The sequence below is a fragment of the Poecilia latipinna genome, unplaced genomic scaffold (assembly GCF_001443285.1).
Source record: "Poecilia latipinna isolate Pla-1442-1.1 unplaced genomic scaffold, P_latipinna-1.0 Scaffold286, whole genome shotgun sequence".
Taxonomy (NCBI): Eukaryota; Metazoa; Chordata; class Actinopteri; order Cyprinodontiformes; family Poeciliidae; genus Poecilia; species Poecilia latipinna.
The window spans coordinates 356,203-413,497 of NW_015112902.1; the positions used below are offsets into that span (position 1 = coordinate 356,203).

General features: G+C 37.6%; 2 long non-coding RNA genes across 3 annotated transcripts; one reads left to right on the top strand and one right to left on the bottom strand.

Moving 5' to 3' along the window:
* Nucleotides 1–13,662: 13,662 nt before the first annotated feature.
* LOC106948416 (uncharacterized) lies at nt 13,663–52,612 on the bottom strand. Of its 2 annotated transcripts, none has more exons than XR_001425167.1 (3): nt 52,396–52,612; nt 51,676–51,837; nt 13,663–13,779 (listed from the first exon to the last, which is right to left on the bottom strand). It is a non-coding gene; the product is annotated as an uncharacterized LOC106948416 (long non-coding RNA). The 2 variants fall into 2 exon arrangements; XR_001425168.1 differs by lacking the exon at nt 13,663–13,779 and adding an exon at nt 31,866–32,007.
* On the top strand, nt 37,913–38,160 carry LOC106948414 (uncharacterized). The gene is made up of 2 exons (XR_001425165.1): nt 37,913–38,024; nt 38,057–38,160. It is a non-coding gene; the product is annotated as an uncharacterized LOC106948414 (long non-coding RNA).
* Nucleotides 52,613–57,295: the final 4,683 nt, after the last annotated feature.

The following is a 57,295-nucleotide window of genomic DNA, read 5'->3' on the forward strand; positions in this document are numbered from 1 at the left end:
TTTTTTTTTTTTTTTATTTTTTTTTTTTTTTTGAAAAATTAAATTTTTTCTGTTGTTTAATTTTTTTCAAAAAAAAAAAAAAAAAAAAAAAAAAAAAAAAGGATCAGAAACTGAAGTCTGGGGATGGACTGTGATTTTTATGGACTGATGAGAATATGTCAGAAATGTAATGCCATCGTCTGCTGATGGTTTTACATTCACAAAGAGCCAACTGAGTCAGTCCCTAGCAATGATCATAGATTGTATGTAGGGCTTAAAATACTAAAATAAAATTTAAATGGAGGAGAGCTATTATGCAACTGACCAGGGGTTCACAAAACATGTAAAGAAATAATCACCACTTAGTCTAAAATAAATTAGAGCATCAATTCTTTGATTAGCTTATATTTCCTTGTCTCATGTTGTGTAAATATCTGTGATAAGGATGAATGTACTATGTTGCTATGTGTCATTATATATCGGTTTCCTGCCATGATTCATGCTAGCCTGCTCACAGCCCCTCCTTTTTTCTGCTGATTAGCTAATTGTGAGCTAGCCATGGAGCTAGCCATACAGTAAATAAGTAAAGTACAGCGATATATTTGTTTTCTCCTCCCTTCCGACATAAACACAAAAGACTACATTTCTACACTTAAACAGTTTTCTAAAGTAGATTTTCAACTGAAGCAGGAGATAACTAAAGGAAGACCAACACTGGAGCTGAAAGTTTTGCTTCAAGACCATTTGATGATTCTCAAACGGAGTAGAAAAGTCATGCCGAAGATAGACTTGGCTTTGGATGAACGGATATTTTTGTGCAGAATTAGCGGTGCATGGATTTCATTGATAGATAAAGGTAAGACAGCAATAATATGTTTTTTTTTTATGAAATGTGCGTTTTGTGAGCAGTTTGTATGTCTAAATAATTCAGTAAAGTAGAAGCGGTAGCTAATCTACCACAGCAATTATTTATTAATTAAACATTAAGCCTAAAACGTACTACAGCAACCGACTGAATGTTCTGTTCTGTGTGCAAAATTCTTGAATGTTTTTTGGTGTTAAATCCTAAAACATGAAGTGGCATTGTTGTCAGTTGCTATGGCAACGAGTCTGCGTAGGTTAACGAATACAGATAACTTTGCTGTGGATCATAGCACGAAATCAAAATCTACATTTCTAAGTTTCACTGAGTTAACGCGGCTATGGATGACATGTAAATGATTAGTCTTTTTGCCCTCCAGCGTTGTATGCCTGCGCGAAATTTCCATACGTAAATTAACATGCATGGTGTCTAAGTCATAAGTCAGTGCCTCACCAGCAATGAACCTCACCGCACGTCACTGATAGTTACGTATGTCATTTGGAAATTAGATGCACAGTAACTGCAGCGGCCAGCTGTTATGAGTTCTCTCCATCTATAAATTGTGTGTGCGGTGTGGCCTTGCAGTTTGCTGGTGGGCACAGTTCATGAAAGCTGACGGCCAATATTCCAGGAGTATTTAAGATGTTGCTCTAAGTTAGGAAGGTTTGGCCATTTACTGGGCATGTAGGAGTTTTCTTTGTCTTGACATTCTGGCCATGTTAGCTCTCCCTTTCTCTCCATTTTAAAATATTTAAGTGGTTGCTATCTCCTTATGCTTCTTAACCCTTGTTTTTACAAATGGGGTCCAACCAACCCCACACCCGTAAAACTTGTATCATTTGCCACAGTCCTCCACGTTTGCCTCAGTCCTCGCACGCACAAGGGTTAAAGGCAATATTTGTGAAAAGCACAACCAGTACTTGTCACATTGATGGATTTTCTCACCTGAGGTGTGGCTCTCTGTAGCTCCTCTAGGGTTACCATGAGTGTCTTGCATATTACCTCTTTTATTGTTACCGGTTTTAAGTTGTGCCACAATTGCTCCATGTAATTGTGGATAGCTGAATGGGTTTAGACAACAGAAATCCTGGTATTTTTAATGCTCTGTTTTGATTTCCATACTTATCCAAACCAAAAAAACAAAAAAACAAATCCTTTAAATTCAATACTTCCCCAGACTCCACAGGAACTTTGTTCACACTTTTCATTCTAGTCTGCAGTTTGAATATATAAACTGTTTTTGAAACTATACTGTATTATTTTGTATTTTACAATGCACCTGAGTAAGACAATACACATGCCAAAATCAAATGAAGCGAGAGAGACATATTCTTTCTTTGGCTAAAAGTAAAGTGCATGCAGGCACGTGCGCACCCATAGGATGAGACCTGCAGAGCCTATGATTAACTGTTCTGTCAGAGCTGAGGAGCAAGTGTGGTGGGCAGAGGATGAGGAGGGACTGAACAGAGGAGGGGGTGAATTGGAAAGGGAATGGAAATTACGATGCAGCCTGAAATCCCTGGGGTCTCTAAATAGAGGTCTCGTGGGATTGGGGAAGGCAAAGCCACAGCCAACTGTTGCTCCCGCTGCCGTCGTACATGCAGGTGCTTCAGTGTGTGTTTGCAAGCTCTCCCTTCTCGTGTTATTTCCGCTGAGTCCTCTTTGCAGATTATCCTCCGTGCAATCTATATGCAGAGCAGAATGGGCAATGCAGTGTGGGATGAAGTTGCTGATTGGGTGAATGATTGGGTGTGTGCGTGTGGGGTTCCTTATCACAATTCTGCAGTACAATGGAGACAGGATGGTCAACTGAATCTATCTTTCTCGACAAATCAGAATGGCAGAAGTGTAGCTGAGGACTCGCATGCGGGAGTGCACACCCACACACATGTACACACATCGCTGCTCCTCTATTTTCTCCCATTCGTCACAGGGCTTGTTGTTCTAATGCCACAGATAGGTCTGGGTTCAGGGTCCCCAGCTTTTCACTGGTGATGACTGCCGTCTCGAGATATCTCCCTGAGTGCAGGGAGTTGAGAGTTGGGAAAGGAAGGAAGTTGACCAAAAAAACAAAACAAAAAACATGAAATGATTAAGGTAGTATGACCTCTTTCGCCCCCCTAAGGTTCTCATGTTAAGTGACCACACACAGAAAAACTAAAATCAGAATAATACTTTCTGTGCTCATTTAATCTTCCCTCGTTGCTTTCTCACCCTGCTTTTCCGGACTGGTGCTGAGGTGTTTTCTGGCAACAAGCAGCCAATTTCCAAAACACGGCGCCCCACTTCACTTCCAGATCACACTCCTAAATGGCTCCTCTTGTGGCCTGTGAAAGGGTATTGTTTGCCCACTACAGCTGATATGGCCTTGGAGCTGTAAATCACCAGTTACTACTTAGCTTCCTAACACTCCATTCAGGAGCTGGGCACAATAGATCCACAGCACATTCATTCATCCACCCACCCCAAAGCCCCTCCCTGCCTCCCTCCTATTCAACTTTCTTCTACAAGAGTGTTCTCCCGATATTTTTTCTCTCATCCCCCCTGCTACGCTAACCTGATTTCTCTCTCACCTTGCCATTCCTTCACATTTACTCCACCACTCTTGTTTCCAATGTAGTTTAGTTTGTTACAAGGGTCAGTGGTTTCTCATGTACTGGTTGTAGATAAAGTCCCTTGCAAAATATATTCATGCCCCCTGAACCTTTTTCATTTTCTCACAATCGCAGTGCATTGGAACCAGTTTTCCTCGATCAGATTCCACATTCTTCTTCGTAGATAGTTGGAGCGCAGTAGATTGGTAGGCGTACACCATTAGATTTCCGTCATTTTAAACATTTAGCATTAGGCCAGAAAGGTTAATTTTGGTCCAAACTGATTAGAATGTTTTATTCCATGTGATTGCAGTGTTTCCAACATTCGATTGTTTCTATGAATAATTTGAACAAATATTTTATATTTCTATTTAAATATTCTGAAAACACAAACAATTAAGTGCACAACAGACAGTTCATAATGACAGCAGGACCCCCCAACAAAAACAAAAAAAAAAATCTGTGGAGGAATTAAGATTAGGATGATAGCAAGGCAGGCTTTGAAGCTCAAAGATTTGAAGCTTATCAACAAAATAAATCCTCAAAACAAATGGAAAGATGCAAAAAGATAGTCAGCGATTATAAGAATGGTTTGTTTGCGGAAAAAAAGTACAGTTTTTCCAGATTAAGAGTATGAAGAATATGGTATACGACATTCCTAATTGTAAATAAAAATGGTATTCATTTAAAATAAATCTATTTTCTGAGGGACATCTGTTTCATTCTCATCAGAAACAGATTTCAGAGTTTAATGAAACTAAAATCTAAATCTGGCAAAGGAATGAACTATATTGGGCTTAACGATTCTGCTACTATTCTGTATTGATGATTCATTTTATGCAGCCTGATAAAAACCTTTACCTTCAGGTTGAGTTTTGGGAATGATAATATATTTTAATTAATTACACTGATATTATATGAGATACATGGTACAATTAAATAGTTTATCATCTTCTACAGTCAATTACAGGGCATTATCACGTCTAACAAACCCGGGAAAATGCTTTAAATATTCTACTAGTTCATCAGTTAAAAGTAACAATGTGTGCTATTGCTGTTTGAACAGTGACAGACACGAAAAACAGACCAAAGCGCATTGCTGAGAGAGTCTTCTGATTGGTCTTGACGTTTCAGCAGTATTATCTTATCGGCTGTGACACTTTAACAGTAAGCAGTTTTTCTTTATATCTGTTGGATTTTGAAGCAATAAGAGCCACATGCAAAGAAAACCCTACCTGGTGTGCTCAGGCATGCATCTAGAGGCACCAGCACTGAATGTCTGTCACAATCACCTCAGAGTATGCGTTCACATCCATGCTGCAAGCCAGAGAAATGAAGGAAGAGGGGAGAAGAAACAGAGATAAAGAAAGAACGAGAGATGCCAAGCAGTGATTTATGACCTGAAAGGACAGATTAACTCCGCTGGCTGCCTAACTGGCCCTGAAACAAGCTGAATTACAGCCCAGACCAGAAGGAGAGGGGGGAAGAGAAATAAAGGAAGAATGAAAATAAAAAGGTCAGTGGTGTGGCAGGAGAGACAAGGAACAGACAACAAGATGAGAGACCACAATGGTATAAAGAAACTCTGAAGTGAAAAGGTCAGATGTAAAGAGGAAGACAGATTGAAGACAGCAGGAGCGAAGAGGGATTGAGAGGAAAGCATATTGTCCAAAAAGAGAGACTCCAGCAGATGTGGACGTTATATTTGGGCCCCAAAGTTTGTCTGATCTGTTGAACCCCATCAGATTCGATTTCTGTGGCATGCCACAGGAAAGCACGCTTTAGGTCAACTCCATTTCACCTGCCTCACAGTGAGAGGTGAGAGGCCAACATAGGATGTGGGAGCAATTCACACAAACCATCTGAAGCACCCCCAGGTGGAGCAACCTCTGTGAGTTACGCTGAAGCAATTTTCTGTTGAGAAAAGAGGGGAAAACAACAAACAATCTTGTTCTGTGTCATATTAGGTTGAGAGGCTATGCTTTACTTTAGCTCTCTGTGCTGGTGAGTCATGAAAGAGAAAATCTGAGGAGACCCAGGATGAACCCACCCGACTAATATGTTAGCATTACGCTTTTAATTTACATATTTTTATTTAAGAGCCATGTCAGTAATTGCCAAGTTAACAATAATCAAGAAATGTTTGTATAATAAAGGCTATCCTGAGTCTCATTGTTCATAGTTAGTGACTGAAAATGAGAAAAGCAAACTTGAGAGAGAAAGTCATTCTGCTTGTTAACAGAGGACAAAGTAAAAAGAAAAGAAGCCAAGGAGGATAATGTAGAAGCAAGCACATGTTGAAGAGGCTCTTCAAGTACTTAAATGCATGCAGCTGACTTCATTAAAGGGTAAATAGATTGCGTGCTTGTTGAGCACCTATTCATATTAGAGGTTTGAAAATGACTTTACATTGCCGCTTCTCATTCAGCTATTCAAATACAGCCATCGGCAAAACTTGGGCTGCTCTCCACGAGCACTGAGGCAAACTTCAGCTTCAGTGCTTTGTCCTTGAGACAAAGCACTGTTTGTGTCTTTGAGACACAAACAGAAAAAAAGCTAAACTACCAACCTTTCAGTTTTTGACCAACACGGGGCAGATACTAGGAAACAGACTGATGTGGTGAGACCTGAGGGGTGGGGGGTTCAATGGACAACTCTACACATATTTTCATGTATGTATTTAAGAGAGGAAATAAGTTCAATGAGTTACAACAATCAGATATTTGTGGGCACTGCATTAAAACAAACCACCATTCTGAGTGCTACATTTTCGGACAGGTCACATTGGGGGGAAAAATGGAAATGATGCATGATTATATGTCTACCCAGAAGAAATTAGAATTCTCAATTCAGGCTGCGCCATCAAATTTGTCTAGAAATTACCAATTGGTAAGCATAATTAAATGAAAGTTCAAAAAAATGTTTTAATAAATATATTGAAGGAAACTTATTTTTTTCCACAAGCTTTTCCTTTGAATAAAATATGCATCTGTGTGCGTCTGCCCTCCCAAATAAGTGCAAATTTATCCATCGGGTATATGTAAGATTATAATATCATGATTATAAAAAAAAGTTTTGTAATGACATAGGCTTAAAATCTCCATTTAACTTGATCATGAACAGGTGTACTCCATACCTCCAGTTTGTAGTTTGACATACAAATCGTCAAACTACGCTCTGTGACATTTACTGTTAGAGCGGTATATACACAGCTGGGGAGAAGGCGTCAACTGATGACGGCAAGCTTAAAATTAAATATTTTACTGCAGAGCTGTGTAACACTAACTGCTCTTTCTTTGTCTCCCCCGCACACAAAGTGATGTCACCTGAGCTCCAATATAATTAAGTCATCAATCACAGCAGAGAGGTTTCTTAAGTCTCCTGTTACAAAAGAAAAGGAATGAATTAAATCAGAAATGGTGCACATTACCAGCATTGCCAAAAAATATTTACCCAACTACTCTATGTTGGGTTTAACAGATAAACTTAAGCCCACAGTTAATCATGCCTGGTATATTTGGATTTATAATCATTTTCATTCAATCGAGATTTGACCTGAAGGATTTTCCTTTTGACGAAGTTTCAATTGACACATTCCTATAAATGAATAGAGACAAAATTGTAATTTTTGGATGGTTTTTAAGAAATCATTGCTTTCTTTTGTTTATTGTTGTATAAATAGGGTAGATCAGTTTATTTTTCTGTGTTTATATAGTTTTTTACTGTTATTTATAGTCTTAAAAGAAGAATCAGAATCAAATACAGTGCTGGAAATTTACCACAAAATATTTGATTGTTGCATCTCAGAGTTCAGTCAAAACTGATTTGAATAATTAAGACACAAAAACTTTACAACGATTTGAAAAAAGGTGACGCCGACCTTTTTACGGCAACTGTCACAAGATGAAACATGATTATAGTTACACGAAGAACAGACTACGCCGTTAAATAAAGCGCCTCCTACACAGGCCTGAGACACAAACAAATTTAGGTGAAAAGCACCATTTGTCCTTAGTGCATGACAAAATTGATCAAAGTTTAGACAAAACGTGTGCTTTTATAGTGAGATGTCTTCATTATGTTTGATCATGTGAAAAACTCTTTCCTCCCGGGTGTTTTCCAATTCCAGTGTAGCTAAATAAGTGTAAACAAATGACAGTGAAAAGGTCATAAATACGACATGCTGCCTTTCAGAAAGCTTTCAATAACACCTGCTGACAAATGAAATGGCTGTTCACCAATTGCCCTTGATGTTGTTAATGTCTCTTGGGTTTATTAACCAACACTTTTTATGGTCATCCCGTGTTGTATTTTTGCATACACACACCAAACACATGCACGCGCACACCCTATGACGTGTCTTGTCCCATTAGACATAAACGTGTTTATGTGTGCCTGTGCGTGAGTTATGCGACTGGTCGCTAATTGCAGACAAATCGCTTTGCCGCACACAATCATTCCTGTTTTTTTGATGTTTAATTTCACCAGTTGATTACCGGCGGAGTTTAGTGGCGCCATTCCTCTTCCCCTGCCATGGGGACGACTCATCTGTCTTCTCACACTCCCTCCATTGCGCATACATAATGAGCTCGCTTGGACGAATAGAGGGATGGATTTCATAAATCATGTTCTTGTTTGTAACAGCTTTTCTCTCTCTTTCCGTCTCCCTTTTTCCTTTTCAATTAAATCAGCGGAGCCCATTCGAAATCTGGAGTAGCTAGAGACAGTCCAAGTGAATGATTTCCCATATAGTTTGTGATTTTGTCCAATATCCTCCTCACTACAACTGCCAAATGACACTCCAAAACACTGGCCGTGCTTCTCTGCCCTTATATCCCTGTTGACTTTGCAATAAAAAGTGCCATAAAGAGAGTGAAGCACAGACAGCTCATAATGACAGCAGGCCAGGGCTAGAGCTGCAACATTGCATCACATGGCAATGTATTGTGTGTACCTTGCAGTGTGATAATAGGAATGTATGTGGAATGATTGTGCATTGGCTGGGTGAATGAAAACTCAAAACATGAACATTTCAGTAGTTTCTTTCAAAAGCCTACTTGCATAACTAAAACAGAAACACAACAATTAGGTGACAGTGACTCAGGGAGTAGGGATTTGTCCTCTAAACGAATTGACGGTTTGCTGATTCGAACCCCTGTCCATCTTAGTCGATGGGGTTAAGACACTTCACCAGTCTTGCCTACCGGTGGTGGTCAGAGGGCCTGGTGGTGCTGACTGTAACACTTCTGTCAGATTACCACCATGAGCATGTGTTGGAGTTCATTCATTTTTGTGTGGTTATTACGCTTGGTGTGACGGTGTCTTCTAAAAACTGAGATTAGTTCTTCTTCTACCACTAGTTTATTGGAAACTGGCAAACAATTTAATGGGGCATTACTGCCACCAACTAAGGAGTGTGGAACCACAAAAAGACTCAAAAAAAAAATAATCCATCATAGAAATTACATTATATTAAAAATAGAATATGCCCTGAAAGGTTTTACTACTTGAGTCTTTCTGAAATAGTTCAATAGTTTTGGCTGAAATTGGATGCAATAAACCTTTGAGATTTTTTTAAGACTAAAGCTAAAACTTGCATCCAGACTTTAAAAAAATGCATGGGTTGGTGAGGAAGAAATTTATTAATGGACTTCCTAAAATATTTGAAAAAATATGCTCATCCATAATTTTTAGTCAATCTTCAAATCATTTTTATATTCCGGTGACAGGTTGAGAAGAATGTGAGGAGCTTATGTTAGAAATATAACATTTTAGTTGTCATTACTGCAATATTTACTATTGCCAAAGTAACTTTTGGTTTAAATTTATTGTCATGGCCCAAAAAAAAAAAAAAAAAGCCAATAACCCATCATACTAGTTTTTCTGGCACTTTGGAAAAATAACTGCCAACCCATGGAGGCTTGTTTTTGGAAATGTGGATTTTCTCTTGATCTGAAAAACTATTTACATCAAATATAATTTTACAGACCCATCTGGCTGGAAGCTGTAAAATACATTGAAGAGCTGTGTCTGTGTGTAAGGTGTTTTACTCATAATCCGGTTCCTTCTGTTGTGCTGTCCGTGCAATTTACTGCATCTGACCCCTTAAAAGAGATTTGAGTTGAGGAAAGAGCCAGTTCTTTGGAGGTTTTAGCATCTCTCCCTCACCACTCTTGCACTAACAGGTTCAATCTCATCAACCAAATAAATAGCAGCTCTCAGTGCACCTCCAGGCAACAGCAGTTTAGTTCTACAGTGCAGCAATCTGAAGTGCAGTGGGATATATAGAGAATGGGTGGCTTGCACCTTTTCTCTTGTGCTCCTAATGATGTGGTATGCTTGCCTTTGGCACTGAGGAAATTGGTGTTCGATCCTTAGCGAGGCTGATGTGCCTTTAGGCTTGCTATTAGCCATGTGCTAAGCTAAAGCAATGCAAATACAGGCCCATGGTTGGGCAGAGGATCATTAGCAGGTCTTCAACCTCTGCAGCTATACAGCAAGAGATGAATGGAAACATCGAAGAACTGGTTTCACCAATTGTTCCTCAATTAAAGTCCGGTGACAAGCTTAGCTAGCAAGAGGTCAAAGAAAGTCCACAACTAGAGAGTACTTAGAGAAGAGGATGTAGCCCTAAAATATAATTGTAATAAACTCTTAATACAGTCTAAATGCACAAGAAAATGTCACATACAGAGAAACCTGTAAATTGAACAGTGTAAATCTGTGTGAGGAGTTTGTGTGATCTGTAAAAAATTTGCTGCTCAACATAAAAGCATTTCCTTAGATCTCAGTTTTCCAGCGGGACCCATGTCATGTTAGCAGGAAGGAGGAATGATCTCGACAGGCTTCTGACTGCAGGGCAGCCATTAATCAAAAGCTGTATTGACCACCATGTTTTACTACATCTGCACTTCTTTTTTGTTTGTCTTTAAGATCTTCCTTCTTTGTCGATATGCCTTTTTTGCCTTTGGAAAAAAAGGCAACCAACACTTCCTTCTTTTAATCATTTTTCCTTATTTTTATTTGGCTCTTCCTTTCTACCATCTGTTCTTTCACCCTTCTTCTGCCTTTATGTCCTTGCTGCATTTCTTTTGTTTTTATTTCCAATTCCTGATATTTCTGTCTATCCATTCATTCCTACTTATTGTATACTTTTCTGTTTTTCTTCGTTTATTTTCTTCTCTTGTTTCCTTCCATTCATTCTTTTTTTAATCTTCGTGTCATTATTTCTTTTAACTTTGCTTCATTCTTTCAGAAATATTTTGTGGATGTCATTTTTAACTTCTTGCCATTTAGTAAAATAGATTTTTGTGTTTAAAACATTTTTATGTGTTGAAACTAAAGCAATGTTTTGAAACTGGTACATTTTATTTAATTTTATGGTCCCTTCAAATGCACTGATGGCTCTGTCAATAATCCTTACACTGTAGGGCTTCACTTAAAAACAATGGTTTTGTTTTTCATGTGTTTTGTGTCTGATGATTTAAAATGAGATAAAGAGCTGTTCTCACCATCAGACGCTACTGATGCATAAGCACATGTAAAGTGTTGATTCCGGCCACCACTGATGTTAATTCATCCAGACTTTTGCCACTGTGAACACTAATAGACTCTGGCTGTGAGTGGGCTTGTATACTCAAAACTCAGTGGGCAGCTGCAGCTCCCCAAGTTTATCAAAGAACAATTTGCACATTAATATACCATCACTGGCCTATTTTATCAACCTCACCAGGTTCTGTGTATGCAAGTCTTCGTCCACAGGCATGCAAACACATTTAAAGGCGCATGAGCGCACGCACAACAGATCTGGCTGTTCCAGTGATTTCCCTTTCTTGCAGACAGGAATGAGCTCATTGTTGTGCTGGAAGTGCGGTGAGTTGAGACCACTGAGGAAGAGAGCTGAGGAGAAGCAGAGAAAGAGCAAGAGGAGGGATGGGGGCACACTGGACACCATCCATTTATCACTCTTGTTCCTTCAGCCTTCTGCCAACGTGAGGAAAAGATGAGAACAGCCAAAGGATCCGACGATAAGGTGGAAAACAAAGATTTGGATGTTTTCTTAACTTTAAGGCCTATTTATGCCTGCGCCTTTCAGCATGGCATCCACCCTTCTTACCCTCCCTCTAAGCTGATTTGGTACAGCAGTAGAGGATAAATAGAAAAGGAGGAGTAGTGGGGGTAATGTGGGTGAGCTGGTGGTAAGGTGGCTCCCCACTGAGAAAGCTGCTGTTTCCAAGGAGAGAGTAAAGAATTGTAAATTTCCCAAGAAAAAAAAAAAAAAAATTAGTCCAGATAACCAAATGAAAAGAAGCGAGCTTTAAAATAAAAGCCTGACGATAAACAGATCGATATCCAGCAAAAATGATCTGATCTTCAACTCCAAATTTACACATTTAACTTCCATATCTAAACTCACTCGCCTTACCATTTTCTGTGTGTGTGAGTGCGCACAGCTGCAGGGCATACTCAATAAAGGTTTTTATGCTCACAAACCAATTTAAACCCTGAAATGAGATCTAAAGTACCGTCTCACCACGCTCTCATAATTAATTGAAAAAAACTAAAATAATGATATCTAGGGAGTGATCCTGATAGACGTGGTTTATTTCTGACAGCTGGTGTCATGCTGAGCCCAGAAACCCTTTTTATTTTCAAGCCAAAAAGAACAAAAGATTTAAAATCTCCATGGTTGCTCAGCATGCCTGCACTTTTTATTATTAGGATTCATTTCTTGTTGGATTATATTACTGACATGGAGGGAGGGCGTAACAAAAACAGAAACCTAATGTTGTCATATTTACATGGTCTTAGCTCGAAATGATTTTATTGCTGCTTTAATTGATAAAGAGAGAGGCCGACAGAGGTACAAGGATGTTGGGGTTCTTTTCCACTCGGGCAAAGGTCTCCGGCACCAGCAGGGTGATAAATTGTCCAACTAAGAAGAAGGGACACCTGCCAGCTACCCCTTACTTAGGCCAGTGCTACAAAAGAGGTGGCAGCCTTATGAGAACAAACACATTTTCTCTTTTTAACACACACACTGAAATACAGTACATGGAGCTCACATCACACAGAGCAAACTGAATTGATTGGAGGTAGCTGTCACCTTGAACTGTCGCTTCTTTCTTCCCAGAACACGAACTGATCTGTCAGAGCATAAATGAAGTGTCTATTGCAAACATTCAGAATGTGACTCTGTCCAAGCCAATGTTTCGGTTTTAAAGATCTGAACTCCTACTCTAACTCAATTTGCCCCTCGGCCAGTTCGTCCCTGCACTTTTTACCAATGCATTGTCATTTCATCCCAACCTATGCCCATTTTGGGCCGTAAGACGAGATTTACGTCATTGCTCCCACAATGGGGGAATTATTGGGCAGCCTAATATATAGGAAACAGAAAATATACTCAACATAAATAAAATACAAGGCAAAATGTGAATATCTATGCAATATAGTAAAAGCCTTGTCTAAAAGTGTATGCACTCATAAAAAATATGTACTGTGGGTGTTTGGTTATTATTAACTCAAGTAGTGTTTTGATATTGGACTCCTGTGCTCATCAGGGATTGACCATAACACACCATGTCCAAGCATAAGGTTATCCTTGTGCTTCTTGCACCAGGACACCTGGGCAGCAGTTTGAGGATTGACTTTATTGTCGTTTCATCTGATCTGCAGGTGCATGTCTTGGACACTCAAGTGAAGGCAGGTTCCCGAGCTGTCCACTGACCAGAACCTGGTGGTGGTGAGTTGGCTTCAACGATTGGGGACAATGCTGGTGTCCATTTTCTCAAGCAAATTAATGGAACCACATTCCCCAGAATTCTTTGTTCTAGAGACTTAACAGATAAGAAACCCGCCCCCACAATAAATCTGGAGCTGGACAGATAAGAGTCGTCTCATTCATATGTGATAACTGTTCTTCTAACCAGCTAGGCGGAAAGAAGACCCTTTAAAAACCTTCAAAGTATCACCTGGAGAACTTTTAGCAAATACGGTCTGTCTACCCATTTTCTAAAGGTACAAAAACAAATTGAGACTTGCAAGCATTTTTTTTTTTTGCACTCTGCCTCCAGAAGTCCTCTGAAGTGGCTTCTGCAACTGCCAACAAATAGGTGGCCCTTCAGTTTTTTTACCAATGGTACTGCTGACTCCACAAGAACCAACTATCTGACTGTGTTATCATACCTGAATGGGTTTTTTTCAGTACCTCTAAAACTGAAACCATGGTATTAAGCCAGAAAACAGCAGATTTTCTTCTCAAGTTGAGGGCCGAGGTCTTACCCCAAGTGGAGGAGAGGGAAGTCTGGGCTTCTCCTACGCTGCTCCCCCCGTGATCTGACCCTGGATAAGCAGAAGATGACAGATGGATGGATGGACAAAGAGAAATGTGTCATAATTTTGAGGAGTCTGCTCTAGTTGCACAATATAGCACAGCACATACTTTTGTTAAGTATTTGCTCTTCTGTTTTGTGTACTTTGTTAAATATTGGCTGTTCTGTTGCTGTTAAACTGTTATCTTCTGTTATAGGATTGCCATCAGCCTCGACTGGCTGTCCTCCACGAGTTCATTAAAAGTCTCTTAAAAGTAGAGTAGATCAGAGTCATGCAGAGTGGAGAATCAATGAGAATGAGTTAAGCTCAGTAAAGCATACAGTAGTGCAAAATAGAATAAAGAACAATGGACAAATCCAAAGAAGAAAAAGCAGTGGTCTTTCAATCATATAAACTCCACTTCTTGAATACTGAATAATCTTTGGAAAAGATCCAACACACCAGCAAAAAAATATGCATTCATGTCAGCATCAACATTTAATCAAGGGTGCCAGATAAATAGAGCAACACAACGTAGCACACAATTGTGAAGTGGAAGGTAAGAGATCTTTGTTTTTTTCCAAAATTCTTTCCAAAACAACTTTGTCAACCCACATTTTCTTGTCATTATTAAAGTCTTTTTAGAACTTTTCATCCCAACAGTTGATTTTTACTTTACAAAATTAATTAAGGTGCATAAAGTGTTTTCAAAAAGTCGTCATGTGCTTGCGCTTTCAGTCAACCGAGTGCTGACAAAATGGACAGAAACTCTCCTGTTTCGTACATCTCAGTGGTCCTGAATCTTTCACTAACCTTCAAGTTATGTATCTTTTGGGAAGACGTCTGTGTTTCAGAAAGCTTTATTTTTGCCATAGCTGAGCGGTTCATTCGTTCTATGTGGAGAGGAGAGAGGCGAGCAGACGCCAAGCCAAGTTCCACCAGATAATGGCAGGTACAGGAGCTGCAGTGGCCAAAACACTACAGAAGCTACTGTGTGTGGAATTGCTCCCTACTGGTCAGGCTGAGGACAGATCAGGCTCAATTAAATAGCCTCATTTGATATCACAATATACATTTTTTCACTGGTGTCAAAAAATGCATTGGTGTTACTGTAAACAAGACAATATGGCACACCCCTAATGATAACCTTTTCCCGGTGCCCACTTTTTTTGCAGGTCTACTCTGCCTTACTGGTCAGGTTTAGAGTATGTCCTCAGTTTTAATAGAAGAACATGGATGTATTTGTGTATGAGACCTAGCATTTGATACATCGTAAGGACCTTTTTTCTTTACACAAACCACATTGTTGTGACTGAAGCCTCATCTCCACAAAGAGCAAGGCTGATTTTGGTTTAGGGTTTAGGCTTAGCACTAAAGTACATTGATCGGGTTAGGTATGCAGTGTAATGGTTAGGTTAACAGTAAGGGTCATTAGGCTGTAGAAATGAATAGAATTCAATGGAAATTACCACCAAAGATAGAGAAACATAACATATGTGTGTGTAATTGAAATCCTAAATTAAAATTCACCTTCTCTTGCAAGTATAAATGTAAAATGTAAAGTTACACATGCATACATTAAGCTGCATAAAGATATTCTGTCGTTTTTTGTTGCTTCTTAGCTCTGTACATCACAGGTTCTGAAATATACTTGTCCAATGGTTTGAAATAGTCACTATTAAATCTTCTGTTTTCAATTTAATTCTGAGATTCTAAATAAAACTAGGCATTCTCTGCAGATGTAATTTTAGAAGAACCTGAAGTTATGCAGAACACCCTTAGCAAACATTTTATAACTACAACCACCACATGCTCAAAAATAAAATGTTTAGCATAAATTAAATGTCAAATAACTGCATATAAATACCACAGCGCTTTTGAATTATTCATATAACTGTGTAAAAGGAATTCCAGATTAGCCGGATGTTTGAAAAAGCTGCAGGTTTGAGAAATTCTGCATCATGCCATGCCACGTGTTTTTATAACTTTTAAATATGTCATATTATTTATGATCTCAATATAATTGTGCGAAATGTCGTCCAAGGAACGGCACAGCTTATGATCCATGACAAATGATTTTCACTCATTTACATACTGTGGAAATCCCATTGGAGTCTTATTAAACATTTACACACGGTTCATTCAGGTTTATCCCACAAAAACCCGCAGCGGGATTATTATGGGTAAATGCCTAAAAATAATGATTTTGATACCATTAAAATAAGAATTCATCACAGAAGTATTCTTTGTAAACATTTACATGCCTACAAAAATTACTAATTTCTGATACTTGCAGAATACAGATTCACAGACAAAAGTTTAGATGCATTCATTTAACCTTAAAATATCTTTTGTACTAGCTTTATAGCCTTTACTAGTCATCTCTTACTGACAGCAAGCATTACAACATCTGTGACAAGATAAAGTGTTACAGATAAATTATGTAATTAAATTATTGTTTTATTCAGAAGCTTAGAAGCTTAGATTAATGATTAACAATGAAAAACAATTATATCATATTCCTCAAAATCTAACTCTCAAGAGTTGGGATTTACTTTCTTCATTTCATCCCATTGGATTAGGAGGACAGTAGTGTTAAAAACAGTAAAAATTGAGATAGTTCTTGCAAACTTCAAAGGACTTCTGATGCATACTGAGAGCACCCGAGCAGAGAATAGAACTATTCTTTATTATCCCGCAATTGGGAAATATCTGTGCAGCAGCAGCAAAGTGACAGGCAATCGAAGAGATTACATTCACATAAAATATACAATACACAAAAAATACAGAATGAAAATACTGAACAGTTATTGCAAAAATATCAACATAAATACTGTGTAGCTATAACAAATGGTGTAAACCAGTCCAAAGAAATTTAAAAATCTACAAGATTCGATCAAGCACCCATTTACTCTGATGTCCCTAAATAAAATTCCATGCACTGCTTTTGGGAATCATCTACTAATTATGTTTAAAGTGATGGCAGACAATTCTACTACTCACATTGCAGCAAACAGTGCTTACAGAGCTACTTTGTATGACTTATGTGCCATCATACACTGTATTGCTGCAGACATGTGTTTCAGGCAGTGTTAAAAATAGCTTCCTACAGGGAAACGAAACACAAACCGAACGCATCAGACACCACATTGGTAGCCGTTGCGCACATTATTAAAGCGATATTGTCATGCTGCGGGTCCTGCATGACCTTCATCTGATATAAGTTGACGCACCCAATAGCCTTACAATTTGGTTAGACTTTTTTATTATTAAACGGCATGTGTGGAGGCCTTTCTCCTTTTTAAAGTTCAATATAGCCAAATTTTGATGGTGTCATGGCTTGTCAGTTCTTATTGTGATGCACTTACTTCAACTTGATTCCATTTAGATCTCTCAAAACTTAAATGTAATTATCGCAAAGCCGGTGGCAAAAGGGAATAGAAAAAAAAAAAAAAAAAAACTGACAAGAAGCATACTCTGCAGAAAAACAGAGTTTGGTACATTAGCGTATAGCTCCAGGGCATATCAGTGGGAGGCTAAAGAGAAGGTTAACAACTGTGTGAGCTTAAAGCAGGTTATTAGTGTGTCGTTTTATTACAGTTTTGAATGCCACCTATCTGTCTGGATAAATGCGTTTAAAGTGAAAAGAGGTCGATGCAAATAAGTAACTCTGGCTTTCATTAGATTGTTCCGTTTCTAGGATTCATCATCTACCTCACATCTGTCACATCGGTGGGCGTTGCTCCCACCTCATCCTTCGGCTTCCTCTCATTGTTTCTCATGCCGAGTCACTGTTTATCTCTGAGTGTTAGATTAAATTGCATTGCCTCCCCCCTGCAGGGTAAACTCTGCTTTTAGTTTTTAAAATAGTTGAATCACTGTGCACCATTATACATTATAATATTACTGGATGCTCTCAGACCTTCTGACCTATAAGACAAAAAAGCCAAGGGCAAATTGGAGCAGAACCAAACATTAATTTTGTATGTCTGTTGTCTTGGTAACAGAGAGGAAGAAGAAATCAATGCAGAAAACAACAAATTCCATTGGGAGTGATGTAGTTCTTAAACATTGTACTTTGGGAGGAGTTTTAAAGGTATGAAAAAAAATAATTTTTTTGGTGAACAGCTAAAAATATCAGGTTACTGCATTTTGCCATCTTGCAAATTTTAGGGAAAACTTTTAATGGCAAACTTTCCTTCTCCCTCTTTTTTCACCCAACATTCATCTGTCTCTCTCCACCTCCTCCACCCGTGTCTCTGTGACTCTTTTCCTTGTTCTCAAGCAATGAGAAGTGTCTCCAGTTTTATTTTGTCTTGACCCATTTTAAAGAGATAACCATTGAGTATGCAAGATAAAAGTTTTCTGTGCGTTTGCGGGAGCAGATGTGTTCAGTGTGCATGCGGCAGGGACCAATATTTTTATCAGCAGGAGCTGAATTATCTTGATTAATAATTCAGGTGATAAAATCCCCCGGCTTCCTTGCCTCCCCCTTCTCTTTTTTTAAATGCATTTTCCTTCTGCATGTTTGTTTATGTTGTCTTTCACTGATGTTTCACATAAGTGCTGCCATAAAACCGTAAATTGGATAGCTACAGATGAACAGTCATCTTTAAAAGACAGCTTGAGATGTCTCTTACTGACATCCCCAACTGTATCCATTGTGAACCTTTCCATGAGTAGGAAGCCCAAATTAATATAGTTTATAGTGGAAGAAAAAAATAAGACAAAGCAAAATTTTTTATGTCTTGCCAAAGTGCTTAAAATGGTGCGCTAATCAAATCACTGCGATCCAGCAAATCTCCACTGGTGTTTGTGGTTACAAAGCAATGACAGCCTCTGCCTTCTCATGAATGTTTTAGGAGGACATGTCCAATAGACAGGATCAATGTGGCAGCAGAATTAAATTACGTTAATGTCCCTGCCCTGATCTTAGCTTGGCCATTCAGAAGCAAGGAAATATATTCAATCATGGACTTGCACATATAAAATTTCTCAATCTTATTAGTACAAATTTTATACACTTTTAAAGCTGCTAGGTTAAAATGACAGAATACTGATGCACCCATAGCAATGAACCTATCAATCTACCAAAGACTGGAATTATCCATTTTATCTCCAAACAGAAGAGGTTGGTGATCAAGAGGTGGAACACAGAAAAAAAAATCCTAGATGCAATGCATTTAAACAAAGAGCTCCCACTGTTTTAAGTCTATAAATACAATCAATGGAATGTGCTGTAATTCTTGAGCAAAATAAAAATCAGGTAAAGGCTACAGACACGTGATTAAATGCACAGATGTAGAAGCCTGTATTGCCTTTACTTTTGGTTTAAAAATACTACCTATAGGAAAAGACCTGCAACACATTTTAGTCTCTTGTGTGGTGTGCTCTGTAAAATAAAAGCAAATGAAAAAATGGACAGGTCAGTGTTGGTTGCGGCAGGTGAAATCTAGAAGAAAACTGATAATTGTTATAGATGTTATAGATCAATAAAAGCCTGTTCAGTGAATCTACAATTTGGGATTATTTTACTAAGCCCTGGACCAAACATGGACCAGTCCATGCCTGGGTTGAATTAACAAAATGAGGTTGGGATATAGGTTTAGTTACCTCACGTAATAAAATCCATGATCTATAGACAAGTGTATAAAATTAATCAGATGTTTTCTCTCAATTTATCTCAGATGAAGCTATACTTTATAATTCACAAAAAAAAAGTAATGAGTGATAAATGAAAACTTAACCAATGTTTGGGTTTAAGAAAAAAAAATTGTCATTCTAAAATATTGCCTAACTACTTAGAGGGGAAATCTGAAAGGAACTGAGAATAAACGAGAATTATTAGGGGACTAAAGATTAAATTGATCAAACCATATTTTTCTCTAAGCTCAAGGTTGTCAGGGATGATTCAGGTTATAAATGACTGCCTGAGGGCGGGAGAAGATGAGCAGAAACAAAAGCAAAGCTCGATGAAAAAAAAATCAGTCAGTAATACATTGCAAACTGATTTTAAAACGAATCGGTCCATTGCGGCAATCAGGAAGTAAATCAAACTGTGTCCAAATATTTTACCGTGTAGGCCAAAATCTCCAAGTTCGTTGTAATTGTGAGCCACAAAATATAATTTTTTTTGTATAAGAAATGCTATAATAATTTTAATGTGATTTTGAAAATATTTTTAACTTGCATGAAATTGTGAGTTTTGTTGGAAAAACAAAAATCATAAAACCCCTTTTATCTAAAACTAAATAAAAAGGGTCTTAAAAACAGACTCACTTGGCTTCTAATTTTAATATCTAAAAAGCCTTTTGTCTAATCAGCAACAAAAATAAGATATTGGTCTCTCTGAAAATCCTTCCTATTTTCACTCGTGTTCAGTATATTAAAAACCATCAGTGGATGTTTGTCCTCCTACTTAATATGAAATTCAAATAAAAACACTTATACTTTGTGGTACAGCTAACATTTTCCTTTTAGCAAGTAAATATCTTGCAAAAAATATATATTTTTGCATCAACTGGGTGTTTTGTATGGCAACATTTGAAAAATTTTCAAATTTTGGTCAGGGATACTATAATGCCCTCAGAACCATACTTTGGATTCCACTGCATCACCACATTGTGAGGCCATCATATGCAGAACACAGAAAAGTCATGTAGACACTGCTTTTAGTTGCATCCCAGGACCTCTACCAACTCCTGGCAACAAAACTGAGGTTGTGACTGGGTTGTGCGGGACTCCACTTCAAAAATTCAGACATGTTGAATCAGAATCTCTGTTGCATCCCTGTTCAGTGCTCTGCTTTATTTGCCTCCTTTGTCCTTTGCATCCATGTCCAAGAATACCTCAATATCACATTCCCACTTCTTTCGGATATCTAATAAAGTCTAAAAGGGCACAACATTGATTTTGCTACAGAAGAAAGACTAAACTTATCCGTTTCCTCTTTTTATACTACCCTTGTAATAAACAATAGCTCATCTGACATTCTCACCACTGGCCTCCCAGTCATGAGTCAACCTGACGTCAGTCTTTCATTCTTGTCTTTGAAGTTGTTTATGAAAGTTTAGCAATTACAGTCATTGATCATCAAATTGAATAGCATCAGTCAAAACACATATGGTGTAGATTTTTTTATACAATTTTTAAAGCTACATTATAATTATATTTTCAAGATCCAAGTCACCAAAAGTTGAATCTTGACAGCTTTTTAAAGCTTTCAACTCTTTGCATGTGGCAGACCAGCCTAATATAAGGAGAAAAAGAAATCCTATTAACTACCAAAGCAGTCAAATACATCTTCTTTTGTGTAGTAAAGCATGAAGCTGACCCTTGCTAAGAACATCGTTTATCTTTAAACCTTGTTTCCTCAAAAGCTAAGCACACATTTCAGAAGTCAATTTATTTTACAAAGTTGCATTTCTTTTAATAACATATTTTGAAAAAACACTTTATTGCATCTATACATTTAAAAGTAAGCCATTTTAGTTTTAAAAGGTCTTACCCACACATACAAAGTGTGTGTCCCGTTTTCCATTGAAGAAAGGTGACAGGTGTGTTGTTTGTAACCGTGTATTTGTGAGAAGGTGCTGTTGGGTTGCAATCATTTCCCGTCTCCTGGCTTAGGGAAGATGTTGGCATGACAACATGACACTTGGGAAGGGATGGAGGCTTGACAAAGACGGAAAAGAGGAAAGCACTGCTCTTTCTGACTTCCACAAATAGACAAATAGAACGTTGCATTGCAGTTGTGAGAGTGAACTTTAAGCTAAACATACCTTAGAAGTCCATCTTAGTTAGGTCTAAAAATATTTGTGTCAGATCTAAACAAGAAAATGTGCTGAATAATTGAATAATATTTTTCAGAGTAGCCTCAAGCGACGAACTCCCCAAATAGCTGCTTGGTTATTTATAACTGTAACACTGGGTTTAAGTAGGATGGGCTGCTGCTAGCCATGATCTGCATCAATCAAGAAATAGTCAAAGTCAGTGACTATAGCTACTTTTCATGTTCGTTCGTGTTTCCGATTCTAATTAGTCAAAGAAGAAAATTAGTTTGATCACTAATAGGTTAAAGATTTATTATTTGAACAGCTAGTTCCAAAATAATCAGTTAATTTTAATTGAAGTGTCAATATTGTGATTCTAAGAATATATATATATATATATATATATATATATATATATATATATATATATATATATATATATATATATATTTTAAAAAAAAGTTTTTCATGATATATTCCTCTCGTTTATTTATCGGAGCAATTAGGGCTCATTGGTTAGGTAAAATAATTACCCGGCTCATAGTTTTTGATAGATTGTTGAAACTGATAAGAAAACTTGCATACTTCACGAATAGCACTGATAGAATTTTAATACATGAAAATAATTAGGTTGCTTATCATTTACCTCAGTGAATGGTCCACTATTTATGAGGCATTAAATTTCCTACACACTGAGCTGCTTGTTCATCGTGTGTAAGCTTTATGAGATATTATTCATTTCTTAAACTATGTCAGCCATACAATACATCAATTGCAGAAAAAAAAAAGAAATTCTGCTCTACCTGCAGCAGCAGCAGCAGAGTTCATCAATTGAATGTAGCATTCATTATATGATCTAAAAGGAAAAACTGCCTTATTGGATTATAAACTTTTGGATATCTTAATGTCTTGTCCTTTTAGTTTCTCTGTGAAAGATGTGTGGCTGCAACATGAAAGGTAGTTCTCAATCATTTTGCACAAAATCAATCCCCACCCTCCACTTACCACAGTGCTCTCACTTGAAGCCCTTCCATCTATAGTTTCAACACATTGTTTTGACAAATGGAGAAAAGGTCATAACTCACACACCGTTTCATAAATGATCTGTAATCAGTGTAGAGTAATGCAGTGAAGTTTTGATTTGTCAGTAAATAAGGGTTTTCATGCCCGTTTCAATCGAAGATGGACTTTTTTCCCTAATGCACTTTTCTTTGTTCTCACAAATAGAAGGAAGGCTTCAGAAATCTCAAGCTGTGTTTTGAAATACTTTCTCTTCATTTTATTATAACCCAGTGAATGTTTGATGGGTCAATGTATTTCAGATCAACTACCGTCAAAAATTATTTAAAAACAAAGAAATAATCCTTAACTTTAGCAATACATTAGAAGCTGTGGGTGAAGTATCGTTCACACCTCCTAGTTGCAGTAGACACTTTACTTTATTTCTTTTCAAGTGCTTTGGACATCCCCTGCTAAGATACTGCCCTGGGTTGAGAGCCAAGTTGTTCATATCCAAATCCCCACTCCTCATGCAGTAGTGGATAGTATCCCCAGTTTGAGAATTCCCTTGGTAACAATGACCATATTTGTTACAAATATATACTTAAAGCCCCAAAAAACTTCAATCAATTTTACATGTGCTTAGACTGTTTGGACAATTTCTTAACAGGAAATGCCAATGATATGTCAAAATTACACCATTTACAGAATATTTTGACACAACACTTGCCATGGAAACAATGGCACAGGCATTTCTTTAACTAATGAGAAAATATATCAACTCATAAAAATGAGATGCAGTAAGTATTTATTATTCAATCCTTGATATCGCCAATTAGAAGTGTTGCATAGTGTTAACGTGATTGTTGAAGATGACAATTCTTTGCTTTTTAAGCTCACATTACCAATAACAAAGAAGTCAGCCTTTGTAGGGTGGAAATGTAGTACCACCCTACAAAAAAAAAAAAACAAAAAAAAAAAAAAAAAAAGCAACTTACGTGAATGAAATATTCCAAGAATTCTGTACTCTGAGAAAATAAATGTCATCTTACAGTAGCATGCATACTTTGTTCAAAACTAACTCGGAATACTCAAAGTGTTTTGGTCATTTTTCCAAATCATGTATCTTATATACTGCATGCTCTCCAGCAATAAATTTACATAGCTGTAAAATAAATGTAATCAACCAATAATAACATAGCATCAACATGCTACACTATGCAGTCCCTCAGTCTGCAGGCTCAATGCTGGATGCAGCTGAGATGAAGGCTCCTGGAACTATTTAATTGCTAAGCAAGCTGAAAAAGGTTTTACAACATTGCAAGACTTATTGACTGTGCATAAAATACCAAAATAGACTCCTGATCGTACTTTGCTTATGCATTGGCAGACTGAACATTTTAAACAATCAATTTTATATTACAGGTGCACATTATCAATTACACATATCCTTCAAAGTCTCAGTCTCGAAGCTTCACAAATTGATCTCTTTTTTTATACTTTGAGTCATGTAATGTGTTTTTATATTTGCCAACATACTTTGTGCCAGCAGCTTCAAAACTATTAAGCAACAGAATTATTTTGAATGAAGAGGATGGGATTTTTTTTCATTTGACACTAATGAACTCAGAACTTGTTTTCAATGTGTTTCTTTGAAAGTATCCTAACTGAAACAATCAAATCTGATTTTTTCCTCTTCTTTCTCTTTTACACACACGCTTTTGTGTACACGCAAACACACACACACACACACACACACACACACACACACTCTCATGAATCAGCCAACGGTTAAAAGCAAAAATTATATTTATGACTGTATACACATCATTCCAAAACTCATTACTCTAAGACCGGTCTTGGCAGGATTAATATAGGGCCTTGCATTGTGTGTGTGGGTGTGTATTTGTGTGCGTCTTGCAGCAGTGTGGAGGTTGGACTGATGGAGGCCTGATTGATTTGATAAAAATGAAAGTCATTGATTCTGTCATGAATTTACAGCACCTCATTTACATAATTCAGAAAGCTGAGTTGCATCTTAGCACTGACATTAATGGAAACAGTACACCCACAGTTGGCCCTGTGTGAGGGTGTGCACACACATGCACATTAATATTAACCCAGCTGTCCAAATGCACTCCATAAAATAAATGCTTACCAAGCAGTTAGATGGTAAGATACAGATCGTTTTACGCTCGTTTGAAAGAGCTTTGAGCCTCAGGTAATGGATAAAACCATAGAAGTAATGACTAACGCTGCGTTTTAATCCTTGTAGGTGCATGTGGAATTCCGAGCATCAAGAAGATAAAACAGCATAAAGACAATGACGTTTGAAACGTGCATAAAAATAAAATAAACAATCTAAGAATATCCATTACAGTCTTTGCAGATAAGCTACACTATGTGTTCTTGCTACCCATTTAGCTAGGCACCTTCTCATTACCTCATTGACAAATCTGTTATCTATTAATTCTACTAGGAGAATTATATTATTCAACCAAAGCAAAATGAAGTTCAAATCCAAGTTCCAAATAAATTTGGAAAATCTTAACTTAAGTTGCCTTAAAATCTGCAAGCAACTCTTACAGTTATCATTTCGATTTGTGTACATGGAGAAACTAACACTTTAGAAATAATTAAAGAAACTGCATGAAATGAATGCAACCATTGGGGAGGAACTGGATTACTTATAAATGTTATCTTTTTAAGTTTATCAGAGTAAAATGTTACCAATGTCTTTTTCAACCAGCAATAGTTCGGCATATACAGAATACAATTTTTGACAAAGTCAACCTCACTGTGTGAAAACACAATTAAATTACTGCAATCCACGAGAGAGTTCCAAAGTGAAAACCACTGCTGTCCAAAAACAACACAAAGGCCTGCCTGAGTTTTGCCAAAACATTCTGATGATTCAGAAATGTTTGAAAATATTCAGCGGCATCACAAAAGTTGAACTTTTTGGGAGATCTGCATGTCCGTAACTCCAGTGTATAACAAATGCAGCATTTCAAAACACAACCATCGTATATATGCACTTTAGTTGGCACAGCGGGTTGTTTATTTTAGAGGGCAATTATTTCTAATTGCATCAGGGTTGAATAGCTTTTCAATTCAATTCAATTTATTTATATGGAAATAATTCATATCACGTCATCTCAAGGCATTTACAAAAAAGTCATTGCAATTCAATCATATACCTTCTAATTGATTCTACCTAATAACCAGTGCAATAGGTTCAGTTAATTAATTAAATTAGTTTACAAAGTTTTGTACCAAATGAAACCTAGCAGATTGCATCAAGTCACTGACTTGCATGCTTTAGGACGAGCAAGTAGCAACAGTGAACAGCTTGAATTGTGTTTTTTTTCCTCTTAAATAAAATTATTATTTCAGATATAAATTGTGTATGTACTCTGATTGTCTTTTTCTAGTGCTATAAGTAGCTTATTTCAGAAAAAATAAATGTGACAAATAAATGTTAAGTTGGGGTGCACCGATAAATCGGCCAGCCGATCGATCGGATCCGATTTCCTTAATTTAGGCCGATAGTTACATATGAAACCGATCTTAGCCACTGATCTATCTACCTCCGCAAGGGTCTCAAAATCAGTTGTTGTTCCCTTTTTTTCTGCCGTTAGAGAGAGCCGACTGAAAGACCCGCCCACCAGGTCGTGTTTGTACATCCGTTGTCACAGTTCACAGGTCACCAAGAGCAACCATGTCAAGGAGACAAAGAGCTTGCAAGTTGCGATTCTTGCAAGACTGAAGTTAGTCGGGTGGAACCACATCCAAAAACTTTAATACTACAAACCTCGTTTGCTATTTAAGAAACCACCACACCGCTGAATATGCACCATTTGAAGAGAGCAGTCAAGCTAAGGCTAAAGCGAAAGCCAGCGGAAGGAAACAGTCGGTCGGTGACCTGCTGTTCGCTCTTACGAGCAATGAAAAGAAAAAAGAAAAAAAAAAAAGCTACAAAGAGGAAAGTTATGGAGTTCAAGGCATTGGATGACCAGCCATTTTCTATCGTTGAGAAGCAGGGTTTCAGAAACTTGATACAGCACTGGAGCCCACAATATAATATGCCGAGCCGTAATATGACCAAAGTATTGGATGATGACAACTTGAAAAGTTTACCCTGCCTGGCACACACTGCAACACGTTGTAAATGAGGGACAGCTTGCGCAGCAGCGGCACAGCATTATTGTTGCAACGAGGAGGAGAATTGTTGGACATTTTAAGCATTCGTGGCTTGAATATTCCCGACTCCACAAGATACAAACACAGTTCGGTCAGCCCAGGAAGCTGTTGCAACAAGACGTTTCAACGAGGTGGAACGGCACCGTCTACATGCTGTTGTGCACTTTATTTTTGGTAAGAGCCTTAAAACATATCTCTAGTCTGATCTGTTGTTCAAAGTTTTGTTTTTTGAATCTGTTTTACTTAAACGTTTGTACAAAAAATCTCTAAACTTTGTGTGTCAGAGCTCTACTTCATGGGTAGTTAAAACAAGTTTATATTGCTTCACGGCTATTGTTCAAGGGTATGTTTTTCAGTAAAATAAGATTGGAACATTGAAAGTGAATTGTGACCTTGTAACGCAGTGTTGGTTATAAAAAAAATAAATAAAAAATCAGTATCGGCCAAAATCGGAATCAGCAGGTCAGACTTCTTAAAGATCGGTGATCGGAAATCGGCCAGAAAACTGCAGTCGGTGCACCCCTAATGTTAAGTAAATACATCTTCACAGCAAGGTACCCCTGAATTCTTCAACTTTCTAGCTGCACAAGTATAACTACTGGCATCAATGAATGTGTTTTTGATCTTTGTTGTTGCTGTTGCTTTCTGAATAATTGTTCTATTTGGTCAACTCAGGCAAAACAGGAATTTTTTATACCACAAGATATGGGTTGAGGGAGAGCATTTGGCAACAAGAAGCTCTTCTGCTTGCCTGCTTGGTGGTGATAATGTAAAAACCCTGAAAGAATCATGTCCTACTCTGCCAAGACAGGCGCTCCGTCATTGGCATGGGAGCATTTTTGCTTAACAAGCAGGCCCTGCTGTATATTTACAGCTGGTTCATTGCTACGATATCCAGAGAGCCACCAGTGATAAACATCTGCTACTCAATGTAGATTATTACACAGTACAAAAAAAGGACAAACACATATGTGGAGACCAAATCTAAACATGTCAAATAAACATCTTCAAGTTGATTAGAATAACAAAGGAATAAACAGCATTTGAAAAAAAAAATGTCACACTTCTTTTTGGGACAAAAACAAAAAAAAAAAAAAAAATCATCAGTGATGTCACGATCCAGTTCCAAGTATGAGATTGGTGTCCCAATCAAGGCATATTTTAATGATTGTTAAAGATTAGCTGACTCAACACCAAATCCCTTTTACCACCTCATGGTCTCTGGGATTTTTTGTTAGCTGGACCAACCGCACCTCCAGTATCTTTTTACCAATTTAATTTGAAATTTAAAATTAAAATATCCCAAATTATACAAGCTTATCCTCTGTAAGCAAGTAAAGTGAGGCGAAACACTCAGGAGGAAACTCCAAAGAGAAAAGAAATGTTTCCAAAGAATCTACACAGGGAAAAATTTTGATCAGGAAGAGTTAAAGCTTAAAAGAAGTCCGGCTTCAGCTGCCACAATCTTTTAGTGTCACTATTATGATGCTGGATCTTTGTTGTTTTCTTTCATAACTAAAACAAAATGAACATGTAGCTTTGTTTTACCACATTTCCACTTTATCTCATATACTTTCACTAAGTTTGATTACTTTTAATTTTCTATGAAAATGAAGTTTATTAATTAAAATATTTAAAATGTAAGTAATACTTAAATTACCAAATTACTGATGCTTATTTCTATTTGTTTCATCTCCACTCACGCTGTAAAAAAATTATTCTGATATCTCATCTATGTAACTAATTGTATCAGATTTTTTTTTTTTATATAGCTCACAATGTTTGGTGTCACAGTAGTTAAAGGGGAAATCTACAATACGTGGGTTTCTTTTTTGTATTAACTGAATCAATTAAATTGCCACGGTTTTAATCACATCTGTTATATTTTAGAATCAAATGCATACAAAGATTTAAGTAGAGGCCACACTGTGTGCCTTCTACATGGTTGTTCATCTGAGAAGAGTCACATATACAGCTACGGAAATGTAACTCCCAAATGAGTTCAGATTCCACAGACTTGAACGATAAGCTAGATAAACATCTCTGTGTCATGCTTGCCCTTCATTTCTGATGGTATACATTTGCAGAAAAGGATCGCTCTTCACAGCTTTTGCTGACAGGAAGACTTGTCTTAAAGCTTTGTGCATGCATAGAAATGTCTCCAATCCATATTCTAGATATATATTTTAGATGCTTTGACTGAAGCATGTTCATGTCAGCTCTCAACAGAAAGCTGAGGTGAATCAGTTGAAACTTAAGACTCTTTTTCATCTTCAGGACTGGCAGGAGAAAGCATGGTGATTTTGTTAGTTACTTTATTCTCTGATACGCTCTGGTTTTAAAGATAATGACACCAAATCTGAATAGGTAATAGTTATTCAGTCTTAAATTAAGTTTCCTGAAGGCAAACTCCGTTTTTTTCCAGTGAAAAACAGAGTTTGCACTCATAATTGTGATACACTTCGTAGTACTTTTTGAGATTTGCTCGACTTTGGATTATATATCTACATTTCATTTTTTATTTTTTTTTTTGCAAATCCACAAGAGGCCCAACATAGTAAAAATTAATGTTCAGTATATTAAACTGGAGAGCATAGTAGTACAGTGCATCTGTAAAGTATCACAGTGCTTCACTTTTACCACATTTTATGTTGCAGCATTATTAAAACTGTACATTCTTTGAAGTCGTACCTGGAGGAAACTAGGTACGACTCATCAGCAAGCCAATACAATCTCTACAATTAATCATGATGGTGGCAGCATCATGCAGTGAGGTTGTTTTGCAACTGACAGACTAGTAAGGATACAGGGAAAGATGAATGCAGCAACAGACAGAGACATCCTGGATGAAAACATGTTCTTAGCCTCAAATTGGGACCAAAGCACATGAGCAAGATCTCAAAAGGTGGCTTCAAAATCACGTGGCCAAGCCAGAGTCCAGACTTGAGTCTTATTGAACGTCTCCGAAGAGATCTGAAAAATGGCTGCACAGACGTCTCTCATCCAACGTAATGGAGCTTGAGAAGAACTACATAGAGGTATTTAATTTTGAGGAAAGAGATTAATTAATTGCAATTTGGAACAAGGTTGACCCATGTGGGAAAAGTGAAGCTTTGTGAATACTTTCCGGATGCACCGTTTATCCAAGTCTTTAGGGTAGACAGAGAAGGTTCATCAGCCATTGACTTCAGAGTAGATCAGCTGCTTTTCCACGTGAATTTATAAATTTCATATTTTAATAACATGCGAGTTGCTGTTGCATTGAATATTTCAAAGCCTTTTACAAACATGTGTATGATTTTCGCAAAAGAAAGAGATGTAGTTCACTGACTCAGTTACAACTCAGTCATCCATAGGCAGCAGAAGGGGAGAGAGAGAAAAAGAAGTAAAGGGTTAGAATAAGTGACACATGAATGAATAATGCTGTGAAGCAGTGTGTGTAGCTTTAATTGGATTTGAATGGGCTGTCTCTATGTGGACAAATACTGTCGGGAACACAGAATGCTGCACATTCAGACGTAAATCAGCACATACGCAAGAGACTGCAAGCTCTGTGAATCAATAATCTAAGTACTATTTCGAAACATTTTACATAAACTATACATTCCCAGCAGCCCTGACCTGTTGAAATGACTTTTAAATATAAGATGCATTCATAGTAACAGTGAAGAGGAAAAAAAATAGTAGCACTTTGATGTTAGATATAAATGAATCTCATTCTTTGTTAAAAGGATGCAGATTAGATTGCAAGAAATTGGCAAAAAAAACACGTACGAGGTGGATCAAAACAAAACAAAAAATCAAGGAGGATATCTAACAAGCACAGGACGAAACACTAAATAAAACAAATGGAAACTATGTGGAAACTCACAGTGACGCAACCAAGACAAAACTTTATGGATAACACTTAAAACACTAAAAGTGTGTTAGAATGGGAGAGCAGCAAAGATTAAACCATAGACCTCTCTCAAATACATTACAGAGGTCAACTTTGCTTTGTTTATGCGATTCCCACCAAAGTACTATACAAGACCAGTCTTTCTACACACATTTTTTGGCACTGGTTGGGTGACTGTGAACAAGTACAATGGGTAAAAACAGTCCATGAAACCAGAGCCAAGAAATGGGGGAGGAAGCTTTTTTAAAATAGCTATATAAATAAAAAAGAAGGAACAATTGCTAATCCCCTTCTCCTGGAAGATATGACAGTTTGTTTCGTTTATTTTTTTCTATCTTGCTGTTAAAGTAGAAGCCCCACATCTTATTCTCAACTGATTCTAACAAATTCATTTGTTTTACTTAGGTAGCACCAGTTCACCATAAATGTCATCTACGGGCAATTTATAAGACAAACATATCCAGTTCATATCCAAATATATGAAATCTAATTCATTCCAGATTCGGTTTATATCGATCTGTAAATACATCCATTCATATTTGGATTCACTTACAATAGAATTATAATGCAACCAAATTCAGTTGATCATTTAATGTCAATTGTAAGAATGACATCTAACCCAGCTGGTTGGTCACCAATTTGACTGTGATGTTTCTTTCTGAGCAAGTATGCAGTGACTGTGGACAGGAATGACTCCCCTTTAACAGGAAGAAACACTACAGAAACAAGTGAGACATAAGAAATTTACAGGACATAAAGGAGAGAGAAAGATACAAACAGAAGCAATTGTGTAAGTGTACGTTTTTGCAAAAAAGATTAAAAAAAAGGAAAGACAGAAAAACAAAGAGAAAGCTTTGTCAGCAACTGTCTATGATCCATGTGTTAGTGTTGTGTATTTTTAATTGTTTCTGTATTACTTATGGTATAGTCATAAGCAGTTCATTTTTCTGTTGGTTTTTATTGTTAAGAGTTTTAGTAGCTAGTTTATTTTCCTTGGGTTCAGTTTAGAGATGCAAGTTACTGATTAACAAGTTATCTAGGTAATCAATTGGATTAATTTTAGTGTAATAACTCATTCATTGATAAATAATCCTAAATCGATAATTTTTTGCATCCCTAGTTTGGTTTCTTATTTCTTGTGTCTTTTCCTCCACATATTGTCTAATTACGATAGTTATTACCTTTATTTAGTTTCTATTTCCAAGATTCCTGCTCTTTATTCTCCCTCAGGTGCTCTGCATTCCCTGATTGGACTCACCTGGTTTACCCGTCACTGATCACACCTTCTCTGTATTTCCTGGTTTCCATTGTTCCCTTTTGAGTTCTTCCCTTCAGCCTAGTTCCATGTTGTGATCTTCTTGTGTCATACATGTGAAGGCCAATACTCTACAAGAACAGAGAAATTATTTATTTTACCCGAGGCTCCAAGAACAAACTTCTCTCGGGTCAGAACATTTCATACTTTAGATTAGAAGAACTCAAGTGCAAAACTCCTAGTAAGCCAACTACTACTCCATATCATCCTCATATTTCTCTGACACCACACACAAAAACAGGTTCTTCCCAGAATACACTTCAAGAACAAGTGTGTTTCTGAGATTGCTTTTCTGCAATCTCAGAAACACAGGAGAATCTTCTTTTGGAAAGAAGAAACAGAGTGTATTGATGTAATTGGGTAGGAAATGTTCATTAAGATTTATTCCTCTTATAAAGGATATGCTGTTTCAATGCTAAAGTTGACAACATACATGCAACATGTTTGTTAAACAGCTGACTGCATGCTAACAACATGAGCAGAAAACCTGGCTATTTAACCAGCTAAATATTCATTGAATATCCCAGAGATATTCTATGAAGAGCAGAAAGACAAAAAGGTGAAAGTCTTTGTGATGAACATGTTTACTTCAAATGGCAATCTGCCCTGCTGAATGGATAAGAGAGTATGGACAATGGAGGTTTACTTCAAATGTACAGCATCTACTGAATTTAGACATAGTTTGTCTATCAATAAACCTTCCAGACACACTACACAGCATTGCTTATTTGCTCATGCATGGAGCTTCTATTCATAATCAGACCCCAATGAACACATTAGTGGGTAACACAAGATTTATTTTTCCTAAGGGTATTTTGGCAGGTAGAGGACCTGGAAATCAAACCCAAGACTTTCCAACTGTTAGACAAACACTCTTGCCAAGCAGCATGCCACAGGCAATCCTGGGAACCATTGCAATACAAGACATATGGGCTACATTGAAAGCAAGAAAAACAAACTACAAAATACAATTTATAAGCTTTGGGCTCCCAAAGCAAGTCATTGCTCAGGACTGAATCTCATACACAACAACAACAACGATTAAGAACACCGAAGTCTAAGATGGCAGGGAGAGTGTGTATGAGGCACATTTTACTAACAGGAAACAAGACATGGGTTTTCTACTGGTATTGTTTTAGAAAATTGTGCATTTATTAGGGCTAACATTTTCAAATGTTTTTTCTAAAAGGTTTTATAATCCTTGAAATGTAAAATGAGGTGACTGAAGTTTTCTCTAGCTGTCTGTAGCAAGGGGAAGGCCTACCACAGGGTTGTCTGAGGAAAGCTGGCTGAAAAATGGCTTCAACAGTTCAGGAAAAAAAACACAGAGAGAGCTAAGATCGAAATTAATGGACTGGCACATATTTTGCTAAGAAATACCCCGTCTGTGTCGTTTTGAATGATAAAGGTTCCACAAATAACAAGAACTTACAGTTTGAACAAGATGATTGTGGAGGTTCCTCCATCTTTTCCCCAGTGTTAGTATTTATTTAAATGTTTTCATATAATATATTTAGAATTTCACTTTTTCTTTGGTGGTTTTTCTTTGGTGGTGGTTATTGCATTAGGTTGTTTACTAATTTGGGTGCACACATTTAGTAAACACCTTATGTTTATTTAAGATCATTAACTATTTTTGTTTTGCTGAGTTTTGAAGGACTGGCTGGCAGAAGGTGGTTGGTTGGAAGGAAAACCAGGAAGTGGAACAGTCCATCAGGCTGCTGGAAGCAGGGGACTTGATGTGAAAGAATCTGCCTCTCTCCACTAATAGCATAATTGCTAAAACCTTTTTGGTATTAGGTTATTTTGGTTTTCATAGTTGTGTTAAAGTCAAAATGTTTTAGTTTAAATTAGTCATTTATGTTTATACATTATTGGTCTTTGTCTCCTTCCCTACCCCTCCTCGTTTGTGTAGGCTAGCCTGTTTGTATAAATTCCCCTATGTGTGTTCATTGTGAGGTCAGGTTTTGGTTCGTCATCTTGAGTTATGTTTGCTTAGTTGATTTCTTTGGGCCCATTTTGTTATATTTTTTAGATTTGTTGTTGAAACCTTTTGTTAAGATTTTTTATATATGCATTTGTCCTTGTGCTTTACGGGTCGGACCCTCACAATGATCAAATTCAGTCGAGGTTCAACAAACTCTGAATTGACCCTTTAAAGGTTTTCTGTCGGCTATAAAATAAAGTCTTAAATGTTAAAAAACATTCCTTTCAGGCCTTGAAAAGGTTTTATATATACACAGATTGGGTCCTAATTATATTTACTTTCATCCATTGCTTCTTGAATTGATTTTCATGCATTTTATTTTTGAAAACTATGCATTAGTTCTGTTTGTTGTAGTTCTGTCTGAGGATTTTGTGTTTTTTTATATTGTGATAAAAGGCCAGGGTGCAGTGGTGGCGCAGGGTTTAAGCACAACCCACATATGGAGGCCTTAGTTTTCGACGCGGATGTTGCAGGTTCGATTTCCGGCCTGGTGACCTTTGCCGTACGTCTTCCCCCTTCTCTCACACTTTCCTGTCAATTCACTATCAAATAAAGGCCAGTAGAGCCAATAAAAAAAAAACTAAGGAAAATTACATTACAAGGCCTGAACATTGATCCTTTCCTTTAGAATGCTCCTGCATGTCTAGTGTACTTTTGCATCAACACGACATAGTTCTTAATAATATAGGTAATTGAGTTAACTCAGTTATATTTACTGTCATTCCAATATGTCAATTTAAATAAAAAAAAGGGTAATTACATTTTATTTGAGGTCCTGAAGCTTTCAGAAACCCACCCAGGAAGCTCTTAAATAGATGGCGGCTTTAGTATTGTTATGGGTTAAATGTGTGAGCTAGTTGTGATGTACACAACCTTGGCATCTTGCATGGCTGATCTTTCAATGAAATCAAATCAATTCCACTGAAACTTCTTGTAAGCACAATTAAAATAATCTGTATCTGGATCTTTTTTGCAAGGCCCATAGCCTTTTGAGCAATCTAAGATTTATTTATTTTTTTTTTCAAAATACACAATTTAAAAATGTGATTGAATTATACTTACTTGTAAATAAATGAAAATGAACTTGACATCTCTGTTAGTAATAATGGTTGTAGCTATTGGAGACATCGGTCTCTCCTACAGTGTTAGCCTGCAACAGCTACTCTGAGTTTGTTCTGGGCATTTTGTTGAAAAGAAAAAGAGTGTAGTTATGAACAGAACCACTAAGGAAGATCAGAAGTTTAACTTTTCATTTTATTTTTACTTAGAAATATGAACATGGTGAGTAAAGTGAATTATTTAGTAGTATGAAGTATCTGTCTAGAAGCTTAATAGGTATAGCTCTGTCAAGTGTAACATGTAGCAACACATACATTTATGCATATACAAGCTTTTTTTAAACATATGAATTGTTTTGAGAGACATGCATTTGTCTTCTCTTTATGGTTTATTTTATTGTATTTAAAATAAAAATAAACTAAAATGATATGGACAACAATTTGTCTGGAAATAAAGAAAATGTAAAAAATAAATATATACCAGTTAAAACTGCCTGAACTTCAACTCTAAATATGATGCAGCTAAGGTGACTCATAGAACTTAATTGCATGAAATGGGCATCTAAGGTCACTTAGAGTTGTGTAAGCACACTAGATACCATGACATAATTAAAATGCAGAAAAATTGTACACACTGCCATTCCTCATTTGAAAGATATTTCACTATGGCATCATGACACAGAGCTACTTTAAAAGTGAGAAACCAGCAGAGGGAGAAATGAAGGATTCAAAATTAATAAAAGACAGAATGGAAAGAAGAACCGAGGATAAGTAAGATGAAGGTTGGAGGGGGTCTGATGTATGGGAGATGTGTTCAGAAAAGTTTAATTTCATGAAAGTGAAGGATCACTGCAGAGCAGAGAGCTGTAGAAAGGCACTGTCTGCCTGGATAAAGTTAGTTTATTTGTGTAGAATATTCACATCGCTGTTAAGAATCATGATAAAACGTTGAAAGTGAAGGATCAAAATGTACAAATATTTAAAATGCATTCACACCATACTCGATTCACAGGAAGCGACAATGAGAGCAAAAGCAAAGATGCAAACTCATACACTCAGTTCTTCGTCTTCTAGGATCCTGTTAAGTTGGTTAGATTAGAACTGAGAAGTCCAGGCTGCATTTGAAATTCTAACATCTGCATATTTGGGAAAGTAAAACTAAATTAATGAAATGAATGTAGGATTCCTCATGCATGAGAGCCCACAAGCTTTTCTTAAACTTACGTAGTGAAGGATGCTCTTCAAGATGAAGTCATGGATTCTCAAAACACACAAAGCATCTGTGCTGAAACCCCAAAGTGCATCCTAAGGTGTACCAGTACAGTACAGGCCTCTATTCCTCCTCCTCTGCCCCAACAGACGTGAACCAATGTGTGCTCTGGCTCAATAGTTCAGTAGCTCACAGCTATGTCTGAAGTTTAACCTTGGTTTGTTTAATGAGCTCGCATGTTTGTGCTGGCCTACCTCCCACAATGGATACATCTGGTGAAGTGAAAATTCAAACTTGCCCTGAGGTTTGAATTTGTTTGTCTGCTTATGCGTCAGCCCGCAGCACACAACCAGTCTGTCCACAGTGTTTTCCTGAATAACCTATGGTCAGCTCAAAACACTCCTGACCCTGAAGACAAGAAAGCAGCTGAAGTTGAATCATTTTTACCCAAGTGTCTTATTGTGTGTATTATTATTATTATTATTATCATTATTACTATTATTATTATTATTGCTGCTATGTCTCAAACACTACTAAGCTTCATCCCATATGCAATGTTTAAATCAACATGCCCAAAAAATAATTAGGGGACGTATAGTTTTATAGATGTAAATCTAAAATTTTGATCTGTAGCATGATGAACAGGAAATGTAAATAATTGTTCTGGATATGATATGCAATGTTTTTTGATGGGATTGCCCAACAAAGAAGTTATCCAATTAGTACAAAGCTAAGTGCTAAAACACAAAATCTATATATGGAGTGAACCTTGAAATACTGAATGAAAATCTGAATATATTGAGTGAAAGTCTGAATATGTGGAATGTATTTTGAATATATTGTGCAAATGTCTGAATATATTGAATGAAAATCTGAATTTATTAAATGAATTTTGAATATATTGCACAAAAATCTGAATATATGGAGTGATAGTTGAACCAGGTGGGCATGGCATCAATAATTTATGGGTACTATAATGGATTATCATAACTGTCAGCATGTGTAAAAGAATTTTTGCTGGTGTTTCAGATGTTAAGTCGCCTGTTTCGATTACAGGTGCACTTTTCTGGAATGTTAATTTACAGAATATGCAAGAGTGAATGAAAAAAGTCGCTTTTCCACTGGCAAGCCATGCACCAAGCAGTTTATGTGTGGTTCAGTTTTACCCCAGGTAGCGAGCTTCTCCATTGTGTAGTCTGTTCCTCACTACTAGGGGTGGGACATGGGTATTCAGCAGCTGTGGTCAACTCTGCTGGTGTTTTCAGCAACATTCAACAATAGAAAATGTCGACATACTGATTCTGATGGACTCAAGCCCTGATATTTCATTTTATCTTATAGAAATTCACTGATTACAGGTCTTCTAAATCATTCAGCTCCAAAACTTAACGCATCTATTCCAGACGCTGCTTGAGAAAGCTCATAATTATGACTGCACAGAGCAGCTCTCTGATAGAAGATGGCATGACCGTGGTTCTTAGCTAAACCGTAATGTTTAGCTATGAACTGTTTGTATGTTCTCCATGTGCATGAGTGGGTCCTCTCGGGGTACTCTGGCTTCCTCACACAGTCCAAAAACATGGTCTTCCTAAATTCTCCTAAGTTGTGAGAATGTGCATGCTTTATTGTTTGTCTTATTGGTCTCTGTTTTGACCTGTCTTCGGTGTACCCTGCCTCTCGCCTGCGGCGGCAGAGTGTCGGTTGGTCTGTGTTACCCAGAAAGCAGTTGGGCACAATATTGCAACACCAACACCGTGAGTGAAACAATGACAGGGGCAGCCTACTATATAAAGTACTCGAGGACCATTTCTTTATTAGTACACATCCATATTTGTAGAGCACGGAACAAATTGCATCCTGTATAGGTTCGGGACGGGTGGCAACCCTATCTGTAGTGTCTATTCTATGCGGCTTATAATGCGGCGCGCCTTATATATGAAAAAAGTTTTAAAATAGGCCATTCATTGAAGGCCTAATCTACTGACTGATAACTTGTGTAGGTTAAGAAATATTTCAATACATCTCATGCAGACAGCGGTATAACTAGTTTCACAGTTAAACTGTTAGGCATTCAAGCTGATGGGACTATTTGACAACCTGGCAAAAAAAGATAAATGTACAGAAAGACACAAAAATTGAGACAAAGAAAGGGCAAAGAGACACCAGTATGCATATGCGCTGGCAGACAGATGGACAGGCAGTTTGAGCAGACTGACAGAATGACAGATGGAGCTTTTATTAGGAAATGCAAGCTTTAACAGACTATTCGACTGGCAGAGAGACCCACCAACAGGCAGAAATTCTACTGGGATTCTCTAAATGGGCAGCAGAAAAGAACAGCTTTGACATTCTGATACAGAAATGGGGCTTAGATGCCTGGGGCCAGGTGAGGAGAGGACATTGTATCTCTGAAGACCATCGACACAGAGTAGGACTCAACTTTAAAGTGTGTATGCAGATGTGTGCATTTGCCCAGACGCCTGTGTGTTTGTGTGGGTGTGTGTGCCTGTGTTTACGTATCTGAGCATGTCCAACACTACTCTGGCCATTACTGGAGTACTGGATGAAAATAGAGAACATGCTGCCAAAACAAGGTGCTAAAAGTCTAAAAGTACAAATACCAAAGGATTTGTACAGTCATGCATCGACAGCATGAACATAACGTGTACAAATGTGTGCGTATGCACACAGACGGAGAGAAACACGTGGGACACAAGGACACAAAAAGGACATCTGTTCCACTATTTATGGTTTTATAGCAGAATTTTCTCAGTACATGTGGTGAATTATGACAAGAGAAACAACTAACCTTATTGTGATACTCTAAAAATGCCGCCCTGGCCTCTCAGAAGCCTTTTACAAGTGACAAATTGCATTCATTTTGTTGATCAAAGACACACTGGAGTGCACTCTGAAATAAAAAGGTAAGCAATAAGAGGGGTTTGTGGAAGTACAATGTATTTTGTGAAGTTTTTTTATTTGAAGAGCATAGTTTTGAGGTCTGCTGCTATTAAGTAAAAACATAAACATCCATTTGAAGGCTTAATAGGGAGCAGAGGATGTACTGCTTTGTAGTATGGGTGTGTGCGTGTGTATGCGTGTGCGTGTGTGTGTGTACAACGTCCCCCACAGGCCCTTAAGTGGTGTGTATTTATAGAGCATGTGTCTCTCTCAAGCCCAAAGGCTGGTTATATGAGCCCCTTCTAATGGCTTGGAGCATAAGAAACATCTACAGTCATGTTCTCACAAAACAGACACAAAGTCATGTACACACTCCTGAGTGCACAATCATGAGTACCAGATCAGGCAGTTAGAAATGTGGTTGTCCTGTCTGGTTTTGTATAAACTCAGGCCTCATTGGGTACAAGTCTGACCCTTTTTGTGAGTACAAAAGCATGGAGAGAGTTAAATCCATGCTTTAAAGTAGGACAATAAATTTAATCTACAATTTAGTAATTTTTACCTTTGCTATAAGTGGCAACATTTGAGTTGTTTCAGATCGAAGGAAAGCCTGAAAAATACATCACCCTTTCAAAACTGTAGAATTTTCTGGGTATGACATCTTACAACTACTGGCTTTCGTGTACTTTATTGAGATCCATTTCCTCCTGCATGGCATCAAGTCCTTTACAGTCCATCATGTTTTCTTTGAGGGTTGTTCTGTATTTTACAGATTTTTCAACTCTTACAAGCTTATCTGTAAGCTTAAAAAGCATTTCCACAGCACCATGCTACTGCCACCAAATCTCAAACACAGTAAAGAATGCTTCTCAGCAACCTGTTGGTTATATTCACATGAAAATAGAAATAAACTCCAGAACATTATCCTGGACTTCTTTGTCAGCATCGGAGCAGAGTGATGATCTTTTGTCACAAGGGTCCACAAAGTTGCACAAATACTTTGTAGAATGTGCATGTTGAAACCACTACAAACTACATTTCTTTTAGAATGATGTTTGCTTTAAGGTACAGTTAATTTCAACACACCCACCCGCTGCTCTTGGCAGGTCGCCCTCGATGCGCAGCAGGTTGCTCTGGTGACTCCAGGCAGCAACTCTCTGACTTTGTGGGATGGAGGATATGCGACGACACTAACGGGGATAGACTGTCAGATTCTCAGAATGCAGCTTGAGCTATGTTTCCAGATGTCAGACGGTGTTTTTATGCAAGTGTAAAGCTGCTAGATTAGAAACTTGAATATGCAAAAAGCCCAACTTTGAACATGCCGCACATTATTCCGGTAGCTTTTGCCAGGGTTTGCAGTACTTCTTTGAGATATTAGTTACACATTGTTTCTGCAATTTAAACTATCTGACATTCTCCACACGGTTTCTAATCCTTCATCTTAGAAAAGTTTGTTTTGTCTCATGACTGCGGCTAGTCGACCTGAAACATGAAAAGTCATAAAGAACCAAACGACAAGTGTAAAAATCAACTAGCTGGTGCAACCTCTATTATAAGGTTTCCTCTTATAATAGTCTTGTGTCAAATGTTCAACTAAATATGTTACAGATTTCTTTGAACAATGGCTTTCTTTTCATTTTTTAAAGGTTAGATTTGCGCAGTGGATAAATAAAAATGGTAAAGTCATTAGACGCTTGCACCTGATATGTTGATCTTTGCAACTTCTCAAGAGATACCATTGGGATATTGTTTATATAACTTAACCAAACTTTAATCTTCTTCACAACTTTATACCTGGCCGGTCTGGTTTATTCCTTAGTTTTTATGACACCATTTGTTCCCTATTGTTCTCAAACAAATTTCTGAAGGTTTCACAGAACAGCTGCATTTATATTGAGAACAAATTATACACAGTCATTAATTTGGTGACATCAGGAAGGAATTAGTTGCACTACTTAATGGCACCAGAGAACATTCTATTCCAAATTTTTGATACTCTTAAAACAAATCTTCACAACTGCATGCTACTTTGAATTTGTGCATGTCAAAAAGTCCTCATAAAATGAAGTTTCCGATGGCAGCATAACAGAATGCAAAAGGCTTTGAAGGGGATAAAGAAAATCTGTGGAGTTCAGATCAAAAAACAGTACTAGCATTTTGTCGCTCCTTTTCAGCCATCTCTCTGTAATCCACAAAACAGGTCTTGTTGGTTTCTCTTGTCCTTTAGCTGAACTGGGGTTATTTACGGTAAATTAAAAAAGAAAAGGGCCATATGGCTTTGTTTGGGTCTGTACGGAAGCCACCCAGTGCATGTGCATTTGAGCTTTCAGTGCTGGCCTGGCAGCACTGAAACAGCAGCAATTTAACTGATGCTTTCACCATATGGTTTGACTGATAGCATTAGAGAACCTGCGCTGAACCTGAAAAAGAGGCAAGCGAGAGAAAGACGGGGGTAGTTTGGACTTGAGCTGGAGGGCAGGATTTGCAGTGGAGCCCCATTATGGTATGCTGGTATGCAAATCACTACACACACAAAGACACAATGTGTGTGTGCAAGTCTGAATGTCAACAAACCTAGTTTAAAAGCTACATAATGTCCACATTGTACATGCATGCACATTAACAATCATGATCATCAGGGTGAATGCAGAGAAAGACTTGCAGGCTTGTGGGAAAGGTGTGTGGACATGCACGTGTGTGCGTGTGCGCACATATTTACACAGGTATAAGTGCAGCCTTATCCGGTATCCTTGTTTCAGCAATCTAGGTGATTTATGCCTTGAATACTGCAGTGTTTTGGGTGGGATCTCAGGGAATTCACTGCCATATGTCCCAATTTTCTTCCCCCTCTCTCTATACACACACACACACTTAAAACGCACTATGCATACCTATAAACAAACTATCAAGACTTTTTTACACATCTATGGAATTCTACACATCCACACACCATAACTAAAAGGCCAAGGTCAAAAGAAGACTATGGTTTGGCTTCAAAGTGTAAAGTGGATTGAACAAAGGGCATAATGCAGGCATTCTGAATTTTCCGTTCTAATTAGGTCATCTTTGGCCTCTGATTCGGGTCAACAGACAAGTTGGAGGAAAAAGGTGAAAAAGGACAAGGAGCAAGATGATTTATTAGCATTAAACTGACTGATAATAAACAGTTTAGGGTACGGTTAATTTTTTGGAAATTATTTTATTATTATTATTATTATTGCTGCAGATATGAATCACTCATGGGTGCCGATCACTGATACCGATCACACAAATTGGCTGTTAATTTTCTGGTTTACCTATAAATCATAAAAAAAAGATGCACTTTGAATTTATGTATGTCAAAAAGTTCTCATAAAATGAAAAGTTGCAGATGGTAATGTAACAGGATGAAAAAAGTTTCAAATGAGATGAAAATCTGTGGAGTTCAGGCCAAATTGCTGATTAAAGACCTAATGCAGTACTTCTCAAACAGTGGGTGATGTGTCAGGGGGACAAGAGGCAGGAGGACTTATTAATTAGAGATGTGCCGATCGATCGGCATAATCTGAAAGCACACGGGGCCCGTGACCTCAGCAGATTGATTTATCTGATACAAAAGAACAAAATAATCCATGATAGGAGGTTCATAATTGCATCATTGTTTCCACAAACCTGTTTTGTACAAAAGTGACTGATGGTACAGGAAATATTCATTTCAAAAAGTGTTGGTGACTGTCTTGGCGTTTATCTTCAAAAGCCATAAATTAATGATAGGTGTAAAGTACATTAGCTTATAAAATATTTTAGGTGTTTGATAATTTTTTCTTACATTTTTGACAGTTACCTGGCATGGATGACCGGTACGACACTGAAACAAAAGGTTCTATACATCTGCAGCATTATTTAAGCTGTAAGTGAGTCATGAAACACGCCGCTAGTGCAAATGTTTTAACATAGAAGATTGAATTAATAATAAAATATCCTAGAAGCAGGACTTACATATTACTGTGCCGATGTGAAGTCAGCCAAAAAGGAACTTCCCACTCATACAGTAAAGCAGTTTTGTGTGTCAGAGATGGATTAGCACCCAAACCGGTGATTAATCTTGTTCCCCATACTAGAAGACATAACCTGATGGCAAAAGTCCTTGAGAGAAAGGTAGAGACAAAGAAATCTGACTTCCAACTCCATTACTGAAAGCCTAACAGTGATATTCTCGCTAAATTCTGAGAGCTGTTGTGTTCTGTGTTTTGTCTTTTTCTACCTTCTGTTTTCCTCCCCTTTTCAGCTCCTGAACTCAAATAAAAAGAACTGACACACTCAGAGTGCAAGCTACGGCTGACAGTAAAGCATTTAGATAAAAGGCGGGTGACTGGGCAGGGGGGAAAAAACTGAAAGACTGAGGAAAAAACTAGAAGGGATTGAACTCAAAAGGAAAAGACACAAAGAACAGTTAGTGGAAGAAAGAAGGGGAAACTCTCACAATTAGTTCCCATCATCTAATGTATTGCAATCTTTCGCTCAGTTACTTTCGCTCCTCCCTGCTTCTGTCCCTTTCTTCTTCCCCTCTGAAGTCAGAAATCTCCAAGGAAGGCTGCTCAGAAGACTTGAATTATTTACCACCGCCACCCTGGCTGCATCGCTTCGTCATTAATTTACCATATTTGCATGAGCAGTTGGACACAGAGTTGCTGCCGCCACTGCAAGCACACTAGCAGCAAATCTTATCCATGAACATATATTAGATTATTACAATTCCCTGAAGAGTTAGGGCACTTGAAGTGAACCACTAATGAGCCCCAATCTGACCTATATATCTAAATTATAAATGTGCTCATAGTATCTGTTTTTGGTGTTGTAATGAATCTGCCTGGTATGTTATGACACACCACTACATGGATAACTATCTCTTTTTAATTTATCTTACAAATAAATGAGACAACTTTAATCAATTTTACCAAGCTATTATTAGGTTGGTTTTATTTCTCATCCAACAATTTAGAAAAATGCTTCAAATGCGCTAAAGATTTTGAGAGGCCGTGCCTGATGCTCATCTGTTCATGCGCAGAAGACGAAAGACCTGGTAATTGCTGTAAGGAGGAGAAAATGAAAAGGTTATGCGTGTTTAAAAGTGCGGTTTCCACAGCTTCAAGTCTTACTTGCCCGCTAAATAAAGCTTGAATTACATTGATTTTGCATCACCAGCAAAGCACTTTGGAATTTATTAAGATGCTCACGTCAAATGCATACATTTATGATGAAAGGACGTATTAAAAACTTGATGGAAAGCCTTTAATAATACAATAGTGTAATTAAGCAATAATTTTCAAAGCCAGAAGGGTCCTGTGTGAAATGTCAAAAGACCTTAATTTATTAATCAATAACAGAGCGAATTTCATTGCAGAGTGCTAAAAAATCCATGACTTAGCCATGTATTCATGGAGGCAGACAGGGGAGACTGAGCATGATTCTTAAAGAGGTTTTAAAGAAATGCATCCTAAAGACAGGAAATGCCCCATGGGCATTTGGCAGGGTTGGCCTGTTTCTTTTGACTGACACCACATTAAAAGCATCTTTACTTCTAATTTTCAAAATTTACACAAATGAAATCCCTTTCAAGATTAAAGTACTGTGCTGCATTATTTATCTTATCACCTTAAAAGTACTACAGTGAATATTGGTCAGGTCTGTTCAGTCAACGTTCAGTTGTGGAGAAACACACTCATTAAAGTCAGAGTACTTGTATTTATGCAGAATTGTATAGTTCATACTGCCTCGCTAAAGTATTCCCACCCAAATATTTATCACATTCGGGTGGGAAAGTTTTACTTTAAGGTTTCTTTTTCACATGCAAACAGAACTTTCATTTTGTTTAGAGTAGCAGGTGCTACCTGTAACACTGATTTCGAACGTGTTTTATATGAGGGTCTCGTAAAATAAACATGTTTCCAACACATCTTACACGGCATATTGAAACGTTAAGCTGGTCTTACCATTAATAACTGGGGGTAGTTGAAGTTGCTCCCACTTCCCCAGTGGTAATTCTGACTTCAGAGAGCATTACATTTTATTTTCTGTAGAATTTCCCAGTTCCATCTACAAATGGAACGCACCATTTGCTTTTAACAACAAGAAAGGCCTACAAAAACATTCACATCCATCTAGGCAGACAGGCCTGGGGAGCAAGAAAACCATTAAGCAGAGGGGCACCCTAGAGGCCCATCATAATTTTGGAACCTGTAGAGATCCACAACTCAGGTAAGAGATTCTGTTAAAACGACATCTACTGGTTGTGCAGGTCCACAATCTGGCTTTAATAGCAATGATGGAGAAATTAAAGAGTCACAAGCCAAGTACAGGTCACAGCTAACCTACAGAAGAATGTAGGCATGTGAAATGTTGAGACAAAGCATATTCATGTTTTAGTATGACCTAGTCAAAGACCTAAATCCATTTTAAAAAGCATGACAAAACTTGAAAATGTATGTTTTCAATCAACTTTCAATTCATACTGGTGGCTCAACAAAATTCTGACTCATGGATGCTTACTAGAAATGCAAACTACACTTTTCAGACTTTTACTTGAAAATAATAAAACAAAAACATGTATCCTTCCCCTTCAAATTCACATGCGTACCGTTTTGTTTGTTCTGTGACTTGAAACCCCAGTAAAGCACACTGAAGATTGTAGTTGCTGCAATCTGAAATCAATCACCTCTGTATATACTTCAATAATGTTTTCTGGTTACCACAGTTCATAAACATGCATCTAGATATACTTCTTTATTTACTTTAGGTGTGTAAATAATTTTGTACTTTTTTCTGTGTTGGGTCTGTGACAAATTGTCCTGACCAGTATCAGCTGCAGTGGGCTTCCGACCAGCATGGTCTAAGTGGGACGAAGCTCAAATAGAAAATGAGTGTGTTGTATTTTTAAAATGGCCTGAATTTTAAAGGCACAGTGCTTAAAATGCAGTGGATTTACCTCACTGTAATCTAAAGAAACAGCAATCTAAAAAATGTCATCTAAACTGTATATTTGGAATACAATCCTTCATTGTATTCCTTATCAATAGCCTATCAGTGCTTCTCCATGTCCATAAAACAGTTTTTCTCTCTCTTCATGTGCCTGGTCTCATGATAGTTCCCTTTCATTTGCCACTGCTAATTAATTCATTGTATCACTGTCTAAAGTAGACATAATAAATTGCCAGAGAGAATTTACTGAAATACAACCCACTCAACTGCCGAAGGCTTTCCAAGACAGCAGTCAATACAGCTCAGTGAGTGTGTGTGTCTCACAGAGGTGAAAATCTCCATTTATACCAGAAAATAGCTGTTTTAACTGGTGATAGAATGCCAAATGCATTAATGTGGACAGCACATTTGTAAAAACAGGATATACTGCACAGATTAAAACAAATCTTACAAAAAAATAAAGCTAAATCCATCCTGTCACATGAATATGACGTACAGTACACTGTGTTACATGAGCAGCTTCTTGGTGTTTAAGTAATACAGTCTGCTTGCTGACTTATGTGTGTATGTGTGGGCATACATATCACAACAGCAGGCAGAGAGGTGTTGATCACTTATTTGGCATTTTGACAGTGATAAAGGACATTTGTTGCCCTTGGCAATACAGAAAAACACACAAATATACATGCATGCATCATTTTGGCAGTCAGAGCTTTATAAAATACATTTATAAATCCAAAAAGCATCTCTATTTGCCCATATCTCTGACATGATTCCAGGGCATGTGCAGTAATTTGACAGGAAGCAGCTGAACTATGGACCGTTGATCCATCAGCAACGTTTCAGCAGATTTAGATTTTATGAACCACAGCCCTGCATCTTTTCACATTAGCCCAATCTGAACACATCTTTTGTTTAAACAGACATATCAACATGCACAAAGACACTTCGGCACGTTGCACCAGGCAGAGTTATTACATCCTGAGGCCAAAAAGCAATTAAACAGAAGAAGATGCCTCATAGATCACAATTTCAGCAGAAGAGGTACGGAAGAAGCTAAACAGCATCAACACTACGGGTGGGAAATAAGATGGGTTTGTTAACATACTTGGTGTTACAATGATAAAATAAAAAAAATCTATATTCAAAGCCTTGGGTTACTTTTCAGCTGAGGGTAAGTTATGCCAATTTTATCCATCACTCCCACACAGAGCCAGCCCAATGCATAAGCGAACTAAGCTGCTCTTTAGCAGTGACATGAGGGACGTTTTGCAAAGGCTTGAATTTTAGCATAGTTCACAAGTCTAAATGTTTACGTTATTGAGAAGGAATATTAGTAAAATTGATTTGAAATTTTCAGCATAGATAGGGTAGAAGCTTTTAAATTGGTAAAAAAAATTAAACTTAATTTTACATAATAGCCAGCCACTCCCACCCTTTATGAAATTGTATTTTTCTTAAAAATGTTTTGAAATTGTGTATAAATACAATGATACCAAAGAATGTTCACTCATATATATATATATATATATATATATATATATATATATATATATATATATATAAAAACGATTGTTTTTTCAGAATCTCAAAAAATGTCAGAGCTTCTTTATCCATCAACTCCGCAAACTACAACGCATTCAGCTCCAATTGTTTACAGTCCTGTGGAATTACTGGTTTTCTCCCTCTGAATATTGCAGCACCAGTTCAGAAACCACAATGATTCCTCTCATGCTTAATGTTGTAAATTTAAAAGGTGGGTTTGGCAAGTTATGACAATTCAGGCCAAGAGTAAGGTCAAAAGGAATTAAGAAAATGTGAATTTCACTTGTTTCTTACAAAAAAGTGTAAAACAAAAGTTTTTAAACTATTAGGCTGACATTTGTGTATTTTAACTGGACAACATACTTTACTGTTGCTCTATTGTTTAAATCTGAGAAGAAGCTGTTTTTTCCTTTGTCATTTGAAATTGTTTGCTATCCAGCTAGCTTTCAATCATCATGGGGGATGAGTTGCATTCAGTCAAATGCACAAAACCATAAAACAATCTGTGCCTTAATTTTGTGTATTCTAAACTTCCACATGTTGAGTGTTCTTGAGTATACGAAATCCTATAATTATTCACTCATAATGTGGTAAGAACCGTTCATTAAAGGTGATGTTTGATTAAACTTTATTTCTGTATTTATGTCATCCTTTCCTGTATTTCTTTGGATGCTTTTTTTTTTTTTTTACAGTCGGTGTGGTGCCTTATCCGACTCCCCTGCTAATTCTGATCCAAGATGAACCTTTATCCTATTGGATCTCTCTTGCTCCCAAGGGCAGGGTCTGGAAATAGGCTTATGCTCTGATTGGATCGTTAGCCCCTGAGGGAAGGTATAAGCGAGGTCAAAAAAAAAAAACTGTGCTGTCTTTTGGCTGGGCCACACAGGGGGCCTTGCCTTCATACACACACAGTCACACAGACAGCAAATGCATCAAATCTTTGCAAAGATGATAGTGAAGTATGATGGCACCATAGAGGGCAAAGCAGAGACATAAGAATGGTGTAGTCTGGATAAGGGTAACCACTGGGGTTTCTGAAGATCAATCTGCAGTTTTCTGGTGCTTGGAGTCTCTGGGTGTAGACATGGCATGATGAGGGCCTGGCTCCAGTATATGATGTGTACATATATTAAATATTGAAGGGTCTATCTTTATTGTAATAAGAAAGTAAAGGCAAGTGGAAATTTACACCGCCAGTCACAAACTAGAAAGCTCTGACATAAAAGCACAAAGACAACCCATTGCTTCAATGTCTTTCCACCTTACTGTTACTCTCATGTTTAACTGATGAATCCTAATTTAAATGTAGGATAGGAGCTGGCAAGTTTACTTTGTAAAAGTGCAAAGATTATTTTTTATTATTATTATTATTATTAGTCATCTATTTATACAGAAATATCTCTTGAGACTTGCCGTCTCATTTATTTGAGACCTGCTAAATCTTATCTTCTTGGTTTAATTGTTGTGTTACCACAGCTACAATCTGATGCTATGAGTTTAATTTTTGTGTCTGACTTCTTCACAAATACATCTCAGCAACTAACCAATTATCACTAATTGCTTTTAAGCTTGGCCAATTAAACTTGGCTCTCTTTCCCAGATTCCGGCAAATCTGTATTAAGATGCTGTGGTGGGGATGTTCTTAACAGGAAGAACGACTCCTACATCATATTCTGCTTATGGCCCCATATAACCTTGGGTCATTTAATTATAAATGAAAATTGCACCTGTAATGGACAATGAGTCAATTTGCCTAAAAAAAAATCATCATCTTACCAATGACAATTATGTGTGTTGATTTGGTCAGCTAAATTTTCTTACTGTAAAAGTATTTCTTGTTTAGTAATGTCTACACATTGGTGCAGTATGTTGATTTGCTGTTTATGGTAGCGAATCCAGTATAAGGAATACTCTGAATGCAAAAGATCTGACTGCTGGTGCGGTTTATTTACATCAACTTTATCAAGTTGCAAGAGTACACATAGAACCAAGCATATGGCAGAACACATACTGAGCTAGCATGTTTCAGACTTAAATGGAGACCCCCCCTCCCAAACCAACATAATTATTTGTTCACAGAAATATGTGCGTTCACATCAGTCTTATTGAGTGCTCAACACAAACCACTAAAAGCGCAGCTATATTTTGAATTATATTTTCAGGACATTTTGACCACCTGCAGGCTGAGCAAGCGGTGACGCTTTTATTTTTGACATCAGCCATATTCCCTGGAAATTAGTCCTCCTAGAGAGTTCATACAAAAGCTGGTACAAGCGAACCTGCTCTGCAAGAACACCTTCCAAATCGTCCAGTTTTAGTGAAAGGTCTGTGCTGAAGTATATAACTTCAGAAGTGCATTGCCAGACACCGCTGCACGTGAAGCCAATGCGTAGAGCGTGGAAAATGGGACAAGTGCACGCGCCCTGGCCTAACCCTATTTAAAATAAATAAACAAGCAACACTTAGCCTAGCTGGGGTGCAAGTAGCACCAGGCACCCCCTCACCCATGTTTACAATACACTGGGGGGAACCCTGAACTAACTAAAAGGCTATCAAAGCAAAGATAAGAGGTTGGTTCATGTCAATATAAATCCTTGTAGAATTTTACTTCTGGTTTATCTGTTAGTCAGATGCTACTTCACCACTTTCATTTCATATTAAACATGTCTCTTATTTATTATTTCTAGAAGCATGAAAGGCCTGTGATAACATACTGCCAGGTGGTTAAATTTTAATGTTGGAGGACAAATTTAAACCAGCTATGATCCTGCACATTTGTATATAAGTTTTCATTTCTATGCTCTTCTAGCAGGCATATGTGGGCATGTCTGCACAGCCAATAAAGATGTAATAGCTTGAAAGGCGATATGGAACTATGGCTTGTTATAAAAGGGTAAGCCATAATGATTAGAACTGTTAGAGAAGATGGGCAAACAGAAGAAAGGTTTAAAAACCTGGCGGATGAAAGCACCCGCATGAGAGGAAGGACAACAGAGATAAAGTCAATAAAATGAAAAGACTATTGCAGGAGATAGGTTTATGAAATGTTCAAATTTACAACAGTTGTAAAATCCACCATGATGAAGAATAGGCAATATGTTTGAGAACAAATTTAAACAGAATTTAAAGCTCAGACCTGAAACAAAGCATATGTGACTACGCATGACAAAACCAGGAGACGTCTACCCAGGGGCGTTTGGAGTTATTTACAGATTCTGAAAGTGTGTATTCTAAGCTTTCTAATGATGTCAAACACAGGGAAATAAAAAAAATATGAAGAAGATATGGCCATTTGAATGTTGGCACACAGTCCTGGAGCATCACATATAATCTGACATGATAGATTTAACGCCTTAAGATCTTTTTTAGGGGATGCTTTTCACCTGACCAGTAAAATATGGGTGTCAAATTGTTGAAAGCAGAGGACAGTTCATCCCGCAATAATTGGCTGCTTCACTGTCATTAAAAAGGTCCACAACAGTCAACTGCTGATGCCTCAGAGATAATTAGAGGCACTAACATTTTAGTATCCCAGCAGCTCATGGAGCACATTATGTAGAATATCAGAGCACACACACACACACAGGGGGAAATGATGTTTAGACTTGGTTTGATTGAGGTTATAGATTTTGTTAAGAATCGGCTATCCTGCTGTTCTTAGATGTTTTAGATAATTACCTGGGAAATCCTAAAGAGAATACATCTGAAAGAGGGAAGAGAATTTCATTATATTTAAAATGTTTAGCATCAGGTTAACAAACTGTTCAGTTAGAATCATGTGAAAAGTTTAAGCAATTAGATAAGCTGAGTATGCAGTAGCTTCTTCAAATTATACGACTCTAAGCAACTTTACTGGCTCCACAGGGGTTCTTAGCATTTGATATTACAGTACAACTGCATGTAATATTATAGCCTTACATTACTTCATTAACAGACAGCTCCCTTTTTCATCTTTCTTGCTCAACATTACAAAACAATGCGACTTAACAATAAATGCGCAAAAGATCAAAAAAATACACCTACACAAGACTCTGTGTGGTGTCCCCTTTCCCATGTGTCAAACTAAAAGTATTCTGACCTGATCACTAACAGGATATACCCAATCACCAGGGTCAGTTGATGCAGCAGACATCTCTGATCGATGAGTGAACACTTGATGCTGCTCCTGGGAGGGGGAGACAACAGGAAGAGCGCTTTGTGGTGCTGCAGAAGGTCCAGGGATGTGATTTAAATAATGCATCTGACGAGAAAAAGAAGAGTATGAGTCCAGAAATAAAAATAAAAACATAAGAAATGCCCTATGTTCACTGTACACAAAGCGATGTTTTTTCTGAGATGCAATGAAGAAATGCACTTCAATAGTATATGGGAATGTTATAATGATGCCAAGCTGACAATAATGCGTACTGTTATGAAATGAGCTCACACAGTTGACTTGTCTTGATTGCTTTAACCTGCTTAAAGATACTGAGATCAGTGACAAGCAATGGTGTTGCATTGCTTGCAAGTTGTGTTGTAAGAAGGCAATATTTGTTTTGCTTCACGTTTTAAATGTTTTGGCACAGTTGCAGCCTAATGAAAAAACAAAGTGTCACTTTAATTACGAGTCCTGCTATTTAGGCTTGTGTGTTAACTATCATAAAATGTAGAGTTTGACTTGACAGTTGAAAGCAATAAAACAAATTTGCTAGGCTGTATACTGCCTAGCTTCGTGTCTGGCTAGCAAACCTAGCTGCTACACTACACTCTGCTAAATAACTAAACCAACAGGTAATTCCATCACATTATTTTACTTTACCTCTATTTTTGTCACGTTTTTCCTCTTCTTTTATTCTCTCTGTTCTTCCTTGGGCACCAGGCAACTTCGACATGATGCTTTCTGAAGACATATCCGCAGCAAAACTCACCCAATCATTTGGAAAGAGCGAACAGCGGGAATGTCAGTGAGGACCAACAAAGCGGTGAGGGGAGAGTGGCGCATGCGGTGTAGCAACCAGCGCCGTTGGTTTGTTCCGGCCAGCGTATCATTGGCGCTGGCCGGAACAAACCAACAAGTGGAGAAGGAGTGGGCGGAGCTAATCAAAGAATCATTATTTTTAGATGTAATATTTAATATTTTTTTGATGTGCAGATAATTCAGTGCAGAAATTTTCATGTTAGGAAATTATATTATCACCTACTAGTTAAAAAAAAAAAAATGGTGAAAATCTTTTTTTTTTCCTCTTGCCGCTTTTTAAGGCGCCCCCTAGAGTCCTGGTAGCCTTATCTACGCTGTAGCCACTGCTTTGACAAAACAAATTGTATGCACTAGAAAAGGACTTTAGATGCTTTCTTTTCTGTGCTTCTAATAAAACTCTGAAAGAGGATGCAGATTAGAAAACGGAGTAATTCCTCTAATTTCAACTGAGTTTCTTCTTATTTAGGAAGGCTGCAAATCTTGTCCCAGCAACCAAACAAGCAACTTTTCAAACTGATTTGCCCAGTCAGTTTGTTTACTTCGGGACTCTGTGTTCGCCTTAAAATGTCTGCAGTGGATGTGTCAAGTTGCCCTCAGGCTGGCTGCCAGCTTACCTGCAGAAACTGTCTTCTTTTGCACAGAAATAAAAATAAATAACCACGCTGTCCACAGGAATTTATTGCTTTGCTGTGATGGATATCTCCCTTGGTATGCTCAGGTGACCTTCCTAGTTAACCTTCTTTTTTGCTACTGTTTAGCATCCCAGTAAGAGAACTGCCCCATGCTTAGCCATGCATACCAGCAATATTAATAACATGCAGGGAAAGGGGAAAAAGACATGTGCACACACTGGCATGCAAAAGCAGACACAAACAAGTGAAGCCATGCATAGCAAATGTGTGGTGGCAGGTCAGATTTGCTCTCTAGGATTTGAGGAACTGAAAAAAGTGGCAAACAGTTAAGTGCACTAAAAAGGTGATGCCGCCTCCTGTAACAACTTTACAGTTCAAAAGACAAAATAAAGAACCAATGTGACTAAATATTTCACAGAGAGGAGTGTAAAAGCCCAAGAAAATTGAGATAAGACGGAAGAGATTGACATTTGAAATCCTGTATTTGAGAAATAAGTCAGACAAGCAAAAGGGAGACAAAATGAAACAGAGTGAGACAAGTGAGGAGGGAGAGCATATTTGCTAACTCCGAGAAACAAAAGTCCACATTTCATCCTGATGACAGCTAATCGATGAAGAGAACAGGAGAAAATATGATAACATGACAGAACACAAAGAGAGCACATGCTGAGGTTGGACACGGAGGTAATAATGCACAAACATACTCAATCTACAGCACACACACAGATTTTAAAGGTCATCACTAAGTCTGCCTATACCCTCAAGACAGCTGGCAATCAATAGCTGAAAGAAGACAACAGAACAATAAATAAGGAGACTGTTTTTTTTGTTTTGTTTTTTGTAATATATTATTATTATTACTTTGTTTGCTTAGAGACGAGAAAACTTGATTGTTGTTGTAGCTGACCTTAAAATACCATTAGTGATCCAAACAACGCTGGAGAACTTTTTAATACGCTTCTTCTCTGTGCAGCCATGAGTAGAATGTCAAATGGATATTTTGACAGCCTGTACTCTGCCGGATGATGCAGAATCTTCGCACTTTTAAATATGTTACATTGTGTTTTATCTAAGATTTCACCCATTGTCAAGATGCTCCTGGTGTAACCAGTGTGTATAAATCTATTGACATCTTAAGGCCTCTTCAATACAGTTAAATCTTATTTTATATTACTGCATCTTCTAGAATCACTAATTTTTGGGTAGATCTTGGAATGAGATAGGTCCAGGTGGTTTTAGTTTCATAAAACAGAAAATGAAAGCTGAAACTAGGTTCATCACATTGCTATTTAGGGTGGCTTTGGCTTACAAATTCACAAAAATAAGCATATAGTGCTGTATATTTACATTTTTTTTGTTGTATTTTTCAGATGCTAGTTATTCAACTGTAATCAGATAGGAAGAGGACAGAGAGAAGGGGAAAAGACATGTGGCAAAGGGACCCAGGATGGGAATCGAACTCAGGAGGGCCACATCAAAGTCTGCAGCTTCTGTATAAAGAGTCTCCACTCTAAGCACAACCCCATGCAACGCCCACAAACATATTTTAAATTTCAGATAAAACTAACCTGAGTAATTTTAAAAAAAGAACACACAATTTCTTTAGCAAAGTAAAGAAGTCATTCATTTCATTCTAGTTCTGTATAAAAAGGTTGTTTCAATCTAAAGCTAATAACCGACAGTGTCACCTTTGGCTGCAAGATCTTCCATCAAGTGTGGCAATGACTCTTTTGAAAGAGTTTTGAAAGAGATGATCCAAAACCGTCGGCAATACATTATTTCCAAATGGAGAAACTTAAGGCTATTTTACTGCTTGCAGGAAAGAATCCACAGCGACACTAAATATAACACACCACAGCACATAAAACTGTTACAACTGGTGAGACACTAGAACATCTTTAAAAAATGGAAATACTTTAATTCTGTTTGAGGCAGTGGCGTCCAAACTCTTTGCCAAATGGGCCGCATTTTTCATGTTTAAAACCGTTGTGGACCAAATTTATTTAAATCCATAAAAACTTTAGTGTAACACTTTCACTTGTACCTGCATAGCAATAAACTAAATACTCAATACACATGAGTAATAAAAACTTACCGTATACACTGTGTTGTGGTTAACATTTTCTGTTTAAGATTTAGTTTACCTTTAATTATTATTTATATTTAATTATTGATAAGAACAATAAAAATTCAACCATAAATGTTTTTAAATCTTTTCTTACCACTTTGGCCAAATTTGTATCATTCCTGAATTGTGGTTGTAATTGTGGTTGGCCACGATTTGGAAAACCCTGGTTTAGTGTCTTTTGTGTGCAAATCTTCATTTGAAGTTCCACATGACATTGTCTTTGCACCTCATCCCTGCAGCACAAAAATAAATGACCGCTAGAGCGAACGCACAAGTTTTAGCAGGAGTGCGAAGTATGAGCAATGGGTGAAGTAGAGCTCACCCTCTCTTTCTCTCATCGCTGGTGTCAGGATGAGGGATATCCAAGTGTCTATGCACCTGTTGATGTGAGGTTCTGTGCTGGAGAGGCACTCAAATCAAGTCTGGCAGAACCCAATAAAATGAGAGCTCTCGTTTATTTTGAGTGACGCTTAATGAAAGTAAAATGGCTTTACACAAGTGTGTGTTTCCTTAAGAGAGCACATCTGCAGGGGATTGTGTGCACCCAAGGATGATTCGCAGTTTGTTGCTCAAATACAAACATTCATTTTTCTGTTGAATTAATGAGATTTTGAGTTTGCTACGTTTTCTTTCTTTTTTTTTATTTTTTATTTTATTCAATGTGCTAATTTTGCAGGACTGAATAATCCCCTTCCATGATGCAAAACGGACAAGCGGTATCGCGGGAAGCTTTGCAAGGACACACCTCAAGTAAGCAGAAGAGAAATAATATTAGTATTTTGCTTGTATTTTACCCGGTGCAGCAAAGATAGTAACGGAATCTCTGAGGAATTAAAGTCAGGCGAAGTTTTTCCTACCTCGGGGCATGTAGAAGAAGCTTGAACAGGTGCTCTTAAAACCTTGCGTGTTTAGGGAATAAATGTGAAGAGTGAGCGCAAGCATTGTCTAAACTAATTATACACACACACACACACACACACACACACACAGACATGGCAATAAATGACTGTGTTTAACCCCTGTGTTTCCACAAACACACCCTCACCATCTTTGCCGAGCATAGGTGACACAAACCGTGGTGGCTCCAGTCATCAAGCAGACAGTCACACAGTTGTGTTATATCGGCAGCACAAAGCAACACACACAGAAAGCAGGCTTTGTCAGGGACAGTCACGTCTCTGCGCTTGATAATCTATCTCCATTAGCCACAAGTGATAGCTTCTGATTAATAGGGGCAAAGCCAATAAACACTCCCAAGTACAAAAACAAACGAAAATACTGATATTAGCATGACACCACTATCAGCGATCATTATGATGTATCACTGCTGTGCAGACTGCCAACAAAAATACAGTTTGTGCAAATGAAATAGTAGTTACTCTTATTTAGTTACTACTGGTGAGTGAAAACGAGAAAAAAGAAATTAACAGTGCTTTTTTAAAGGGAGGTGTTATGTAGGATCGATTTTTTTTTTTTTTTTTAAGCTTCTTATCGTGTTATAATATTATTCCCTCATCAAAAACAAACCGGAAGTGCTGCTTTGATTCTTTCATTCATGTTTGCAGAATCCTTAAACCTCCTGTGGCAGCCATTTGAGGGAGTCTAAACTCTTACACTCACAAAGCGCTGCATAGTTCCACAAAGCTTCTCCTTGGAGCTGCAGTCTCGATATAAATATTATCTTTATTTTTTATCTCACAAATGTGTTTGTGTGTGTCAATCATGAGTACTGTGACAGCGTTATTGTCACAAATCAATATATTAGCCTTCTTCAAAGTTAGCCAACACTAGTTATCTAACCAACTAACTTAGAGATAGGGTGAGAAGGTCAGATATCCGGGAGGGACTCAGAGTAGAGCTGGTGCTCCGTCATGTTGAGAGGAGCCAGTTGAGATGACTCAGTATCTGGTCAGGACGCCTCCTGGACGCCTCCCTGGTGAGGTGTTCTGACCACGTTCCACCAGGAGGAGGCCCCAGGGAA